We start from the raw sequence: 72,089 nt of genomic DNA, 5'->3' as shown, positions 1-72,089 counted from the left end.
TAGGTCTTATTGATCTAGTTTATGTCAGCACAGAGGATCAGGTAGCTGACATATTCATGAAGGCATTGGGCGCAGAGAAGCTGCGCAAGTGCAGAGACCTGCTTGGTGTGCAGGAATTGGGATTGAGCTCGAGGGGGAGTGTTGAGATATCGAGCTCCACTTGTGATACGCCAGGGTGACCGTTGTGTATTTATGTCACCGATTTGTCAGTTGCAGACGCGGTTGGTACACCGCCCATGAATAATAGCTACATGATAGCTATCCTTATCTACTCTAGTTCGTGGCTCAGTTAGTATGCCACCTTAGTTAGTTGAGTTTGGTTTGAGACCCATATATAGGGTTCTTCTATTTCTTTGTACTAGAGTTCTTTTGGCTTACACAACTAAGAAGAGGAAAACTGTTTTCAGCCTCCACCCTTGTGTGTATTCCCCCATTGTGCAAGCAAGAAAGCTACAAGTGAGACTCCTTCCTTCTCTCCCACAATCTTGACAAGTTGTGGGAAAATGAGAGTTATGAGGGGGGTTGAAGAAGGGTTACGAGGGTTATAAGGGGGTGAAAAAGGTCTTAGGGGAATTAAAACCGGGGGTAGATTCCCAAAGTCTAAGGGAGGGGCTTAAGGGGAAAAGGGAATTTAAAAATCCTGGGGGAGGGGGAACAAAGGGGATTTAGGGAGGATTAAACTTAAGGGGGGAAACAAAGGGGGCTTAGGGGGGATTAAACCCAGGGGGGAACAAAGGGGGTTTATAACAGAAATCGGGATTAAAGGACTTTCAAGGGAATATCAATGAGAAAGGGGACTTAAAGATCCCCCCTTAGAAGCTTCCAAGAAGCTTCTTGGAAGCTTCTGAATGTACGTGGCGTGTGGAGGACGACGAATCCGTGACGGCTCTTCGTGGACTAGATGGTGATGGAAGCGGCGGTCTCAGGATGTAGGCGGCAGCCTTCCGTCCTCCTCCCTCAGCTCGCTATTATGGCGGCACTCTCCTCTTCGCAATCACGGCAGTGTTGTCCTCTTCATCCTTCGGCCTCTATTTCTCACGGCTCCAGCCTCCCTCCATCTCCAGTGGCCCCCCCCTCGTTTAAATAGTGGAGGGGAGGGGGATCCTCCCTCCCTGCGTGTCATCACGCATGTTCCCCCTCCCTCCATAAGGCTCCACCAAGGAGCTTAATAGCTCCTTCTATTCCCTCCCCCTCCAGCTCGTCAGTCGGCTGGAGGGATAAGGGGGGAATGTTTTTTTTTTTCATTTCTCCCATTTTTTCAGATTCATTTGAGACAGTTCACGCATTTAGTAAAACGGAATGTTACATTCTCTCCCCCTTAGAGGAATCGAGATGTCCTCATCTCGACATAAACTGGGGATATTGATGGTTGAGAGAGCTTTCATCTATCCAAGTGGCATCCTCTTTGGGATAATCTTTCCACTGGACGAGGCATTCTCTTAGAGTTCTAGATCTTAACTGTCTCTCCCTAACGTCTAAGATTCTATCCGGCCTTAGTTCAAGGACTCCTTGACTAGGCATTACAATTTGTTGGTCATCAAGTACATGAGTAGGGTTGGGTACATATTTCTTCAATAGGCTGATATGGAATACATTGTGAACCTTTAGGTTCTCAGGGAGTTGCAATCTATAAGCGTTGGGTCCTAGGCATTTGAGGATTTTGTATGGCCCACAATATCTTGGACTTAGCTTCTTGCATTTTCCTAGGGATAGAGAACTCTTTTTAGGGCGTACTCGAATGAAGACCATGTCCCCTTCTTCGAAGGCTCTTTCTTGACGTTTCAAATCTGCATATGCCTTTTGTCTATCCTTGGCCACTTGTATGTCTTGTCTTATTGACCTTATTTGATCATCCATGTCCTCCAACATTTGTCTTGAAGCTTCAACTCTTAGGGTTGGATCATAAAAGTTTAGGGGACTTCGACAATCATGACCATACAATGCCTAGAAAGGGGTCATTTGAATGCTCTGCTGGTAAGAAGCATTGTAGGCAAATTCAACTAATGGCAAGTATTGAATCCAGCTCTTCGGCTCTCGACAGCAGTATGCCCTAAGCATATCCTCAATGATTTGATTACTCGCTCTGTTTGGCCATCCATTTGGGGATGGTAGGCGGTGCTAAAACAGAGCTGAGTCCCAATAGCTTCAAAGATAGCTCTCCAGAAGTGTGATGTGAAGAGAGAATCTCGATCACTAATGATTCTTCTAGGTAACCCATGTAGCTTGAATATCTCCTTGATAAACAATCTCGCAATGTCGGAGGGTTTATAATTTGTCTTTACTGGAATCAGGTGTGCAACCTTGGTAAGCATGTCAACCACAACCATAATGGAATTGTATCCTCCTTGGACTTGGGGTAAGCCCACAACAAAATCCATACTGATGGATTCCCATTTCATTTGGGGAATGTCAAGCGGTTGCAGTTTCCCTGGCATCATGACATGTTCGGCTTTGATACGTTGGCAAGACAAACACTCAGTGATATACTTGAGAACGTCACCTTTAAGCCTCTCCCAATGGTAGCTCTTTCTAACTGCATTAAGAGTTTTAGCATAGCTAGGATGTCCTACAAAAGGAGAATCATGAGCTTCCCATAATATCTTCTGCTTAAGTGACTGGCTTGCTGGTATACACAGCCTTGTTTTGTAGTAGACAAGTCCATTATCAATGGAAAATTCCTGATACTTAGCTTGCAACTTCTGATTCTGCTCCTTGGTAGATATCTCCTTTACCATTGTTTGGTAGGCCAAATCATGGCATGCTTCCTCTCTAGCTAGTTCAAGTATAGGGTTGTTTGGCATAGATACCTTTGTAGCCAGAGATCTGGCCGTTGATGGATTCTGCAAGATTAGGGAATTTAAGAATGCCTTGCGACTGAGTGCATCGGCAACTACATTCTCTTTCCTTGGTCGGTACTTGATTTCAAAATCATATTCCTCCAATACTTCAATCCATCGACGTTGCCTCATGTTGAGCTCGTTCTGGGTAAAAATCCATTTGAGACTCTTATGATCGGTTACTAGAGTAAACTTGTTATCCAACGGGTAGTGTCTCCAAAGCTTTAGAGCATGGATGATAGCTAGTAATTCCAGATCATGCGTGGCATAATTCTTTTCATGACTCTTCAATTTCCTTGAAGAGTATGCTACTGGATGACCTTCCTGCATAAGTATACACCCCTAGGCAAGAATGCTAGCATTAGCTACTACCTTGAACTCCTTATTGAGGTCAGGAAGTTTTAGAATAGGTGCTGATACCAAACTTTGCTTCAGTTTGTCGAAGCTATTTTGTTCTGGAGTTGACCATGTAATGGAAGTCTGCTTCTTTAGTAAATCTGTAAGAGGTGCTGCAATCAAAGCATAGTTTTTGATGAAGACCCTATACCATCCTGTCAATCCAAGAAAGCTACGTATTTCTTTGACGGATACTAGTATTGGCCATTCAAGCACATCTCTGACCTTGGCTGGGTCTACTGATATTCCTTCTGATGATACTATGAATCCCAGATATTCAATCTGACGCTTGAAGAATGCACACTTCTTCATTTTTGCATACAGCTTATGAGACCTCATTGTCTCAAGGACAATCTGAAGTTGAGGTTCATGATCTTCTTCCTGTTTAGAATAGACTAAAGTGTCATCGAAGAAGACAAGCACGAAATCATCAAGATATGGTCTAAAGATATCTTGCATTAATCTGTTGAAGGTGGCAGGTGCGTTTGTAAGCCCGAATGACATAACCAGGAACTCAAGTGCCCATATCTTGTATTGAAGGCCGTCTTTGGAAAGAATTCTGCTTCCATAGTCGGATCTTCCTCATCTTCTTCTTCGCATCTTTGCCTATTGGCAATGCAGGCAGTTCTTCCTCTTCCACGGGTGGTGGCTCCTTGACCGCGGCCTGCTCCTTGGAAAGATGTTTGGCGATGTCCTCCGCTGAGCTTGGGAAATTGCCTCTTGAAGTGACCGGGTTCGTTGTAGTGGAAACAACTGAGGTTTCGGCCATTAGTTTGAGTAGGAACAAAGTTGTTGACGTTATTTGTCCTTGCTTTCTTCTTTTGTCCCTGATTGTGACCTTGAACTCTCTTCATTTGAGGTCTGAATGCTCCACTGTTCGGGTCACTATAGGACCAAGTTTTGTTACCCCTTGGTCTAGCTTGCATCTCCTAAATTATAGGCACCGCTCGAATGAGTGCATCCTGAAGATCTGATGGACACATAGATTCGAGACGGGTATTTACGGGTGGATTTAGGCCCGCACAAAATTTGGACACCTGCTCTGTTATGTCCATCCGTGGCGCATACTTTAAGAGTGAGACGAATTTAGAGTAGTATGCGTCAAGGGTGAGTCCTAGCTATTTTAGCTCGTAGAACTCATTCATTTTCTACGTATGATATGCAGGTGGCAAATATCTCCCCTGCACAGCTTTCTTCAACTTCTCCCAGGTAACGGACCCCTCTGAAGTCCCTTGATCCTTGCACCATTGCTTCCACCAAAGTCTGGCTTCGCCGCTGAGTTTTAACTTGGCGAGCATAGCCTGATTGGTAGGTGTAGTACCAACTGCTTCAAAGTAATCCTCCATAGATTTAATCCAAATCTCAGCATCAGACTGGACGGATCTGCCTCTCCCGTCAAACTCGAGTGGCTTTATCTACTTGAGGAGGAACTTCTTCTCCTGGGTCATAGCAGTACTTAATGTAGGGGCGAATTTGGAACCTGTACCTGGGGTTGTGCCTAGATAAAAGTTTTCTTAACGTTATTATATGATAATCGACGTTTATCTTATCTTTCATTTTTAGTTCAGCTATCTTGTAAACAATGAAGCTACTTAACTTTTTAACAACTCTTATGCACAACCAGATATTGATAAAAAGAAGTCTTTATTTGTATTTACATGGGCATAGCCTTATACAACGTTTCATGTGATGATAAGCCAATCATTACATTCAGTTTGGGGAGAACAACGTTGTATTGCATTTGTCTACAGGAACTATGTAATAGTAGGGTTTTGGGTCATGGATCTTTAGGAATCGATAATTCATTGGAAGTTCAGGATACCCTTTCTATTGGAATCCATACTTCTCATGACGGCCCAACACTTTAATCATGTCGGCTGGGATTACACGGGTTACTTCCTCATATACTTATCTTAAAACCGAATTAAAGCCAAGAAGAAAAACCTGGTTTTGGGGTGAGATATCCACATGGATACCGGGGGATGACCCTTCCGCAGCTACACCTTGGACTTTCTTCGGCGGCATCGTAGTTCGAATGTGAGATAGCCTTTTCCTCTTTCTTCTGGAATTCCATCGTCTTCTCCTTCCTTCCCTTTCTTTTGTCTTTTTCCTACTCTTCCTCCTTCACTTCTTCTTTTCACTCCCTCTATTTTCCCTCCCTATCTTTTATCTCACGGCTATTTTCCCCTTACGGGATACCATCCGAGGCCATGATGATGGTTTGGATTTTTAGGTTCGGGGGGAAAATAATAATGGGGATACAGGGGATTAGGAAAAAAAAGCTTAGGGAGTTGTGGGAAAATGAGAGTTATGAGGGGGGTTGAAGAAGGGTTACGAGGGTTATAAGGGGGTGAAAAAGGTCTTAGGGGAATTAAAACCGGGGGTAGGTTCCCAAAGTCTAAGGGAGGGGCTTAAGGGGAAAAGGGAATTTAAAAATCCTGGGGGGGGTTAAAACCGGGGGGGAACAAAGGGGATTTAGGGAGGATTAAACCTGAGGGGGGAAACAAAGGGGGCTTAGGGGGGATTAAACTCGGGGGGAACAAAGGGGGTTTATAGCGGAAACCAGGGTTAAAGGACTTTCAAGGGAATATCAATGAGAAAGGGGGCTTAAAGATCCCCCCTTAGAAGCTTCCAAGAAGCTTCTTGGAAGCTTCTAAATGTACGTGGCATGTGGAGGACGACGAATCCCTGACAGCTCTTCGTGGACTGGATGGCGATGGAAGTGGCGGCCTCAGGATGTAGGCGGCAACAGCCTTCCATCCTCCTCCCTCAGCTCTATGTTATGGCGGCACTCTCCTCTTCGCAATCATGGCAGTGTTGTCCTCTTCATCCTTCGGCCTCTATTTCTCACGGCTCCAGCCTCCCTCCATCTCCAGCGGCCCCCCCTCGTTTAAATAGTGGAGGGGAGGGGGATCTTCCCTCCCTGCGTGTCATCATGCATGTTCCCCCTTCCTCCATAAGGCTCCACCAAGGAGCTTAATAGCTCCTTCTATTCCCCTCCCCCTCCAGCTCATCAGTCGGCTGGAGGGATAAGGGGGGAATTTTAAAAAAAATTCATTTCTCCCATTTTTTCAGATTCATTTGAGACAGGTTCACGCGTTTAGTAAAACGGAATGTTACAGAGTTCCTAGTTATGTCATTCGGGCTTACGAATGCACCTGCCACCTTCAATAGATTAATGCAGGATATCTTTAGGCCATATCTTGATGATTTCGTACTTCTCTTCTTCGATGACACTTTAGTCTATTCTAAACAGGAAGAAGATCATGAACCCCAACTTTGGATTGTCCTTGAGACAATGAGGTCGCATAAGCTATATGCTAAAATGAAGAAGTGTGCATTCTTCAAGCATCAGATTGAATATCTGGGATTCATAGTATCATCAGAAGGAATATCAGTGGACCTAGTCAAGGTCAGAGATGTGCTTGAGTGGCCAACACTAGTATCCATCAAAGAGCAAACAGGAGCTCTGAATCAGAATCAGAATAGAGACCCCTCTGCACCAGCCCAACCTGTTTATGTAGTGATTATAGAGACTCCTCAAAACCCTACTGCCAGTACCTCAGGAGGAGAAAGCTTGAAGGAATATTAATCCAACTCAGTTGCAAATATAAAAAAGGAGTTGATGGATGTAATTACAAAGCAGCTACAGACGCTGAAAGTGAATACCGCTAGCATATCCAACGTTGCAGGAGCAGAAACAAATGTGATGCGGTCAAATACTTGGTGTGGTAAGTGTCATCAAGCAGGCCATTTAGCCACTGAATGTACACGAAAACCAACCATTCCTGGAGCCTTCTGTTCCTACTTTTTACGGAAGAACCATACGGAGGATATTTGCTCTCTGAAGGAGATGCATGATAGGAGAAGGAAGGAAGAAGATGCAAGATTCAACTTGCTGGAATCCAAAATGACAACACAGGATATTGGACCCAAGCCTAGAGAGTTTGGTCCTAATTTCGATCCAAGGAGGTTTCCCTCACAAAGTTACACAGGAAGACAGTCTGACGATGGTCAGAGATTAGAAGTGGAGTGTTACAGATGTGGAGAAAAGGGACACATTTCACCAAATTGTCCAAATCCCAGAAGGTCAGTGGATTATAAGCCCTTATGCAGTCGATGCAAAGGAGAAGGCCACACTGCAAAAGACTGTCCAAGCCCAGCCCCAGTGAAAAACAGTGCTACTGATAGCCCGGCCAAGGCCCAAGAGCCTGACAGTGCCGTACAGAGCACCATAGTGCCACAGAGAGTCACAGAGATAGTTCCAGAGACAGGACCAGAGGTCCAGGAAATAGAAGAGGAGGAACTGCCACAAGTGGCAGAAGAAGTTCCCATGATGCCCCTGTTGGAAGAAAGAAGGAAAATGAAAATGGGTGTTGCCCCATTCCCTAAGCGGTTAGAGAAGCCAGTGGATCCTATTAATGAATATGATCTAGTCAGAGATCTAGATACCTTTAAACCAAACCTCACATTTCGACAATTATTGATGTTGTCTCCCAGTTGCTAAAAAAGGTTCAAAAGTATACTGACAAGAAGATGTGGATTAAGGATTGCTCCCTCAACAGCAACAAAGTCCAACAAAGCTCTAGAGCCTGTCAAAGAAGTGGACGTGGCTAATGCCTTCCTAGATCCGGGTACCCCAGAGACTGGGTGTGGATAGAAGGCTACTTCATTGCAAATGTACTGATTGATGGTGATTCATCAGTGAACATTATGACGGATGTGACAATGAAGGATCTAGGCCTACAAGGTGTGCAACCAACCCAATGGCTCATCAGACTGGTGGATCAGAGCAGAATCAAGCCTTTGGGTATTCTCCCATATGTGAAGACTACAGTGGCTGGAAAAGATTATTGGCTAACCTATCTAGTGGTGAAGCCAAACTCTTATGGTACATCCTACCCTCTGTTACTGGGCAGACCATGGCTTTTTGAAGCCAGACCAAGGACGGATTGCTTCAAAGGAACCTTGACCTTGGGTAGAGGACCCAATAAAGTGGTGCTGAAGCTATATGGTGCTCAAAAAGGGCATGGATCCACCTCCTTGGAGTTATCTACTGACTCCCCTAATGAGGCTACAGATGGCACATCAGCAGACGAAGATGCTGTCAAACAGATCCTTTCCAAGAAAACAGTGGCACGTTCCTTAACAGTGGATACTGTAAGCCGACTCCCAAACGATGCAAAGTCCTTGTCAATGGGAGAATACTTCCTACCTGAACCAGGAACGATTTCCGAAATCACTTCTGATAGTGAGATAGAAACATGGATATACTACTCTCCCTGTTACATGGCCATAGCAGAGCTAGAGCCAGAGACAGAGCCAGAGACAGAGATAGAGACAGAGACAGAGCCAGAGATAGAGACACATACAAAGACAGAACCAGAGACAGAGACAGAGACAGAGACAAAGACAGAGCCAGAGACAGAGACAGAGATAGAAGAGGATGGAGATGATATGGAAGAAGAAGGTTATGAAAGAGAGATGGAAGAGTCTATCCCACCTAAAGAGGATACATATGAAGAAGAAGTTCCAGAAGCATCAGAAGCAGACGAGCTCATGCTGTGGGACAGAATGTCGATGGTACCATTTGGTCTGGTAAATGGATCTTCTCATATGCAAAATATTTATAAGAAATGGTTGAAGAAGAATAAACCGTCTTTCAGCAGTGGCTCTTGCCGCCCTCACCCACCTTTGCCAAGAAAAGATGATGATGATGCACTGTGCCAACAAGCACCAGTCTCACAATTCCAACAAAAATCAGAGGGTCCCTGTTATGTGACGTTCCTGGACGTGTCATCAGAAGATGAGTCTTCAAGCCAAGAGGTAATTAATCATGAAACCAAACCCGAAACGGCTCTAATCCCATTTCAACATCTCAAGGAGCAACCTAAGTCTCCACCAAAAGAAGAAGTTGATTCTAGTGGGACATTGGATGAGGACACCACCCCCTTGAAGGAGTCGGATCTATATCCAGAAGCAATCCGCGGGACCTTCATCCATGAAGTAGAAGGTGAAAGGCAGTTAACTTTTGTGGATGCAGATGGCACTGAACTTCATTTGAAGGTGGGTAGCAGCCTCCCAGAAGAGGAGTTGTCAACTTTGTACAACTTGTTGAAAGAGAATTTGGACGTGTTTGCATGGTCCTACAAAGACATAAAGGGGATTGATCCCACAATATGTCAACATCATATTGACTTGGAGCCTGATGCCAAGCTAGTACGGCAACGACAGAGGCGAATGAACCCAAATTATTCCACATTGGTGAAAGCAGAGCTGCTGAAGCTTCTGGAAGCCGAGTTCATCTATCTAGTGGCAAATAGTGAATGGGTCTCACCCATCGTGGTTGTACCCAAGAAGAATGGCAAGCTTCGTATGTGTGTGGATTTCCGTAAGTTGAATTCCAAGACAAAGAAGGATCATTTTCCTATCCCTTTCATAGACCAACTGTTGGACACAGTGGCAGGACATGAGCTTTATTCCCTTCTGCATGGATTCAGTGGATATAACCAAGTGCAGATAGCAAAAGAAGACCAATCCAAAACAACCTTCACCACAGAATGGGGGACCTACACTTATCGAGTGATGCCATTTGGGCTCTGCAATGCCCCTGCTACTTTCCAGCGAGTCATGATGGCCGCATTCCAAAATCATCTGCACGACTTTATTGAGGTATATTTGGATGACTTCTGTGTCTATAGTTTGATCAGTGAACACTGGGGACACCTGGAACAATGCTTTGACAGATGCCGAGAGTATGGGATTTCCCTAAACCCCGACAAATACATCTTTGGGGTCTCTTCTGGATTTTTGTTGGGCCACATTGTCTCTGCACAAGGGATATCAACAGACCCTACAAAGATAAAAAAGATCGCAGCTCTAACAGCACCCACCAACCTCAAACAATTGAGGGGATTCCTAGACCATGTGGGTTACTACAGAAGGTTCATAGCTCATTTTGCAACAAAGGAAACCTCCTTGCACAAGATTTTGAGGAAAGATGCAGAGTTTGTTTGGACGGAAGAATGTGGCAAAAGCCTTCAACACTCTGAAGCAGTGTCTGATTGAGGCACCCATTTTGCAGCCTCCTGACTGGACGAAGGAGTTCCATGTCCACACTGATGCATCTATTGAAGGCTTAGGCACAGATATTTGCCAGAAGGGCTCCTTGAAGCTGGATCAACTGATCTATTATGCAAGGCGAAAAGTCACTGATAGGGAACGGAACTACACAGTGACAGAGCTGGAGTGCTTGGCAATGGTGTTTGCCCTGGAAAAGTTTCGCCACTACCTCCTATCTACCCACTTTAAATTTTATGTGGATCATGAGGCCATGTCCTTCCTGATGAACAAAGCAGATGTGAAAGAACGAATGATGAGATGGCTCCTTCTATTTCAGGAGTTCGACTTTGAGGTAATTACCAAACCTGGTCGTTCCCATGTTCTAGCTGATCATCTGTCGCGTATCCCATAGACTGCAGACGAGGAGCAGGATGATCCAGACCTCCCTGATGCTTCCCTATTCTTGGTAGAAATTGTAACCCCCGGGTATGCACACATTGCCAATCTGCTGGCAACCCAACAGTACCCTCCTGGCATTTCTAGTCAGAAAAGGAAGAAGCTTATGTTAGAATCAGCCCCCTATATCCTGTTAGGCGGCGCACTATACAAGAAAGGCAAAGATGAAGTGCTCAGAAGATGTGTTGCAAGAGATGAGATTGGGATTGTTCTGAAGGCTTGCCATGACGAGCCATGTGGAGGCCACTTTGCAGGAGAAGCTACAGCCAGAAAGGCTCTGTTAGCAAAAAGATGTGATGTTTGTCAGAGAATGGGGAAACCCACGAAAACAAGTGCCATACCACTGTAACCTATCCTTCCTTTAAAGACTTTTGATAAGTGGGGCATCGACTTTGTTGGCCCAATCGATCCTCCTACTAGAAGGAAACAGAACAGATACATCCTCGTATGTACGGATTATGTCACAAAGTGGTGTGAAGCTAAAGCCCTAAAGCGGGACGATGGTAACAGCGTAGCCCTGTTCATGTACGAGAATATCATCACCCATTTTGGTAGTCCCTTAGAGCTGGTAAGTGACAGAGGCACTCATTTCATTAATAAAGTCATGGAAGAGTTGATAGAGCTGTATAAGATCCGCCATCGCAAGTCCACTCCTTACTACTCTAGAGCCAACGGCCAAGTCGAAGTCACGAATCGCATCCTCTGCTCGATCTTCACAAGGACGATTGACGCACATCGTCGTGACTGGGATGATCGACTTACAGAGACCCTCTGGGCATATAGAACCTCCCATAAAGCAGCAACAAGACAGACACCCTTCCAGCTGGTGTATGGTACAGAAGCTGTTTTCCCTATTGAATGGGAATTGCCCTCTTTGAGAGTGGCTATCAAAGAGCGTTTGGGGGACGATGATTCACTGCAACGCCGTCTTCTGCACTTGGAATGTTTGGACGAAATTCACAGGATGGCTCTACAGTGCATGGAAGCCATGCAAGCTCGACGTAAGGCTTACCATGACAGCTTCATCAAGCACAAGGAGTTCAAAGAAGGTGATTTTGTCCTAGCCTATGATTCACAATTAGGCAAGTTTCCTGGAAAGCTTCAACAGCAGTGGATGGGCCCATATAAGGTACTTGTTGTCAACCCTAATGGCTCTATCCAAGTGCAGACCATTGATGCCTCTAATGATCCCTTCCTGATCAATGGATATCGCCTGATGAAGTACTTCCCTCCTTGGGGATCTTGACAATCACGGTCATTTGGTCCTTTCCCCTGTTGGTGTGGCACTGTCACTCTTCTAATGCTGCTTCTGATAGCCATTCTTCAACCACTCCTAATGAGGTGGACGCAACCCTCTGTCCCCTCAACCCCACCTTCCAGCCTTGATCTCTTATCCTCTATTTTTCACCAGCGACAGTGGCGAGGTGGGTTCTAACAAATAGTATTTCTACCATTCCCTTGCTTAGTTTGAAAGAAAAAAAAAAGCAAAAATATACATATCGGTCATGGGAGAAAAGGACTTCGGTCCCTGTCATGCCGACCTATTCTTCGAGAAAAGGTGGAAACACCCTTAGGAGTAGGAGAAAAAGAAAAGAAAATGAAAAACAAATCTGTTATGGGAGAAAAGGAAGCAATTCCCTGTCATAGCAGGCCTCGTTCCAAGAAAAGGTGGTCAACACCCTTGGGCGGGAGGCTGGCTATGGAAAAGGTGGCAACACCCAGCAGTCCAGAAAGTGGATTCACCAATTGATATCCCCAGGATCCAGTTTCGAGCTGCCTCCCTTGGTACGCTTTGTCCTGGGTCTCTCTGCAGAGCGTCTAACTGTCCTCTAGCAGACGACATGTCCTATCTAACCCCACGCTCGATCTGATGGCTACCTCCCTCGGTACGCTTCTTCAACAACTGATGATGCGATCTTCATCGACAAACAATCGAGTGATGTGAGCTTTCATCCTAACCGGATGGGAAAGTGAGTATGGGTTGCCCTCTGTAACTATCAACAGAGTGTGAGACAGAGGGTGGGGCGAGTAACCAGTCTTTTCTCTTCAAATCCAATGAGAGGTGAGAAGTGTGAATGAAGTGTTACATGCACGGGATGGGCCTCCCAATGCACAAAGCACAATTTCTTTCTGTGCACTGCGCCATAAGGCTCCCTGGCCTTTCTTCTCGCACCGTATGCCAGCACCAAGAGGGATGCATAGTTGCACAATTAAATGCGCACAAGGCATACAACCTTTGCACAAGTGACCGTGAGGATAACATCAATGGGTTTCAGGACATGGTTGCCCTGTATATCTATCAGCAGAGCGTGAGACAGAGGGTGGGCTGAGTGTGACTGGAGTTTCTTCAATCAATTACCGAGAGGTGAGATTTAAGGGACATTACGACACTTGGAGTCAGGTATGTTCCCGTTTCCCTATGCACCCCCGTGGTGGGTCTCTGCCACCATCACAGGACACGCCACCCTATTCTGAACACTGCATTGTCAGGCTCCCTTGCCTTCCTCCTTGCACTTATGCTAGACGGGTTAGACGCACTGATGCACCATCAACTGTGCACCCTGGCATACTCCCTCTGCACCATTCCCCTATCGATTTCTAAACCGGGTACGAGATATGGGTTTCAATCATTCTTCCTCGAGTGATATTAGTCATGGGGTGAGTGACAGTTCTTTCATTCCATTTGAGTGATTGTGAGTTGAGTGCAACATTCCTCATCATCAATAAATTTCCTGTGATTCCTTCAACCCGTTACCTCCCTGGGTGCTGCCGCGTGGTCCCTGCCATGAAGGATGTGTGCTAAGAAGATGCCTTAGTACCTCCTGCTGCAGCCGACAACAACATAGGACATGCCATCGACAATCAACCTTGATTCTCTACCATATGGGCCAAGTTTTTCTAAGTCTACACCTTTTGTTTCTCAGTGACGTTCATGTTTTAAGTGTGGGGACGTTAGCAGATGGTTTGTTATGCAGTCCTCGGTCCCTGTTGCTCGGTTAACCCTATCCGTTAATGTTTTAAGTGTGGGGACGCATCCCTGCGCGTCTACATTGCATACCCCTTTGCATATGCCTCCACCTGCTCATGCCTCTATGCCATGACTTGCTTTTACCCTGATGAGGTCCCTTCCCACCCACCCGTCTCCTGTCACCCCTCCCTTGGGGCTGTTCCTCCTCCATTTCTCTTTTCCCCTTATTTTGTTGTGTTTTTATGTGAATGCATCCTACGTTTAGCGGACTTCCAATCTGACTTTACGAACCTGTTCCTCCCTTTGAATTGACCATTTTTCCTTTTTACCTGACCCTGTTCCGGTGCACCGTTTTCGAGTTATTAATTTTTGAAGCATTTTGTGCAAATTAGTCGGTTTTCCATGTGAACGCGCTTTGCTTGCTTTAGAACCATGATTTGGCGTCATATCCCTGACAACCACTTTTCCCCTGACATTTTTCATTTTTACTCCGTGTCATTCCGCTGCACAGTTTATCCAATATTAATTTTGCGGTTTTTTAAGACTTTTTTGTGCATTTTTTTGACATTTTTCCATGTGAACCTGCCCTGTTTGCATCAAAATTCCAATTTGATTTAACAGTCGTGTCCATCATGCCTTCCCCCGCCTTTTTCCTTTTTCCTCCACCCTCTTTCGACTTCTGGATTTTTTCTTATTAATTTTTAAATGTATTTTCGGGTGTATTTTTGGTATTTTTTGCATGTGAACCCCTCTTACCTCCGCCGGAACTGCATTTTGACATGACAACCCTATACCCCCCCTTCCTACAGACATTTTCCCTTTTTACTGCATGACATTCCGGCGAGCGGTTTGTCCAATATTAATTTTCGATTCCATTTTCAAGTCAATTTTTTGGGTTTTTCCCACGTGAACTCATCTTATCTCAGTCAGAACCCTGTTTTGATGTGATAGGATGTCAGGCACGTCTTTCTGCACCTTTTTCCTTTTTCCTACACCTCGTTCCGATGCACGGATCTTTCGATATTAATTTTTAATTGCGTTTTTGGACCCGTTTTTTGTATTTTTTGCATGTCAACGCCCTTTACCCCCCCCCCCCCCCTCGGAACTTCCGTTGCATGTTTCCCCTATCTTTCCCCTGCCGTCCTGCCCAGTTTTTGTTTTTATGCCATTTCGTTTTGATGACCGGATTGGGAGATATTCATTTTTCTTTCTTTTTCCGTGTTTTCGCGCGAATTATTCCTCCTTTTATGATTTTGTCTATCCATCTCTTCATCCACTTTTCCTTATTCCACTTCCATCTCCTGCCACTTCTATATCTCAACCACCTCAGTTGGTTAGTGACTATGACGGGTTTGATCATCAGATTTCCAGAAGAAGGGGATGGAGCTCGAATGATTCTCTTACAGGACCTCAGATAAACTGGCCAATAATTCCAGGAGATTGGACAACTGCCAGTCAAGCATACCAGAACTATATTCATTTTGCTCATCAATATTCACAGTCTCTGGATCCTTCGGTGAGATTGATAGCTCATTTTGCTTGGTACCTGGCGTATATGCATAGGCATTCTCATAATGATTCAAAGCCTATTCCAAAACTTTGTATGAATGTCAATGTGAGCATTGATTCCCAGCAATTGGATGTATTGTATTTTCATGCCCTTTGTTTGCCTAGTAGATACCTTGTCCTGTTGGAAAGGATGTGCTGCCTTTAGTTTTTTCAGAATTCTCCCAAGACATTTGTAGATGAATCTTTATCTATGGATCGTTTCTGAAATCACCAATCTTTCAAGAGGGATCATCTTCATTGATACCTTTGCCATGTATGGTGGATGATTTTTAATGATAAATCTCTCTTTTTGGAGGAGTCATTCAGATGGTTGTGTTGTGTGTAGTATTTGTGTTGTGGGTTAATTGATGTGATAATATCGTGGTGGTTGCCTATTCGATTGGCTTTCGTGCGAGCTACATTTTTGGAGAATTGTGGTGATGGTGTTGCTGGTTGGATAGTTGATGCTGATGCAGAAGAAGAAGAAACCTCTTATATCCTTTACAAGTTTGTTGTGATTTCCAGTTTGATAAGAAGTGTTAATGTATAAAGGGTTTTCCTTTCGTTGTATTTTTATATCAGATACATGTTATAATTTGGGGTCGTGGTTGGATGGACTATTTTTAAAGATTTATTGAAGATCAAAGTTGAACTTTTGAATGAACATTGTGGTGATGGTGTTGCTGGTTGGATAGTTGATGCTGATGCAGAAGAAGAAGAAACCTCTTATATCCTTTACAAGTTTGTTGTGATTTCCAATTTGATAAGAAGTGTTAATGTATAAAGGGTTTTCCTTTCATTGTATTTTTATATCAGATACAGGTTATAATTTGGGGTCGTGGTTGGATGGATGTTTTTGAAGATTTATTGAAGATCAAAGTTGAGCTTTTGAATGAACTTATATTCCCTTTTTCCTGGGTCGTGAGGATACTTCCTTATTAAGTGTGGGGATACGTTGAGTGTTGAAATGACCTGTTTTTTTGGCTGATTTTTGTTGTTTTTGAGAGCTGAATGGTTGATTTTATGAGATGATTGATTGGTTTGGAAGTGTTTTGAGAGTGTTTTGGATAGGTTGGAATGGTTTTATTAAGCTCATGATGTTTATTAGTGGAGATATGAGGTTCTGTGATGTTCTGATAGGTTTTGATTGGTTCTGTATACCTTATGTATAGCTTCTGTTTTGTTCTGATTGTCTTCTGTATAAAGCATGGATTGATGATTGATGAAGATTGAGATCTTGTGAAAGCTTATTGAATAGTTTTTGAGAGTTTGGAATGGTTTGAGTATGAGTTATGAGGTTTTGATGACCTTCTGTAACCTTCTGTAGATCTTATGTAGAGCTTCTGTCTTTGTTCTGTCTCTGTTTTGGTACTGTACTGTGACTGTTCTGTACACCTTCTGTAGGTGTTCTGTAGAATGTATGTGTAGCTTGGGAAAGTTTTCTAGTCTTGGAAAGAAGTGAATACAAGTGCAAAAGAGCTAAAAGAAGTGAAAGAAGTAGCTGTTGAATACTCAAGTAAAGACTGAAGTGAAGTGACAGTGGTGAGCTATGAAAAGACACTGTAGTGGCTCTGGTGCCTCTTCATATCAGACATACCTCTTGGGAGGGGTATCCACGACCTAAGAAGGATTATTGAGAGTGATTATGAGAGATTGTAGTGAGGATATGATGTATTATTGATGGAGAGAGAGAGAGAGAGAGTCAGAGATAGCCAATTCTACTAAAATAGAGTGATTGTATGTGAGAGATTGAGACAGAAGACTATGAAGATGAATACTATGTGATGTATTTCCATTCAAAGATAGTGTATTCCTTTGCTTTCTTTGTTATATTGATGGATTTTATGAAGATATTGAAGAATATGGTTGATTCTATCAAATCCGTGGAGATCTACATGATGCTGCATGAAGATTTGTTGTGCCTGGTGTGTTCTTTTCTTCATTGTGATCATATAAAATCTAATAAACAAGCTTGTTGATGTTACAAGATAGATTTTCTTGCAAGAGAATTCCTTTTTCCTTGGTGTTCCTCTTGGGGCTCCAGGTTCACATATGACTTAGGTATATGAAAGTCTAGGGTTTTGTCTAACGATGTAAGTGTATCTCATGAACAGAAATTAACATTTCATGTGTTTCTTTTAACCATGATTGCGAAACGTGAATTCTAAATGACTAATCATGCACTGAATTGGTTTAAAAAGCTATCGTTTTATGTGAAGTAAGGCTATAACCTTATCATTTTATGTGTGTAAAAGCTATCATTTCCTTGCATAAGATCTTATGGGAATTCCAAACTCTACCGTTTCGCGCATGCAACTTAGTATTTAGAGTGAACAGAACCCTAAGACTCGTTCTTGTTCCATGCACGTCATCAATCCTTTTATCCCTTCCACGAGAAAATAATTTCTAATTAATTTTAAAGCTTAAGACCTAGGCTTGATTTGTATGTGTGGCGTTGGTTGCTCCACTCGCCTCTCCAACATTACCAGTAGCTTGGGCGCCTACGCTTCCCGCAACTTTCTTCTTGAGAGCCATTCGCCTCGTGGAGATTGGGTAGTCCGAACCTTAATGGGTTATAGGTTGAAACGTTCGGGTGGGAAAGACCACTGGATGGGGTCCTTTTCCAAGGGAGTGGTTTGGGTGTGGCTTATTGCGGTTACCAACTCTCACTCCCTCTCCTTCCTTCTGTTCTCCCTCTCTCTCTTCTTTTTCTTTTCACTTATTCTCCTAATCTCTCTCTCTCTGTCCCTCTCTTCTTCTCCACTTATTCTCCTACTCTCTCTCTCTCCCTCTCTTCTTCTCCTTCTCCCACTTCTTTTCTCCTTCTGCTCCTTCCCTCTCTTTCTCTTCCTCTTCTCTTCTTTTCTCCTTCTACTCTTTTTCTTCTTCTTCTTCTTCTTCTTCTACCTCTCTCCCTCTACTTCCTCTTCCTCTACCTCTCTCCTACTCCTTCACTTCTTCTACTTCTCTCCCTCTACTTCCTCTTCCTCTACCTCTCTCCTACTCCTTCTCTTCTTCTACTTCTCTCCCTCTACTTTCCTCTCCCACTCCTTCTTTTCCTCTCTCCTTCTCCTTCTCTCCCTCCTCTTTTTTCTCCTCGCTCCTTCTTTTTCTCTCCTCACTCCTTCTCTCCCACTTCTCCTCTTCTCTCTCCCACTCCTCCTTCTTCTCTCCCACTTCTTCTCTTCTCTCTCTCCCTCCTTTTTCTTCCCACTCCTTCCCTCTCCTCACTCCTTCTCCTTCTCTTCTCTCTCTCCCTCCTTCTTTCTCTTCCCACTCCTCCTTCTTCCCTCACCTCACTCCTTCTCCCCTCACTTCTTCTTCCCTCACGGCCCGAACTAGGTGGAAATCAGGGAGGTGGTGGCTTTGTTTGGAGGATCCCGCGGAGGGTCCTGCGGCGACTAGTAAACAGGGGGAAGGGTTGACTATAGTCATAGGCCCATGGCTGTTTCAGCAGAACGCACGAGGAAAAAATGCCCAATTGGAGGGACCAACAACACACCAACGAGGAGAGGGGGAAAACCTTCTGACAGAGGCCGAAAGGTGCTGCATGGCTACTGAGGGGGGGTTGGTGTAAGGGAGGGGGGCCCATAGCCTCGATCGGCCATCAAGCGAGGTAGCAACTGACGGGGGGAGGGTGGAAACGTGTGGACAAGCGTAGCCTCCTCTCTCTCTCTCTGCCTGGGGAGGGGAGAAGCCTCCCCTTATATAGGGGAGGGGAGGAGGTAGGTGGCATGGTCACCCCTCCCACCTGGAGGTTGCATGCCTCCCCCCCCCATCATCCACCACTCCCACTCTCTCTCCCCCTCCCCCGACGTGTTGTCGTTGGGGAGAGAGGGGAAAGTAAAAAAAATTGTACTAAAGGTAATAGTTTTTTTTTCTCTCTTTTTTGAAATTAGAGGGGGGGTCCTATGGGATGTCACACTTGAGAATCACCATTCAAGAGAGATGGGAGGGGAAGTAAGCATGGACAAAATGTCTGGTTAAGCTAGAACACTTATCAGAAACTTGGCTTCTAGCCACCCATGTGTTGATATGCAAAAAGGAACGACGCAAGAGCTAGTTTGACAAACACATCAAGTAGCGAGATTTCAAATAGGAAGACTTAATATTGTTGTACTTGGTCAAGGGACATAAATAGAAAATGAAGTTTAGGGAGTTAGGACCTTTTAGAGTTTGCACCATAAGACAAACTGGTAATATGGAACTAAAAACCCTGGAAGGTGAAGGCATAGGATTCTTTAATGGCAGCCGCATAAAAAAGTACTACCCCCCCATGCATCCACTTCACAAACCCTCAATGCTAGAAGCCCCTATCACTATACGTGTAGCCACCATTACAAAGAGTGAAGTGGAGGATGAGGAAGCAATAGCTCCGGCTTACATGTGCATGATCATTACAACCTAGTAGACACATGCCATTGATGCATTGATCAATGAGGGCACTAACTTTAATGTCATGACTCATGATCATTGGACTCAAATTAGTAAACCACAATTACAGCCTGCTAATGCCAAACTCAATCCATTTGGCAGCCGATCGTATGCACTTTTGGGAAAGTGCAAAGTTGTAGTCTCTATTGAATCTAAAAGCTTGCCCATGATCTTTTATGTGTTGCCAAACATGAAGGATGCAGGCTCGGAATCGCTATTAAGATGAACCTTTAAGAAGCAAGCCCACACTATAATGTCGACTACCAATCACAGCACATCCTCCTGGCCATCAGCAATGCACAAATTGTCACATCTTTTAGCAAGGGTTGTGCAACCCGATCACAAACCGCAAAGCCACCAGTAGAGAAACCCACCACCGAGCCTAAGGGGGGTTGTAACTCGTCATCACCTGCCAAAACTCAGCACCAAAACAAAAAGCCGACCACAAAGCTAAAACCCTTGAACACTAGCTCAAATGGGTGCCAAAACATCCAAAATCATTGGAGCGCCCAACCACATAATCAGAAGGTTAGAAACCTTCCCTTGAAACCTAAGAGGCCTGAAAGAAACTACAGGCATCGACAAACGGTCAAGTCCTCAAGACCTTATTGCAAGCACAATGCTATTACGAGGGTAATACTTAGATTTGGATACCTAAATCCAAGATGACCAAGGACACTACTCAAATGCCACCCTCAAGCTTGACCACACAAAGCATCATGATGGCGAATCAAGCAACATGCCACCCATTGCACCGGCCATGCCTAGACACCAAGGCCACACAAACCGCAACCAAAGATGCACCCGTCAACTGTCAAGCCCAACCAAACCAAAGCCACTTGTTGGCCTTAGACCCTCTTACCAATGGAGATCCATTCTAACCTTGATCGTCGACTTAGTTGAGAATACAGGCGATGACTTGGTAGCTTGCCTCAGACGCTTGGATGCCACGTTTACTATGTTGGCTAAAAGCTATAATCAGCTAGACCTAGGTCTTTTGGACGAGCCTTCAACAACAGTGGAAGTGTGAATGCTACCTTTCTCAGGGGAGGAATCAAAATTTGTATTTGTCAAAACTACCCAAGAAACCGAGGAACTCGTTATCACTGAGCTTTCCATTGAACAAGCACACAAACAATGCCTTATCACATCTCTTAACAAGAGCATAGTCCTTGCCACAGACTAGGAAATTGAGAAATTGAAGAAGCTCATGGACAACAACTCCTCTTTCTTACACAAAATGGTATACCTTCGACTTCAGTGGGCACTAGAAGGATGCCAAGTCATCACAAACACTGAACAGAGGCGTGCAATCAAAACCGCAGAGTATGACTTGATGTATGTAGCTCCAACTTCCTATAGGGTGTTGAGCACCATTCGTAATCGACCTCTTGAAGACCATGTCAGAGGGCACCCGTACTTAGATCGAATTCTCACTGAGGAGGAGTCGAGTCGACTTCGATGACTTCCTCACAGATGTTCTCACCTACATCACTCAAGTAGGCATCTGTCCCTATGACATGGATCACTATGCTAATTTAGAATACAATCCAAACTTCTATGATTGGCTCATGCAAAAGTAAAACCCCACAACCAACAAGCATTGAATGCCCTTGACCTCTCAAACCTTAATCCTAGGAAGGATTCTTCTTCTTTCCATAAGGGGAGGGAATAAGATGGAAATAAGAATAAAATTCAAAAGCAAAGGGAAACGAATCAAAACCATTTTGTGATTAAGAAAACGGGTCATAAAATTTGGGATGTATGGACTGCTTGAGGGTAAAGTTTAATCCTATAATTAAGCATTTCAATTCCACAAGCATGTGATCTTTTTCCTTTGCAAATAATTGTTTTGAAAAGCACTATTGGTGAACATGTCTTCATAACAGGCACCCAGCATGCCAGGCCAAGAGAAAGCTAGCAAGTTGCCATTTTCACAAGAAGGACAGGCAAAATATGGTTTTGTTGTGGAAACAAGGGCCTTTAACCAGCTCAAGTTCAAGCACGTTTGAACTTGGATGATGTTGCCATGGAGGAATGAGCAGTGAAGTAGATTGTTGAAAAATGCCATCTGCAAAAGTACGTGGAAGTAGTCAGCCAAGCCAACAAGTAGGAGAAGTATGCGGAATTTCTTCGAACCTTTGGTAGAAATAATGGCACTGTGACAATATGGGAGAACAGAAGTGAGGGATATGCTTCACAACAAAAGATCCCACCTCATGACACGGGCCAGGGACTCACTACGGAGGTTGGAGGAGGGGCGTGGAGCCTATAGCCAACCACCTATGTGCCACCGCATAGAGTGGAAGAAAGCCAAGAAGAAAGCAGCAGAGAAAGTGAAGAGTCGCCAGCATGCAGAGGTGCGACAGATCCAAATGGAAACAATGGGATCGTTGCATTACAGATCGGGCGGCAGAGAGTTGTGGGAGGCAGAGTTTGTAAGTATATTTTGATTTCTAGTTTTTTAAATTTATATTTCTTTCAATTCTTTATATATTTTAGTCTAATATATTGTGACTCATAATTGTTTGTATATCTCTAAATGTTTTGCAGACTACCATCGTTGGTAGGACACCTACTCCTAGAGAGGTAGGTTACCATCGAGACCATAACTGCGCAGCGACATGGCTTCACTTTTATGAGGAGGGTCTCATCACTGAGGACCAATACAACCGGACCATGAGGATTCGACAACCAGAGGAGGTATGTTTTTCTTACTTTCCTATTAAAAGTATAGCTAATTATAACTTTTTCTCCACCTTTTCTATGTAAGCAACCCTGATCTTTTGTGTGTGTAGGCGAACCCGGATGTGGAGCATAGCGAGGAGGGGGATAGCGACGCTAGTAGCAATGGTGGTACTAGCAAAGATGTTTCCTCTTCAGATTCGTAGAGGAGCACCATACCTCCTCATGAGGCCTTCTTTTCTTGTATATGTATGATATCTCTTTGTGCCTACTGCTTGCGGCCACGCTTGAGGTCGCAAGCACTTAAACTTTCCTTGTAAATGCTTTTGATATATAATGAATACATGGACTTTTATTTTCAACTCTCGTGCCCGTAAGATACACTATCTTTTTCCCAAATACACAATTTGATGTATGGGAGGAGGAAAAAAAAACCAGAGAGCATGTGGTTGCAAAGCAACCACATGCTCTCTGGTTTTTTTTTTTACAATTCTGTTTTGCGCGTCTATCCGCACGTCTAAATTGCAGATAATTCGCATTTATATGCACATCTATAATGCAGACTACACGTGCTTATATACGCGCTTCATAATTTAAATTTTAAAAAGAAATTAAATATATTTTTTAAAAAAGGACCTTTTTTGTTTTTCGTTCACGTCTACCAATGCTTGTAAAAGCGTGTCTACCAATGTGTCTATATGCGCGTGTATATGTGCGTCTAGTGCGCGTCTATTTGTGCGTGTAAATTCGTTGATACATGCGATTATAGACGCAAAATGGTAGACGCGCAAATAGACGGGCGGATAGATGCGCCCGTAAGAATTTCTCTGTATTCAAAAATCGCGTCTAAATGTGCGTCTATGAGGCCTTTTTGTTGTAGTGTTATACCTTCAGCTCCTCGAAGTGCGAGAGTGTATGATCAAAGCGATGTTCCAAGCATAGATGAGGACAATATGCAAATAGAGGGGTTGATATTGCAAGGGGTGGAGGCCACGAAAGCTTGGAGTATGTAGAGGAGTCAGCATCGGGTAACAATGATGGAAATACAAGAGTCCAAGAATTCTTTGAGAACGAGGTGGACTCATCCTTTTGTGGTGACATGTCTATCGATCTTCCAGTGTATGAGGAGTTGTGTCAGGAGATTGACATGGGGCCATAGGATAGTTCATACTTGTAGCATCCACTTACTCAATTCGTTGACTAATCACTTATAAGGGTACATAAGATATGTATTTTAAGTGAGATCATTTTTTTAGGATTTATATTACTGTGCTCTGTATGATTTAAATTGATTATGCTAACATCATTTTTTGTCTGTGTAGGCGATATTTGTGGATACTTAGATCATCAAGATGAGTCGAGAGATGAGCGATGAGAATTTGCAGGATATCTTCATGCGCATGTCTCCAAATCAGATGGCGAGATTCAGAGACATGGCGGACCAGGAGCTGTCTTAGTCATCGTCAGGCCACTCTATTAGATCTACTTTGACGCGATCAAATGCTTGAGCTTCGAGTAGACGAGGTCGACACTCCAGACTTGGGCCAAAGGGAGGAGTGCTTTAGGGTCAGGGGGATGCTGCAGAGATACGGAGGTAGTGAGCCTGCTCAGTCGCGGCACGGGATATAGGTGCTACTCCTCGTTGTCGTGGCGGTTTGAGAGAGCGTGGCTCAGGTGGTTGCTGTCGAGGCACAAACGCGGTGTCTCCGTCTCGTCATTCTGTTGGAGTTACATCACCTCTAGGATTTATCACACCTGTGGGGACGTCTACTCTAGTTACTCTCAGCTGTCCACAGGTGGCACCCCTATGGATACTACACCAATAAATACTACCCTTGTCGGTATACCAGATGTACACGGGTCTCCTGGATATGCCCAGGAGCATGGTCGCAGGTGGGAGAGGACCCACCTTAGGCGTATCCTAGAGGGATATGCCTATCTTGTCAATGATAGGTTAGGAGCCATCATCATGAATAATGAGGGGAGGAGGGTGATGGCTCACATGAGAGAGCTGTGCCAATAAGTTTTTTGGCACAACGTCTTAGATCATTGGAAAAATATACCGGAGGGGAGCAAAGACTACATAGTAGCATCCTTGCATGAGGAGTTTCCGGTTCTAGCCACAACAGATAGGTTTTCTACGGCTGGATGATGGAGTGCATGCATGCATATATGTCACACAGATAATCGGACGCATTGAAGGCATTCAAGAGTAGGGCTGCAAATCCCGAGTGGCTAGATGCAGAAGACTGGCGCCGACTGAAGGAGAAGGCTACAGATTCTCCAAGACATTGGAGTCAGTAGCGCAAGGCAACGAGGGCACGACTAGAGGCCGGAGTGGTCCATCATCTTGGGAGTGGCGGCCATAGGACATATCTGGAGGACTTTGTAAGTTTTTCTTTTGTTTTGCTTGCTTATTTTTTTGCAATATCCTTTGTACTGACAATCATGTTTCTAACAATTATTATTTTGTTTCCTTTGCAACACTCCATTAGAAAATCGCGATCCGATTGGCCTTGAGACTCGATATGCAAAGAGGCATGGTCTCACTGCATTGATCGACCGATTGTATAAATGCGGCGGCCCTATAAGTCACTCATCCTTCTTGTCCGTAGTTACCATGTTTAATTAGAATGCATTATTGTATGATGAACTGATGTGTAGTTGTTTCTTTTTTTGCAGAGTCCATTCGATGCTCCTTTGCAGCGGGACGAGCTTTTGGATGGTGAGGATGTATAGCTCGCCCTTGGATCCCTAGAGCTCACACCCTTCTTTTTTGGTTGCCTGATCTGTGTACACATTTTCTATGTAGTAGTGATATCTTGCCATGATTGTACTAGTTGCTTTCATTATGCGATCATGTATTTATTTCATGTATCAATGTTATGAATTAAGTACACTTTGTCTTTATTTACATGAGCATTGTACATAGTGCAAAAACTATTTTGTATGGCCCAAATTTTTTTCCTTATTACCGTCACTATTAGCATCGCAAATTTACTTGCATGCGTCGTTATTGGCATCGTTATTAGCATCGCAAAGCGTCGTTATTAGCGTCATTAATAATGATGTTTTTGCAACGATGGGGATATTTTTCTTTATTTACATTTTCGTCACTTTTGACGTCGGTATAAGGCCTATATCTTGTAGTGAAATGAAAAGTATCATATGGTTTTGGCCACAAGAAGCTTCTATGTAACAAAAGGCTCCCCCAAGTTTTGTTGAATCTGTATAGAGCACATCATTAAAACAAAACCATTAATGACACCTATACTAGACAGACACATGGTCATCTTGGCCTAATAAAATATAGCACTTCACTATAAAATAACTAGCCCTCTTGACCTAATGAAATAATTCCTAAAACAACTACTCAATAGCGTACTATTGAAACAAACACTTGGTCATGACATAACTCTACTAAAGCATAAGACTGACCAAGCTTGAGGGCTCCTCCAGCCCTACACTAAGTGTATCAGGTTATTGGCTAACCCCTTGTATAAATAGCAAGGGGTGTCTGATGAATATGATGATAAACGATCCTATGTGTCCATGGCAGAATGGGAAGGTGATCAACCACCACCTGACTCATAATCCACACTAACTATTGGCGGCCAAAATATGATGTGTCAGCCAGAATTCCCCAAAGTATCCCTAAAATGATATTAGGAGGCAATTGTAAGAGCACCCCATGACCACAATTGAAAAAGATATCCTCAATAAAAGCATAATTGGCTAGGGAATATGCAAAGTGATTCCACTGTGTCAGGGAATAAGTTGGCAAGTCACTTCCTCAAATAGATGCATCATATCCAAGGCTGCATGGTGGTGCATCTGCAAAATAGGATCCCTCACACTATAGGTCCCATTCAATTGATTGATCACTAGCTGCGAGTCACCTTTTACTAATAACTGATGGATACCACCATGTTAGGTTGCATTTAGTCCCATGATTAAGGCCTTGTATTCTGCCATGTTATTCATGAAAGCAATGCCAAGATATGCTCCCATTTTCATAACAACTCTGCGTTGAGGATCTTTAATGACCACACCAACACTCGCATGCTTAGTAGGCCCTCTAGAAGCTCCGTCAAAATACAAAGTATAGACCCAGTCACTTCATTGATAGGCCACGGCATATTGATGAGCTCACTCATACTTATGATAATCAAAGTTGAGCCGAGAGAGAGGATGTATAATAGGTACAATCCCTCCTTCCTTGCTCATAAGAATCCTTTGACAATGGTCATAGTAGACCTTAATATCCCACGTGAAAGATCCATCTTGCCAATCAATAACCTGATAACCTTTACTCCACCAGATCACTTGGCTTTGGTGGTAACGGTGCTCTAAATACAAATGGTCATGATAATGAGTGATTTTTCCCATTCGATTGTCTTGGTACCTACTGCAAGTTAAAGTTGAATCTCGAAAGACTTGCATAGGCACCAAGCCCAATGTCAGCCCTTACACGTAGTAAGGCTTCAACTTATTAAATTTAACCTTAGTTTTAAAATCTACCCCAAAGGGCTGTAGAGTCATTATTTCCTATAATACATATAATTTTATACGGCACATCCCATTTGGGTTCTAGTTTACCAGAAATAGATCACGATGACAATTCCTTAGCTCGAAGGTCGTGAAGTACTTTCATTCTCCTCTTCCCTACCTCTTGATGTAATAGAGCTTGCAATCAAATTTTATCAAGGTGCACAAGAGAAATAAATCTTTCTTGAAATGCCTTTGGCTCACCCAACGAATGATTAAGAGCAACTTGCATAGTGGGAAACTCTATTTCCAATGGTTAGACACACTCTTCCCCATATAATGAGAAAGAGCTTGAAGAAGAAGAAAGAAGTCTTACTTCAAAAATTAGTGGAGACTTTTAGTCTTCTCCAAGTTCAGTGAAGGGTCTTTTCCTAATATCCCTATCAAAATGACACAAAATTTGAGCATGACCGACTAAAATAGTATGGAAGCCACTATCTTTGTCACCAAATCCTCTAGATGTCTCTAACCATGGTCTCTTTTAGCTATAATAGACTTGCAAGTCACAATCCATGTCCTATACATGTAGTACTTGTCTTAAATAGGCATTTATGATGAAAATTAAAATTGAATATGAAGAAAAAGAGGAGAAAATGGATCAAAGACCAATGCTTTGATGCCACTTGTCATGAAGTGAATTAGGAGAGAGAAAGTTAGATGAAGAGAGAGAAATAAGGAAGAGGTGTGAGAAAAACTAGAAGAAGAGACAAAAACACAAAAAAGAGAAGAACATGTCAGTCATGAAAGCTAGAAGAGAGAGATGATGCAAGAAAAGAATTAACTAAATCAAATTTGGGTAAAAATTATTGGTACTTCCACCTTTTATACTTGCACCTTCTGTGCCCTATTTCCCATCCTTTACATAAGGAGAGCCATGCATGTTGTGTGAACAAATTAGAAGGGTAGTCAGGTGGGGATAGTAGCTTATGCACTAATGAACTTCAAGTGGGTGTGCTTGTCAGCATACTTGACATTGTAGTCGGTGAGATATTTGAATGACTATCCTAGTAGTATTTCAATTCTAAACCCTTCTCTACTTAGTACAACGTAGAAGAAGATTGGAATGGTTTTAGTCTCCATTCCACTATCACTTTTAGTCCACACTAATGAGCATGGTTGACCTTCATAGGGATGCAACTTGGCACCACTAGGCATTGGCTCAATACTCTAGTTAGTAGAATGTAGAAGAAGAGTGGAATGGTTTAAATCTCCACTCCATCATCAATTTTAGTTTGCATTTTTCCAATAAACGAATATGGTTGGCCTTCATAGGGATGAAACTTGGCACCATAAGGAAATGATAATAATTGTCCCAATCCTCTCAAAGAGCAATAAGAAAAAGTATTAAAATCAATACCTTCAACAATCAATGCATCTATGGTCACATTCTTGGCTACAATCAACTAGATACATAGCTAAGTGGGTTGCATTATAAGGTCATCCTCTGATCCTAGGCTACTAGTAGTCACTATCCTAATATTAAAGCTTTAGGAAAAAGGGTTGCTTGAAGGTTAACCGTAGAGGCGAGCACAAGCTCAACTGCCAAGACCCATGGACTGCTTATTATTCAAGTGTTCCAAGTAATCACTAATGGCTACCTCTCACATAGCAGACCCACTATCCCTCTTTATGGGTGTATTGAGCTTACCTTGATGCCCTATTGAGTTGCTTCCTCTCTTAAGCACTCCGATAGCTCCACGATTCCTGATACAAGCTAAAGAATCCTCAAGCCTCCATCTCCAAGCTCCATCCTCCATAGCCACGAGCAAAACAAGAGAAGAGAAGAGAAGAGAAGAGAAGAGAAGAGAAGAGAAGAGAAGAGAAGAGAAGAGAAGAGAAGATAAGATAAGATAAGATAAGAGAAGAGAAGAGAAGAGAAGAGAGGAGAGGAGAAGAGAGGAGAGGATGGTGGAGAGCGTCACCTCCTTGATCCCTCGCCCTCACACACTCTATCCCTCACACTCTCACACTCCCTCCCTCAAGCACACACAAGCAAGCAAAGAGAAGAGAAGGAGAGAAGAAGAAGAGTCCACTTTGCCACCACACACCAAACAATGAGATTTCATTCCTCTTTTGAACTTTATATACAAAGCCCTAAATCCCATTTGGGCGATCATCCCCTTTTTACATGGCCGACCACTAGGCCCTTTTTTCCATTGTTCTCCTATCTTCCTAGCTTCCTTCCTAGCCTGGCGCTCATAAAATAAATCACGGTGTGCCTTGTGCTCTTTTACAAAAGTATTGACTTGTACTTTTTTTTTAGCACCTCCTTGATTTAGGACCTTTTCACACTTCTTGTGTTTCCTGATTTTTCTTAGTGTGCCTTCATTCTCCATTCCGCTTTTTCCTTGGCTCTGTCTTCTGCTTTTTAGATTTTCTCAATTTTCCACCTTGTTCGTTTGAGGGTTAACATTACCCCCCTCCTAGTTGAGTGCCAGTCCCATGGCACTTGTTGGGAGATGAGTCAGACTATGTTGCTGGAGTAGCCAAGTAGCTCTTTGAGTTTGTGTACGAGTCGAGTTGGAAGGTATATTGGAGGGATTTATGGAATTTTGAGGCCCTTGAGTTTGGACTGAGCCCTGGTAGTGGGGAGAGAGGCTGGTGGACGGATCTGGCATTGAAATTGAATATTGTGTTGGATGGATACGTCGCCTGGCCCTCTGCGGTGACCTTCTTATGCACTGTTCGAAATGAGCTTCTTCATTCACTTTTCGATTGTGGTTGTTGCGTCCGCCCCTTGGTTTGTTGGGTCGGCAATGGTAGGATGTTTCATAAGATGGGGAGCACATTGCATGGATGATGGGGTCACTGAAGCTAGTGTGGGGACCTTCAGTTGTACATTACGTGTGGATGTGTGTCATTGTCGTGTGGTGCATTGTGTGCATGCTAGTGGGAAGATGGAGGTTAGGGTGGCATGTCTAACCACAAGAGAGTGTTACCTTCCTGGGGTGTATCCTGCCTTGATGTGCCCTAAGTGTGACATGGGGGATCAAAATGAGGCTAGGGGGTTAGGGATGGAGCTAGCCAATCAAAGCCACCGGTTGCACCTAGCTTGAGGACCCGTAGGTGCAGTGGCTGTGGTGGATGTGCAACTTGCAGTGGTGACACACATTTTTTTAATCGTTTTCTTTGTTTTCTTTAAAAATATATATATAAAGTTACATAGTCGTGACAAAAGTTTAATCTTCAGGGAATGAAGAGAATTGGTTAGTGAATTGGATTAGAGTATCATACAAGTTTTCTGACAGAAGACAAGAGCATCTTCATGTGTAGTATAGTGAGGATTATAGATTATAAGGAAGTCATAACGACCATGAAAACTGGAGTCAAAATCCACTCCCACCCTTTGAGGGTAAGGCATAAAGGTTGGCTCGTTCTGCTCAAAGGGTTGATTGTTGCAAAAGGCTATCCAAGTGTCCAGGTTGGTGTCATAGACCCTTCTCCATGTAGGTTGGCGTTCCTAATCGGGCACAGATCGGGGTACTTCAAAAATTTTATTTTGCCAAAATTTGGCATCTTCTGTGGCCCATAATGTGGGGTTCTGCTCTTTCTCCTCCAGCCATCTTTGTCCGAGCCTACTTCCGATGTTAATCACCTCCTCCACCGCCTTGATAGATAACACTCTATATAGGGTGGTGGGGAATTGGAAGTTGAGGTCAAAGGGGCTCCTAGCCATTTCTTTCCTCTCCCAGATTATGAGGTTGACATGAAAGCTTGCTGGGGTGTCGTCGACACATGGTGGGATAGGTGCCTAGGGTGCCCTCACTCCCCTGACATTCCATTTTCTCCTTGTCTCCTCCACCATTTGCTTTCTTCTTTCTCTTAGTACCGCCTTTCTTTCTATGGAGGTGTCTGCATGTTGTTGCTCTTCCGGCCTCAGGGAAGGAGGTGGTGGGACAAGCTTGTCTTCATGTGGTTTAATTTCAAAGTTCATGTCCACCTCCCTTTCCTGGCTTGGCTCTTGCTGCTCCTCTTGGAGGAACCCGAGTGCATCCACTTCCTATGAGGTTTGTCCTGCCAATAGGAGATAATGACATTGTTCTTTCAAGCTTGGAAAAACTCCACTAGGTTGTGGTAGCATCTGCAGTCCAGCCTTCAGTGCCCTACGAGCCATTCCCTGTTTCTTTTTCATTGCCTCTATGGACTCTCCCTCCTTTGCCTGGGTGACATCCAATAGGGTTTCTAGGAAGGCGAATTGTTGGGTATGGAAGCTCACTTGGGTGGCCTCCACTCTGCTTTTGGCAAGTATCTTTTCTTTTTCGGCTTGAGCGAGGCGACGCGCCAAAGCTTTGATCCTTTTTTCGTTCTGATTGGTCCATTTCTCCGCCCTCTTGTTCATGTCTTTGAGGCTTTCCCCCTGCATCTGGGCTAGCACTGTTAGCCTTTGCTCTTGGTCTTTCATTTCTACCCTTAGCTATTGCTACTCTTCTTGTGCCAAGGTAGCCTCTTGGGTTAGTCTCTCCATCTCTATTTCACACATGCGAGCTCTTTCCTCCCTCAACTCCTCCAGCTCTTCTGTGGATTTAGTGAGTTTCTCCATTTGAACTTGCAGACCTTTGTAGAGTGCCACAATCTCTTCATTGTGCTACCATAGGCATTGTGTGGCCTCGGTTTCTTTGTTCAAGTGCACCTGCCATTCAGCTTCTATTTCTTCCTTAGCTTGAAGCTTCTCTTTTAGCTCATTGACTTCCCTTTGGGCCATGGCCATTTGGTGTGTTCTCTCCAACTGGAATGCCGCCATGGCCTCCTTTTTAGCTTCAAGCTTTGCTAACACGGTTCTCTTCTCCTCCTTGGCTCTCTCTAGTTGAGAGAGGAGCTCTTTGACGTACTCATCGTATTCTTTGGGTGGCCTCTCTATTGTGGGGATGGAGGTTGTAGAGTCTGCCACCTTTCGCTTATTAGGGTCTTGCCTCGACACATCCAGTCTTTTGGTCCCTACCAGGGGGGTTCTTTCTCCTACTCCTTGGCCCATTTCCTTATTTACAAAGTACTAGACCTAAGCCATTAGGTTGCTGGCATCCACTTGGGTCGTAGAGCTAGGAGTGGAGATGGCGGTGGTGATGGTGATGGTGGGCATCAGAAGGGTGGGTATGGGGGTGATCAGGGCCTTGCCCTTACCTTCTTGCACTGTAGGTGGCACGAACTCAGGCACATAGGTGCTTGAGCTAGGCCCCTTGTCTTTGATGGGGCTTGCGGGTTTTGGCTCATCATGCCTAGATTGCTACTCAATGGACTTGTGTGTGGTGAGGTCCATGTCTTCCTCCTCTTTTTTTCTCAGCTTCTCCTCCTCCTCTTCCTGCTTTCTTTTCCTTTTCTCCTCGATCTTTCTAGACTCCATGCGGGCCTTTTGCAAGTTGGAATTTTCTTCTCTCCTCTTCTCCTCTTCCTACTATTCTTGTTCAGTTTTCTTTTTTGTTTTCCTAGCCTTTCCCTGACTAGTTTGCTCTTCTTGTTCTTTGCTTTCCTCTTCTTCGCTCAAAGTCCTCTCACTAGGCTGTGCCTTTCATTTCCATTCTTGGTGAGGTGGTGACCTGCTTGGTGTTTCATGCACCCCCTCTGCTCTTTCTTCCTGCGGCTGTCCCAAGGATTCCCTCATGATTGCAGTGAGGACCCCACCGAATCCAATGGTTGTAGCCTTTGAAGATGAAGCTTTCCTTTTAGCTTTGGTGGTGGGAGATTCTCCTTCAGCGGGCTGCCCTCTTGTTGCCAAGGCTTTTGATGAGGTCTCAATGGTCTTTCTCACAAACCTGTTGAGGTTGATCTTATCCATCGACTTTGCTGCGACACTCTCTAGCAGGGGGACGTTGATGCGGCTCATGATGGAGTTGTATCTTTGGCTAGAATATAGCATGTGGACCATCTTGGCTTGGAGTTGGATTTCGGGATCAGGAATGTCTACCAAGATGATGCCATCATTGGTGTGGAATTTTAGCTTGTCCATCCCTAGTAAGGCATATACATCTCTTTTTGGATTTCTTTCTATTTTGTTTGCTAGGCTCAATGCCTTTTCCACCAGCTTCGAGGTCAATTCAATCTACACTTGGCGAGTTCCCTCCCCCTCATGCACGGTTATGGTGCCGAGGTTTCTATGGAAAGTCCTCAAGAACTCTACACAGTGGAAGTAGTCAACCCCCGGCTCACTGCTTCCACATATTTTTGCAGATTGCATTGCTTGATGATTTGCCTTACTGTCCGTTCTTCAATGGCCATGTCATCTAGGTTGAAGATATGTCGGAATTTGAACTAGTTGAAGGCTCGCATTTCCACCAAAAGTCCATACTTTGCTTGTTCTTCCTCTAAAAAAGACAATTTGCTATCCTTGTCTTAGCCTGCCATGATGGGTGCCTGTAATGAAGCCATATTCACCATTAGTGGTTCTCAAAATAAGCAATAGGAAATGACTACATGCTTGTTGAACTCAAATGCTTGTGTGCAGAAGTAGACTTTTCCTTCCAGTAATCTATTGTTTTAAACTTTTATCAACCTTTTTATTAATCACAAGTTGTTGCATTTTACCCTTGCAATGTGTGCTTTTCCTTTATTTTTTTCTTTATGTGTTTGGTTTGATTCACCAGTGTTTAACTTTCGCATGAGCCAGGCATAGAAACTCGAATTATATTCTAACCGAGCATAGCTATCCATATTGAAAGGGCAGATGCCCACATGTGTAATGTAAGTGAGGACATCAAGTAAGAAGTCACCAGAGGCCACCTTGCTAGCAACATGCAACTCCTCCTCGGTGAGGATGCAATCTAGATAGGGGTGTTCTTTAATGTGGTCTTCCATGGGTCGATTATGGAGACTAGTCAACACCCTATCTGAAGTTGAAGCGACATAGATTGGGTCATATTCAGGTACTTTGATTGTACATCGATGTTCAACATTGCTCATTATTTGGCATCCCTCTAGCTCCCATTGCAATCGTAGATACCATTTGTGCAAGAAGGGGGAATTGTTGTCGGCAAGCCATTGCAACTTCTTGATTTCTTGGTTCGTGGCCATGATCGGGCTCTTGCTATACAACGTGATGAGATGCTATTTGGTTGCTTGTTCCTTGGTGGATACCTTGATTGCAATTAACTCTGCATATGCTTCGGAAGCTTTAATGAATACGAATTCCGACTCCTCCCAAGAGTAAGGGAGTGTTTGCAATTTTGTTGCTATAGGTTTTTCCAAGAGTCCTAGATCTAGTCCATCATAGCTTTTAGCCAATGTCATGAAAGTAGCATCCAAGCGTCGAAGGCAAGCAACCAAGTCATCCCCAATATTTTCAGCTAAATTTGTGGCCAAGGTTGGAATTGAGTGCCGCTCATAAGAGGGTCTAAGCCTCGCACCAGGTGGTTGAGATTTGACAGTGCTAGAGAGGTCAATAGCTAGTGGTTCTCGCCTGGTTTGATCACGAGTTTGTAGCTTGGCCTTGTGTTCGATGGGCATGGTTGTGGTTGTATGTGACGCACTACTTGGTGCATTTGAGGGTTGAGGGGGGATGTCACTGGGACTAGATAGGGTCTTTTTGTTAGTAACAGGTTGCGGTTTTGGCCGATATATTGGCTTATGCCCTACTGAGCTAGGCTTTAGAGGTTCCATGGATTTAGCTGCTTGAGTCGCCTATAGTTTGAGTAGTTCTAACAGGACATTTTGTGTGGGAAAGTTTGAGGATGGTGTTTGAGTAGTGTCTTTTTTATGTTTGGGCTTTAGGCAGCCAAATCCAAGTGTTACTCGCATATTAGCCTTGCGCTTGCAACAAGGCCTTGGGGACCCATTGTGTCTTGACCGTATGCCGATGTTTATAGTTGCGTCTCGGCCTCCTAGGTTTCGAGTACGGATCCTTAGCCTTGTGAGGCCACGGGTTTATATTCCTAGGTTGCGCTCTCTGTTTAGGTACCCATTTGAACCAGGGTTCATGGGCTTCAGTGTTGGTTCTAGTGGGTTTCTGGCCTCGAGGCTGGGTAGGTTGTGACAAGTCCCGATCCCCTTCCTGAGACTTGGCGGTGGGTTTCTCTATTGGTGGCTCTATGGACTTGGAAAGAGTCACACCGCCCTTGTTGAAAGCTGTAACTATGTGGATGTTACCCATGTCTAGGTGGATATGCTGCGACTCATAGTTGACATGGCAAGAGGCTTGCTTTTTGAAAGTTTGTCCTAGCACTGATTCCATGCCTACATTCTTAGTGTTGGGCAACACATAGAAGATTATTGGTATGCTTTCAATCTCGATAGAAACTACAACCTTGCACTTTCCCAAAATTATATAGGGTTGGCCTCCATAAGGGGTGAGGTTAGCAATAGTGGGCTGCAACTGCGGTTTGCCAATTAGGGTCCAATGGTCATGAGTCAAGATGTTAAAATAGTCTCCCTCATTGATCAATGCATTGATGGTGCATGTGCATTTAGCAGTGACCGTCATGGGTAGGTAAGCTGGTGGTAATGCTTCCTCATCCTCATCATCCACCTCAGTGATAGTGCTACTTGTACGTGGATAGGGGGTGCTAGCATTGGGGCTCATGCAATGGGTGTGTAGGAGGGAATACTTCTTTATGAAAATGCTATTAAAGAAGCCTATGCCCTCACCCTCTAGGATTTCCAACTTGACGTTGCTAGTTCGGTTGATGGTTCGAACCTTAAAAGGTCCTAGCCCTCGAAACTTTGGCTTTTGCTTATGTCCCTTGACTAAGTACAGTAGTACTAGTCACCCCGTTTGAAGCTGCACTGCTTGACATGCTTGTCAAAATAGGCTTTGTGTCTTCCCTTCTTGCATATGAGTGCATGAATGGCTAGAAGCCGGGTTTTTGTTAAGCGCTCGAGTTCAATCAAGTGCTCTGTCCATGCCCCCTTCCCATCCCATCTTTCTTGAACGACGATCCTAAGGCTTGGTACGAAGAATTCCAAGGGAAGGATTGCCTCTGTACCTTATGTCAATCTAAAGGGGGTCTATCCTACTACCATCTTGTAAGCAGTGCGGTAGGCCGACAAGGCCGCCATCAATTTGTTATCCCAATCACTGCATGACATAGAGATGACCTTGGTCAGGACGTTTACCAAGATTTTATTTGTTGACTCGGCTTGACCGTTTTCCTGAGGGTAGTAAGGTGAGGATTTTCAATGGATGATTAGGAAGGAGGACAGGAGGTGAGCTATCACTTCATTGATGAAGTGTGTGCCTTGGTCGCTAACTAATTCCATGGGGCAGCCAAATCATGAGATCACTTGCTCCCATAGGAACTTAGCGGTGGTCCTAGTATCATTCTTTCTTGTAGCTCGTGCTTCTGCCCATTTGGTTAGATAGTCGGTGGCCAAAATGATGTACTTAGCATGTGAATATTGTGCCACAAGACTAATGGGTTTGATGAAGTCAATCCCCCATTTCTCCAAGGGTTGTCGTACAATAATTGGGGTTAGTTAAATGCAATCTTTACAGATAGGGACTTTAGTTTGTTGGCACTCATCACAATTCTTCACGAATTGCATCGCATATCGGAAGAGGGTAGGCCACCACAGGTGGGACTGCAGTACCTTGTGAGCTATTGCATCTTCACTGAAATGTCCTCCTGTAATTCCACTCTATGCCTCCGTCAATACGTCACGCATCTCATACTCACACACACATTTGTGTAGCAACCCGTCTTGCCCCAGCCTATAAAGTTGGCCAGCTATCAACTGATAGGGTTGGATTTTCAAGATAAGCCACCTAAGGCATGCCTTTTCTATCGGTCATTCCGATAGCCAGTGTTGAAGCACTTGAACTATGTCATCTGCCCAATATGGCTTCAAGTTAGTTTTAAACAAATATTTTTCACTAGATAAGCGGAATAGGTGTGCGTCTGGTAGTTCATCCTCAATGCCTTGTCCAACCACTTCTCTCGTGGGGATACGAGATAGATGGTCAACCATGTAATACTGCTTCCCTTTACGCACTACCATGGAGAAGTAAACTTCCAAAAGCAAAAGAAGCCATCTAGCAATGCGTCCTGTGGTGCATGGTTTATTAACCAGATACAACAAGGCTTGATGGTCAACAAAGAAAGTAAAAGGCGTAGCCAAAAGATAATGTCAAAATTTCTTCATGGAAAATACCATGGCCAAGCCCTCTCTTTATGTTGTCGAGTAATTCATTTCAATCTCAGTGAGCTATCTGCTAGCAAAGCTCATTGGATAATCCAAGTTGTGTTCACTAGGTTGGTACAACACAGCTCCTACGGTGAATTTCAAAGCATCGATGTGCACATGGAATGTGAGTGTCCAATATGGGGCTCGTAGTATCAAAGAGATGGTTAGAGCCTTTTTTAGTTCCTCATATACGCATTGGCACTCCGTGGTCCATTCGAATACAATCATTCGAAGCTTGCCAGGAAACTTGCCAAATCATGAATCATAGGCTAGGACCAAATCACCTTCTTTGAACTCCTTATGCTTGAACTATCATGGTAAGCCTTGCGTCGAGCTTGCGTGGCTTCCATGCACTGTAGAGCCATCCTACGAGTTTCATCCAAACATTCTAGGTGCAGGAGATGGTATTGCAGTGAATCGTCGTCCCCCAAATACTCTTTGATAGCCACTCTCAAAGAGGGTAATTCCAGTTCAACAGGGAAAACAGCTTCTGTACCATACACCAGCTAGAAGGGTGTCTGTCCTGTTGCTGCTTTATGGGAGGTTATGTACGCCCAGAGGGCCTCTATAAGTCGATCATACCAGTCACGATGATGTGAGGCAATCGTCCTTGTCAGGATCGAGCAGAGGATGCGATTGGTGACTTCAACTTGGCCATTGGCTCTAGGGTAGTAAGGAGTGGACTTGCAATGGTGGATCTTATACAGCTCTGTCAACTCTTCCATGACTTTATTAATGAAATGAGTTCCTCTATCACTTACCAGCTCTAGGGGACTACCAAAACGGGTGATGATATTCTTGTACATGAACAGGGCCACGCTATTACCATCGTCTCACTTTAGGGCTTTAGCTTCACACCACTTTGTGACATAATCCGTACATACGAGGATGTATCGGTTCTTCTTCCTTCTGGTAGGAGGATCGATTGGGCCTATGAAGTCGATGCCCCACTTCTCAAACGGCTTCAGGGGAAGAATGGGTTGCAGTGGCATGGCATTGGTCTTGGTAGGTTTCCCCATTCTCTAACAAGCATCACATCTTTTACAGTAATCATAGGCATCCTTGTGAATGGTAGGCCACCAGGATCCTGCTAGCAGAGCCTTCCTGGCTGTAGCTTCTCCTGCAAAGTGGCCTCCACATGGCTCGTCATGGCAAGCCTTCAGAACAATCCCAATCTCATCTCCTGCAACACATCTTCTAAGCACTTCATCTTTGCCTTTCTTGTATAGTGCACCACCTAACAGGATATAGGGGGCTAATTCTAACATAAGCTTCTTCCTTTCCGGACTAGAAATACTAGGAGGGTACTGTTGGGTTGCCAGCATATTAGCAATGTCTGCATACCAGGGGGTTACAGTTTCTACCAAGAATAGGAAAGCATCAGGGAGGTCTGGATCATCCTACTCCTCGTTTGTAGTTTGCGAGATATCCGACAGATGATAAGCCATAATATGGGAACGACCAGGTTTGGTAATTACCTCAAAGTCAAACTTCTGAAATAGAAGGAGCCATCTCATCATTCATCCTTTCACATCTGCTTTGTTCAGCAGGAAGGATAGGGCCTCGTGATCCACATAAAATTTAAAGTGGGTAGACAGTAGGTAGTGGCGGAACTTCTCTAGGGCAAACACCATTGCCAAGCACTCCAGCTCTGTCACTGTATAGTTTCATTCCCTATCAGTGACTTTTCGGCTTGCATAATAGATCAGTTGATCCAGCTTCGAGGAGCCCTTCTGGCATAGGACTGCGCCTAAGCCTTCAATAGATGCATCAGTGTGTACATGAAACTCCTTCGTCCAATTAGGAGGTTGTAGAATGGGTGCCTCAATCAGACACTGCTTCAGAGTGTTGAAGGCTTTGTCACATTCTTCCGTCCAAACAAACTCTGCATCTTTCCTCAGAAGCTTGTGCAAGGAGGTTGCCTTTGTTGCAAAATGGGCTATGAACCTTCTGTAGTAACCCACATGGCCTAGGAATCCCCTCAACTGTTTAAGGTTGGTGGGTGCTGTCAGAGCTGCAATCTTCTCGATCTTTGCAAGGTCTGTTGATATCCCTTGTGCAGAGACAATGTGGCCCAACAGAACTCTAGAAGAGACCCCAAAGATGCATTTGTCGAGGTTGAGGGAAATCCCATACTCCCGGCATCGGTCAAAGCATTGTTCCAAATGTCCCCAGTGTTCACAGATCAAACTATAGACACAGAAGTCATCCAAATATACCTCAATAAAGTTGTGTAGATGATTTTGGAATGCGGCCATCATGACACGCTCGAAAGGAGTAGGGGCATTGCAGAGCCCAAACGGCATCACTTGGTAAGCGTAGGTCCCCCATTCTGTGGTGAAGGTTGTTTTGGACTGGTCTTCTTCTGCTATCTGCACTTGGTTGTATCCACTGAATCCATCCAGAAGGGAATAAAGCTCATGTCCTGCCACTGTGTCCAATAGTTGGTTTGTGAAAGGGATCGAAAAGTGATCCTTCTTCATCTTGGAATTCAACTTGTGGAAATCCACACATATACGAAGCTTGCCATTCTTCTTGGGTACAACCACGATGGGTGAGACCCATTCACTATTTGCCACTGGATAGATGAACTCGGCTTCCAGAAGCTTCAGCAGCTCTGCTTTCACCAATGTGGAATAATTTGGGTTCATTCGCCTCTGTCGTTGCCGTACAGGTTTGGCATCGGGCTCCAAATCAATATGATGCTGATATATTGTGGGATCAATTCCCTTTAGGTCTTTGTAGAACCATGCAAACATGTCCAAATTCTCTTTCAACAAGTTGTACAAGGTTCACAACTCCTCTTCTGGGAGGCTGCTACCCACCTTCAAGTGGCGTTCAGTACCATCTGCATCCTCAAAAATTAACAGCCTTTCACCTTCTACTTCACGGATGAAGGTCCCACGGACTGTTTCTGGGTACATATCCGACGCCTTAAAGGGGGTAATGTCCTCTTCTGATGTCCCACTAGAACCAACTTCTTCTCTTGGTGGAGACTTAGGTTGCTCCTTGAGATGTTGAAATGGGATTAGAGCCATTTCGGGTTTGGTTTCAAGATTAGTTACCTCTTGTCTTGAAGACTCATCTTCTGATAACACGTCCAGGAATGTCACATAACAGGGACCCTCTGATTTCTATTGGAATCGTGAGACTGGTGCTTGTTGGAACGGTGCATCATCATCATCGTTTCTTGGCAAAGGTGGTTGAGGACGGCAAGAGCCACTGCTGAAATACGGCTTGGTCTTCTTAATCCATTTCTTATAAAGATTTTGCATATGAGAAGATCCATTTACTAGACCAAATGGTACCATCACCATTCTGTCCCACAGCATGAGCTCATCTGCTTCTGAGGCTTCTAGAACTTCTTCTTCATATATAACCTCTTCGGGTGGAATAGACTCTTCCATCTTGCTTTCATAACCGTCTTCTTCAATATCATCTCTATCCTCTTCGGTCTTTGTCTCTGTCTCTATCTCTGTCTCTGTCTCTGTCTCTGTCTCTGTCTCTATAGGAGCTCTGTAAGAGAAGAACATGTTCTCTATTTCATCTTCTGCCTCTGTCTCTGGCTCTGCTATGGCCATGTAACAGGGAGAGCAGTACATCCATGCTTCTATCTCACTGTCAAAAGTGATTTTGAAAATCATTCCTGGTTCAGGCAGGAAGTATTCACCCATTGACAATGGCTTTGCATCTTTTGGAAGTCGGCTTACAGTATCCACTGATAAGGAATGTGCCACTGTTTTCTTGGGAAGGATCTGTTTGACAGCATCTTCGTCTACTGATGTTCCATCTGTAGCCTCATTAGGGGAGTCACAAGATAATTCCAAGGAGGTGGATCCATGTCCTTTTTGATGTAGTCTTCACATATGGGAGAATGCCCAAAGGCTTGATTCTACTTTGATCTGCCAGTCTGATGAGCCATTGGGTTGGTTGCACACCTTGTAGGCCTAGATCCTTCATTGTCACATCCGTCATAATGTTTACTAATGAACCTCCATCAATCAGTGCATTTGCAATAAAGCAGCCTTCTATCCACACGCCAGTCTCTGGGGTACCCGGATCTAGGAAGGCGTTAACCATATCCACTTCTTTAACATGCTCTGGAGCTTTGTTGGACTTTGTTGCTGTTGAGGAAGCAATCCTTAATCCACGTCTTCTTGTCAGTATACTTTTGAACCTTTTTTGGCAACTGGGAGACAGCATCAATAATTGGCGGAATGTGAGGTTTGGTTTAAAGGTATCTAGATCTTTGACCAGATCGTATTCCTTAATAGGATCCACTGGCTTCTCTAACCGGTTAGGGAATGGGGCAACACCCATTTTCATTTTCCTTGTTTCTTCTAATAGGGGTATCATGGGGACTTCTTCTGCCACTTGTGGCACTTCCTCCTCTTCTATCTCTTGGACCTCTGGTCTTGTCTCTGGAACTGTCTCTGTGACTCTCTGTGGCACTGTGGTGCTCTGTATGGCACTGTCAGGCTCTGTTCTGTTCTGTTCTTCTGGTGGAAGATTGAACTTCACTGTTCTGGCAGGAGTATTATTTTCTTTTTGGATAGGTGGTTCCTTCTTCTTCGCACGTGTGATGGCAGCAACTTCCAATTCCACTAAATTGGAGGTAGGATCTTGGGCCTTGGCCGGACTATCAGTAGCACTATTTTTCACTGGGACTGGGCTTGGACAGTCTTTTGTAGTGTGGCCTTCTCCTTTGCATCGACTGCATAAGGGCTTGTAATCCACTGACCTTCTGGGATTTGGACAATTTGGTGAAATGTGACCCTTTTCTCTGTATCTGTAACACTCTACTTCTGATCTCTGACCACCGCCAGACTGTCTTCCTCTATAACTTTGAGAGGGAAATCTTCTGGGACCGAAATTAGGACCAAACTCTCTAGGCTTGGGTCCAATATCCTGTGTTGTCATTTTGGATTCCAGCAAGTTGAATATTGTGTCTTCTTCCTTCCTTTTCCTATCATGCATCTCCTTCAGAGAGCAAATATCCTCTTTATGGTTCTTCCGCAAACAATAGGAACAGAAAGCTCCAGGGATGGTTGGTTTCTGTGTACATTCAGTGGCTAAATGGCCTGCTTGATGACACTTACCACACCAAGTATTTGACCACATCACATCTCTTCCTGCTCCTGCAATGTTGGATATGCTAACGGTATTCACTTTCAGCGTCTACAACTACTCTGTAATCACATCCATCAACTCCTTTTTGATATTTGCAACCGAGTTGGATAAATAATCCTTCAAGATTTCTTCTCCTGAGGTACTAGCAGTAGGGTTTTGAGGAGTCTCTGTAATCACTGCGTAAACAGGTTGGGCTGGTGCAGAGGGGTCTCTATTCTGATTCTAATTCAGAGCTCATGTTTGAACTATTGGATGTTGGCTCCAATTGGTAGGGTTCCAAGGTTGCTGCTGATTCGGAATTGGGGAAATTGGTTGGGACCATTGTTGTTCTGGTTGAACCATCATTTGAGGCATTGATTGTGGCCATTGTAGATTTAGTGCACTATACTATGATACTAGGGGCATCTGTTGGTAGGGGTAAGGGACTGTCCCTGGGACTGCATTTGGTGGGTACATCATTCCTGGCATCAGAGGAGGTAGGACTCCTCTTCCTGGATTCATCACCAATCTAGCTTCCACTTCATCATACAGTCTTGCACCTTCTGTTGTAGCTTGCAGGGTGGCTAGTCTTTGCAGCTCCACAAACTTACAGACTTCTAGTTGTAATCCTCTGAGAAACACCCCCTTCTGAATGCCATCATCTAGATTATGGTTAGTCCATCTCTTCAGGATGGATTCCATTCGTGAGACATAAGCTTCTACTCTTTCTCCAGAGAACTGACTTAGGTTCATAAATTCCTCTCACATCCGCTCTTCAAAACCTTCACACCTGAATTTAGTGAGGAAGGCCAACTTCAGGTCGTCCCATATGCCAAAAGTTCCTACTGCTTTTCTCTCATACCACTGAAATGCAGTGCCCTTGAAAGTGGCGGGAAATATTGCTAACCAATGCTCAGGGGTTCTGGCATTGTTAGCCACACATCCTACCATAAACTCTGCTACATGAAGATCGGGGTCTTCATTGTACTCTCCCTTAAAAATTGGCAATGGGACTACATTCGCTGGCCTGTCATCAATATTTCCAGGACGGATCTGGCTTGGAAGTGGACCTCCAGCAGGAGGAGGAAGGGCTTGATGTGCCATTGGGACTTCTGTAAAGAGTTCCGCAAGGGCGTCAAAGGCGGCTTCTGCTGCTAGCTCGTTCTCAGCTTCGATTTTTGCTTTCTCTCTTCTCACGTACCTCTGGACTCGTTCTAACGCTTGCCTCTTTATTGCGTCATTCATCAGGGGGTTGGCTCCACTATGTTGTTAGTGCTCCACAGAGGGTTAACAGGAGGCTTCAGTCTCTGGATGACTCTCTTGCCAACATTTCTTCTACTTCTTCCTTTTCAACATCTCTGAATTCTGCTTTCATGCCACTACACAGAGGAAGGTATTCTGTTCTGAAGGTGTGAAAATGCATACGTCTAAGCATTGTAGTGGTGCCATTATCATAGTAATGCCAGCTTCTGATGGTTTCAACAGTGTATGTTGTGAAAAACACTCTGTCTACCAACTTCCAGTGGGTTGCTAATTGAATAAACAGAAGATTATCAGTGTACCAAGCATCCCATGTATCTTGTTATTGAGCATCCACGAACAAATTCTAACTTTTTTCCTTCTTGTCTTCATGAACCTCTACAGACCAAGACTCCTGAAGCTTCTTCACAATCTCCCACTTGATGATGTCTAAAAACTTCTCAATGAATACCAAATCTTCCATAGATGGTCATTCTCTATGTTTCTGCTCTTCAGTTTGTTCCCAAACAATTTGCCACCAAGATGCAAGTTTCTGCTGCTTCAACAGGAAGAGGAAACTGTCCACGACATAGAGCATGCATCATGATGGTGATATGTTTTCGCCATTGTGGGATGAACTTCTTGTGGAAAGTGGCTTTGATTATGAGAAATTCCAACTCTTCAGTGGAAGAAGAAACTTTACAAACATCCATTGAATTCCTCTCTTCTTGGCAATGCCATTTCCTTCATTTTTAGCCTCTTCTGGTGCTTGTTGATGGCAAGATTCCCCGGCTGCGCACCAAAAACATGGAGCCCCAAGAGGAACACCAAGGAAAAGGGAATTCTCTTGCAAGAAAATCTATCTTGTAACATCAACAAGATTTTTTGTTAGGTTTTATATGATCACAATGAAGAAAAGAACACCAGGCACAACAAATCTTCATGCAACATCATGTAGATCTCCCACAGATTTGATAGAATCAACCATATTCTTCAATATCTTCATAAAATCCATCAATAGAACAAATAAAGCAAAGGAATACACCATCTTTGAATGGAAATACATCACATAGTATTCATCTTCAATATCTTCATAGTCTTCTCTCTCAATCTCTCATATATAATCACTCTGTTTTAGTAGAATTGGCTATCTCTGACTCTCTCTCTCTCTCTATCAATAATACATCATATCCTCACTACAATCTCTCAATAATCACTCTTAGTAATCCCTCTTAGGTCGTGGATACCCCTCCCAAGAGGTGTGTCTGATATGAAGAGTCACCAGAGCAACTACAGTGTCCTTTCATAGCTCACCATTGTCACTTCACTTCAGTCTTTACTTGAGTCTTCAGCAACTACTTCTTTCACTTATTTTGGCTCTTTTGCACTTGTATTTACCTTTTTCCAAGGCTAGAAAACTTTCCCAAGCTACACATATATTCTACAAAACACCTACAGAAGGTCTACAAAACAGTCACAGTACAGTACCAGAACAGAGACAGAACAAAGACAGAAGCTCTACAGAAGATCTACAGAAGGTTACAGAAGGTCATCAAAACCTCATAACTCATACTAAAACCATTCCAAACTCTCAAAAATCACTCAATAATCTTCCAAACAATCTCAAACCCTATCAATCAATACTCCATCCCTCCTTATAGAGAGAAAACAGAACAAAATAGAAGCTCAACATAACCAATTAGAACCAAACAGAACCTCATATCTCCACTGATAAACATCATGAACTTCCAAAACATAATCAATATCATCCAAAACACTCTCAAACCACTTCCAAACCAATCAATCATCTCATAAAATCAACCATTCAACTCTCAAAAACAACAAAAATCAGCCAAAAAATAGGTCATTTCAACACTCAACAAAGTAAGTTGGATATCACTTGATACATTAGGATTGTAATATGTTTAAGCATTCATTGTAGTCACAAGTATTTACCTTTTTTATGAAACATTCACACTACAAATGGCATAAAGTTTTTCCTTTGTGATTGTCATCATGTTTTTCTCTTCCCACCTAACCTCATAAACCACTAAGAAAAAGCCTTCCCCCATCAATGTCGTTGGCAATGACAAGATATTTATAGTACTTCTCTCTAAGCTTGTCCTCCTTTTCTATGAATCATTTTCTTTTTTTATCAAAAATGGCATTTGACAATTGCAACTCCCTCAACTATGACTCTTCTTGTGAAATTATAACATTCTACTCGTCCTATATTTTTGAGAAGCCCATTTCTTGGCATGCATTCATTTAAAACATAGGAAAATATAATGAACACATTTTCTTTAAATTTCTACATTCCAACAAGCAATGCTATTAAGAGGTATAGTGACCTATACCATGGGGCATTCCCATGGTAGTGTTGCCTTTAAATCAAGGATGCTTTCTTAATCCCAAACTTTTGAAATAAGAAGATCTCATGGCCTAGATTGGGATTCACATAAACTCTTGTAACTCTATAAAAAACTACAAAGGAAAACATACAATTAATGAAACATAGCATTTTATAATCCAATACATGTGAGTAAATTGAGAGAATTGTGTAAGAATATGCTAGAATGGCAATTAAACATTAACCACATAGATATGGAAGTAATAATTGGTGCATAGATCGGATGCCGTAAGCGCGCATAGTGAGCATCAGAAGGTCCCCAAGAACAAAAGAACTCTACTTTTTGCACACAAATAAATGTAGAAAGCTTGCACGACATGAACAAGAGACCAATTGGGTGTAATCTTCCCCCCATGCCTTATGTGAGAGCTCCACAAAGCATGTATTTTATGTATTAATCATCTTCAAGCTCAAATAATAGCCCAAATTACAAAATAGCACGCTTTTGGCTTTTGAGTTTGCTTTTGTGCCAATAGAGAATTAAAGCTAATGGGTGCCCAAGAAGTCAAGCGTACCCAAATACAATGTCCAAATACAAATATCTAAATCATGCGCCCATGCGCATACAAAAATAATAAATAAATATCAAGCGCCCTGATAAATAAGCGCGATAAAATATAGGCGCCATGCCTAAGACACACGCCCATCAAAATATTGACGATAAATTTGAATACACGCTTTTCTCCAATGCTTTCCACTGCCACCGCTGCTATCTCTACACATCAACTGAATCATTCACAATCGTTAGTAAAATAATACAATTAAACCGACAAAAGTGAATACCTAGCAGTCTTCAGCTACATAAATAAATTGGTTAGTAATCAATCCTAATCTTAATTTATCACGAGTGCACACTCTAAACTCATAAACGTAAATATGTATTTTGCGGAATCACCCGCTATGGAATCACCCATGTACACACAAAATTAACAAAATGCCCGAAAAGGATAGGCATCCCCATCGACTTCTCGCACAAAGAATCCACTTTGTGTATGAGCCCCGGTAATAAAAGTTTTACGGAATCCACCATAAAACCTCACGGAATCCACCGTGGCATGGACTCCACCGTGTAATATGCCTCCTGGCATCATACCCCCGGGGTGTGATAGCAATTGTCCTCAATTGCTATTAGCTCAATGTGGAGCTAACAGAGTGGGGAAAGCATTTAAGTCTCTAGCGTGCATCCATTGGGCCTCTTCAACAGGATGGTTTTTAAACTTGACCAAATATCTAGAATATCTACGGCCAGTTCTAGTGGTCATAAAGTCAGTATCTATAATAGTTTCAGGCTCAAGGATTTTAGTCTCATCATCTAACAAAGGTGGGTTTTCATAGACAGGGTGTATAGGTAATTGGCCTCTAAAGGGTCGTAATAAACTAATATGAAAGGTGTTGTGTATTTGCCAATGTTGTGGTAGTTCTAGTTTAAATGCATTGTCATTGATTTTATGAATGATCTTGAATTGTCCATAGAATCTAGGTGCTAATTTCACAACTGGGTATTTATCTACACTTTGTAATCTACGTTTTTCTATTCGTAACCAAACATAATCATCAACTTTAAAATTCATGGCCTGTCTTTTCTTATTTGCTTGCTTTGTATATGATTGCTGGGCTTTGGCAATCATGTCTTTAACTTCATAAAAAATAGTAGCGTGCATGTTAGCAATATCATTAGCAGTCTGAATTTTATTTGATAATGATGCAACAAGTGTAGGCATTCTATATCCATAAATAACTTCAAATGGTGCTTTCTTTGTAGCTGTGTGTGGTGTATTATTATATACAAACTGAAGTAAATGTAGATGTGTATCCCATGTATGTGGTTTTGAAATAGTGTAAGCACGTAAAAGATCTAAAGTAGTACTGTTAGTAGCTTTTGTTTGACCATTAGTTTTAGGATGAAATGCAGATGAAAAATCAATCTTTGTTCCTAAGTTAGCAAACAAAGTAATCCAAAAATTATTACAAAATCTAGAATCACGATCAGAAATAATAACTTTTGGTAAACCATGATTAGTGAAAACAGTTTTCAAAAACAATTGAGCATCTTGAGATGCAGTTAAAGTTTTCTTGCATGGAATTAAATATGCTTGTTTGCTAAACCTGTCTACAACAGTCCAAATCATATCATGGTTAGCTTTAGTGTTACGTAAACTAGTAATAAAATCCATTGAAATCTGTTCCCATGGTCGTGATGGAATAGGTAATGGCATTAGTAAACCATATTGTTTACCATGATGTCTTTTAACTCGTTGGCAAACTAAACATTCAGAAACAAAGTTAGATACATCAGTGTCCATATGTGGCCAATAAAAATCTTCAGTTAATGTACGCAAAGTAGATATAATACCTCTATGACCTTATATGGAGGACAATGAATCTCATTCAAAACAAATGATCTAAATGGAACTGTCACATATAATCTCTTTTCATAAAACATGAATCCATTATTGTAAGACAATGAATCAATAGGAATCCAATTATTTGCAACTAATTTATTCCAATCAGCTTGAAAAGTAAGATCCTGATGATAAGTATCTTTCATAGGGATAAGGGAATAAAATGATATCACAGAAGTATTATGAATTGTCGGTCTTCTACTTAAAGCGTTGGCTACAACATTCTCTTTTCCTGGTTGATATTGTATAAGGGGATGAAAACTTTGAATAAAAGCTGCCCATTTAATGTGTCTGTCAGATATTTGGGGTTGACTAAGGAGATGTCTAATACTTTGTTGGTTAGTTTTAATCATAAATTCAGAACCCATTAAGTAATGTTTCCATTGACGTAAGGCTTGTCTTACAGCTAGCAATTCTTTATCATATGTAGAATATTTAAGTTCAGATGGTTTCAGTTTACAGCTAGACTAGGCTATGGGATGATTATGTTGCATAAGGACAGCTCCTATTCCAGATCCACTAGCGTCAGTAACTACTAAAAAGAATGGTCTATTGAAATCAGATAGTTGTAATATAGGAGCATGGGTTAATGCATGTTTCAATAAATCAAAAGATTTTTGTTGATTGTCAGTCAAGTTATAAACAATACCTTTCTTTAAAAGTTTAGTCAAAGGTAATACAAGTAATGAGAAATTTTGCACAAACTTTCTGTAAAAACTAGCAAGACCTAGAAAAGAATGTAACTCATGCACTTTTTTGGGTATGGGCCGATTTAAAATTGCTTCTATCTTTTTAGGGTCAACCTTAATACCTTCTGATGAAATAATGTGTCCTAGATATTCAATTTCTGTTTGAAAGAATTCACTCTTTTTCGGATTAGCATACAATTGATTGTCTTTTAACAACTTGAAAACTAAAGACAGATGTTCATAATGCTCATTCTCATTTTTATTGAATACTAATATATCATCAAAGAATACTATAACATAATGCTGATATTTCAGAAATATGCGATTTATCATGCGACTAAATGTAGCTGGTGCATTAGTTAAACCAAAAGGCATCACTAGAAATTCATAGTGTCCAAATTGTGTTCTAAATGCAGTTTTGAATATATCAGATTTACCCAATCTTACTTGATGATAACCAGATTTAAGATCTATCTTACTAAATATGGCAAATCCTTGTAGTTTATCCATAAGATCATCTATCTTAGGAATCGGATATCTATTCTTAACAGTAATTTTATTCAGGGCACGATAATGAATGCACATGCAATAAGTATTATTATTCTTCTTTACTAATAAGACAGGTGCACCAAATGGAGAACTACTAGGTCTATTTAATCCTCTATTAAGCAATTCCTCTATTTGATTTTGAATTTCTTTCTGTTCAATTTGGTTATGTTTATATGGTGCTTTACATGGTGGTTGTGTACTAGGAATTATATCTATTTTGTGATCTTCAAGACATGAAGGTGTAGTCCAGGTGGTAAATCATCAGCAAAACAATCTTTAAATTGAGCAAGAAATTGTGTATGCCTAGGATGCAGTTGTTTTTCTTTAGCTTGAAGTTCATTCACCCAAATTAAATAAGATTTGCTACTTTTACGTAGTGCACGTTTAGCCTGAGTATGAGTAAGCAGTGAAAATTTATTAGAAGCGTGCATACCATGCAATGTGATTTCTTTTCCTTGAAAATAAATTTTAATTGAATGCGTAGAATAATCTATGTCAGGGTTATACTGATGACGCCAAGGCATACCTAGGATAATGTCACTAGACTGCAAAAGTACAACTAGGAAATTCCTTCGTTCAGTATATTCACCAATTTTAATTTCTAAGTTATGCACTTCTTGTGTTCCATTATATCTTGTGCCTAGGAATGCAGCTTTAATGCAACAATGTGTAGAAACAGTTTGTAAATTCAATTCTTTCACTAAGTTTATAGAAATAAAATCATGTGTACTACCATCATCATGTAAAATAGTCTTTTCTTTACCATGCACAAAACATTTCATTGTTAACAAAGAATGGGGAGTTAGCATACTTGGCAAAGTATCTGAAGTAGTACCAATGTCGTCATCATCTTCCGTAAAGTCAGGCATTTCCTCATGTTCTTCATCTTCCATTGCTCCAAGATAATTGATATGAACATGTGGTTTTTTCAATTGGCAATTGGCTTCTAGATGTCCAGGTTGATGGCATTTGTAACAAACTATCGGTTTGGCTTTAGATACATTGTTAGTAATGGCAGGAAGTTTAGGAATATTGGGATTTGGCTGTGAGGTTGGCTTAGGGTTTGGATTGGTGTTTGATGGCAAAGCAGGTGGTCATATCCAAGACTTACAGAATAAAGATGGAAGAAAACGACTTTGATTGAATCTTCGAAAATTTGAATTGAATTGTTTGGAACCATAGTTACCATTAGTTTAAAATTGTTGTGGACGCTTGTCTCTTCTGCGAATCTTGTCTTCAGTGTCACGGGCCAAAGAAATTGCATCTTCAAGGGTTGTAGGCTTGAACATATTAACTTCAGCATAATAATGTCCAAGTAGGCCAGACATAAACTTGTGTTTGTGAGTCACTTCAGGTACATCTTCGATCATTCAGAGTTGCAGTAGGGCATTCCAAAAATGTTCAGTGTATTGGGAAATAGGTTCGCGATCTCTTTGCTCTAGAAGATCCCATTGCTTTATGGCTTTTTCATGGAACTGAGGAGAAAGGAAATTCTGCAAATACTTCTTTTGGAAACTCTCCCAGGTAGTGGGACAATCAATGCTCTTGCGAACCACAGTCCACCAAAGAGATGCTCGATCGACTAAATGGTTAGTGACACATTTAATTTTGTCTTTCTCAACATATGTCTCTTCATTGAAGTAATCATCAAATTGACTGATAAATCCAAGTACAATCTTTCCATCTCGTGATCCATTGAAAGTACGAAATTTGAAGTTTCTTTTACTTATCTTTGTTTCTTTGTGGATGGATTGGGCTTAAAGTGTTGCATCGATGGTATGTCGAATAAGATCTTCGGGTTGCGGTCCATCTTTGTCGGTGGTAGTTTGTTGCAAATTGGCCAATTGAACTTGCAAAGCTTGTGGGGCTCTTCATTCTTTATCAAGCTGCATCATAATCAAATCCAACTTTTGTTCTATCGTTGGTTCGGGTAAATCACCTTCAGCCACATAAAATCGTCCATGTTTTGTTCTGTCATCCTATTTGTCTGGTTGAAAAACGACTTGAAGAAGGAGCTTTCCACATGGTGCTCTGCCTCCTCAGGCCGGTCCTTCGCGATCAGAGAGTGTAGAAGGGGGTTCTTGACCTCTAGGAACACACCGGTATCAATCGTTTGTGACAAAATCGATTGTAGATCTCCTTCGTTCCAGGAGCTCCGCCTTCGCACAAGAAGATAAGCGATTAGAAGCTCTCGATCTCAGCTTCGCTTTGATACCACTGGTGCACAGATCGGATGCTATAAGTGCGTGTAGTGAGCGTCAGAAGGTCCCCAAGAACAAAAGAACTTTACTTTTTGCACACAAATCAATGTAGAAAGCTTGCACGACATGAACAAGAGACCAATTGGGTGCAATCTTCCCCCCGTGCCTTGTGTGAGCGCTCCACAAAGCATGTATTTTATGTATTAATCATCTTCAAGCTCAAATAATAGCCCAAATTACAATATAGCATGCTTTTGGCTTTTGAGTTTGCTTTTGTGCCAATAGAGAATTAAAGCTAATGGGCGCCCAAGAAGTCACGCGTACCCAAATACAATATCCAAATACAAATATCTAAATCGTGCGCCCATGCACATACAAAAATAATAAATAAATATCAAGCGCCTTGATAAATAAGCATGACAAAATATAGGCGCCATGCCTTAGACACGCGCCCATCAAAATATTGACGATAAATTTGAATACACACTATCCTCCAATGCTTTCCACTACCACCGCTGCTATCTCTACACATCAACTGAAGCATTCATAATCGTTAGTAAAATAATACAATTAAACTAACAAAAGTGAATACCTAGCAGTCTTCAGCTACATAAATAAATTGGTTAGAAATCAATCCTAACCTTAATTTATCACGAGTGCGCATTCTAAACTCATAAATGTTTATTAATTTAAATATGTGTTTTGCGGAATCACCCGCTATGGAATCACCCATGTACACACTAAATTAACAAAACGCCCGAAAAGGATAGGTGTCCCCATCGACTTCTTGCACAAAGAATCCACTTTTTGTATGAGCCCCAGTAATAAAAGTTTTATGGAATCCACCGTAAAACCTCAGGAATCCACCGTGGCATGGAATCTACCGTGTAATATGCCTCTTGGCATCAATAATAGAGGTGATGCTAAATAGAATTAGGAGATAGATATGGTGAATACTACTATTGCAAAGAAAGATGAGTCTAGCGAGGCCTTATCTTATGGATTTACTAAGAATGATTAAGTCAATGAGAATTTATGACAGTGGATGAGAGAGAATGGGTGAGTAGGTGAATGAGAGTTTATGAGAGAAAATGAGTGAATGGATGGGTGAAGGAGGGAGAATAAGTTTGAACGAGTTTATGAGAGAGAGTGAGAATGAATAAGTGAATGAGTGAATCGGAATGAAAGAGTGAGGGGTTATGAGAGAGAGTAAGTAAAAGAGAGTTTATCAGAGTGAATGAGTGAGTGTGTGGGTGCATGAGAGAGAATGAGAATGAACAAGTGAGTGAATGAGAGCGTATGATTGAATGAGATTACTATTATTTCTTTTATCCTCACAATATGTTGTATTTTATTTGACAATGGAGGTAAGATTTTGTATGCTAGAAATGAAAAATTAAAAATTAACCACACAAACATGCAAATAATAGTAGAAGTGATGCTTAATTAAATTAAGGGATGGAGATGGTGCATACTATCATTTAAGAGTGGGTAAATGAGAGAGATTGAGTGATTGAGTCAAAGGGTGAGTTTATGAGAGAAGATGAGGGAGTGAGTTTATGGGAATAAGTGAGTGAGAGTTTATAAGAGAGAATGAGAGTGGATGAGAATAAATAAGTGAGTGAGCAAATGAGAATGACTAAGTGAGGGGTTATGAGAAAGAGTTAGTGAGAGAGACCTCCTAAGAGTGAATGAGTGAGTGAGTGGGTGAATAAGAGGGAATGGGCAAGGAATAAGAGTGAGTGAGTGAGTGAGAATAAATGAGTGAGTGAGTGGTTATGAGAGATAATGAGGGTGAAACTAGAATGCTATTAGAAAGAATAACATTTATACAACATGTTAAAGTGAATTGATTTTTTTATACAAAATTTCAATGAAGCTATATCTTAGCAACACATAAAAGTGTTATCAAACTCAACATACACATTGGTGGAATCGAGAGCTAGTAAGAGCTCTCCGTCCTTTCTCTTGTCTACATTTATAAATTGATAGCAAACCCTTACATGCCTCACAATAACATTGGTATATACTACATCAACATAACAAGAAAGAATTAGACAAATACCTTACCATGAACTTAACAACAAATTATTAAAAAAAGGAGTCCACAACAAACTTACCATCCTTTATTCTCTTCATCCATGTCTTCAATTGATGGTTACCATCCCCAACCACAAACTTCCTTTGCTCTAGGTCCCATTTCTCTATCAGCTCATCTTCAAATTATCAATTGAATTTCCTCCACAATGGCCCCCCCCCCACTTATCCATGTTATGAGATGTGATAGACATTGTCTCATTAGAGGGTATGCTAAGTGCAAGAAGAAATATTCCCATGGTCTCCAAGTAGGAGGCATGGTCCAAAGAAGGAGTAAACCATGAAGCAGAGGAAGATGCAGGCCATATGGCCTTGTATGGTGTAACAAGCAAGATACATACAAACTAGGGTTAGACACCCAATCACATTGACCGGGGTATATAAGGCGTAAGAATCCTAGATTAGGGCAACCAGTTATTATCAAGAACATACTCTTCACCTTCATCTCTAGCTTCCATGGCTTCCTCCTTCCTTCGCTCCTCTTTTCTCTCTCTCTCTCTCTCATCTTCTATTCTTCTTTTCTCTTCTTCTTGCTCTCCTTCTCTCTCTTTAGCTCTTCTCCCTTCTCCTCTCAGCTTCATTCATTACAAGTGGTATTAGAGCTCACTTTCTCCCTTTCTCCCTTTTCAAATCACAAAAACCCTAGTTACTTAGGTCATAGGTACAGGTATAGCAAGAAGGACCACAGTTAATCTCAGCTTTTTGGAGCAAGTAGGAGCTATGGCTAGAGACTCCGACATATCTGGAGTTAAAATAGTTAAAACAGCAGGTCATCCCTCCTTTTCATGCAAAATTTAAGGTCTAGGCCAAGTTTAGAGTCTTCGGGGTTAGAGGAGGACAAAAAACTCAGCTACTTTTTGCTTCAACCCCTTTCTTTCTCCTCTTAAGAAAACTACCATAGCAACACATTAGAGAAAAACCCTTCCTTTTCTCTAAAGTAGCCATGGGAGTGCCCTATTGAAGCCCCAGGATTCTTCCCCTCTTGCCCCTGACCAAGTGCAATACCCTTGTGGAGGGTCATAGCCTAGGAGAGAGCCCAGGGAACAGCTTGCAAATTGTGGTGCATTTTGCACTGATATTCCTTGCTCTAGCTACCCTCCCTTAGCTCCAACCCAGCCCCCCTACTACCCTTTGCCACTCTAGGGCACTTGCCCAACACTTCTACCTCCTCCCTTTTGACGCTCTTGGCCCCCGGGCACCAACTTGCAAGATGGACAGTAGCTAGACAGTTTGGGATAGTTTGGGCAGCCATGGATCCTTCAACTAAAGCTATCTCTGACCATTGAAGCTCAACCCCAACCCTCAGTTCAGCCCACAACATTTGGGAGCTCAGCCCTTCAGGAGATATTTCAAACCCTTTTGCCTTTCCCTGCCCGGATTGAAGACATGGAGCTCAACATGCATGGGAGTTGTGTGGGAAGCCATGAAAGCTTCACTTCAAGCTTTCCTTCTTTGAAGCTCAAGCTCGAGAATAAGCATGGGAGCCATCGTCATCATTGGAAGCATTAGAATGTTGAAGCCTTCATCCATGGGAGTGCTCTAACCAATCGAGCTTGCTTGATGGAGAAAATGGGCATCATGAGGAGCAACCATCTTCTCCAAGCACTGAAGAGATATGACCATCTGATCTTAATCTCTCATGCTTATCCACTTGCTGAGCTTGATCCCCTTGTTGGAGAGATTAAAGATTGAATAGGCTTAGTATCTCAATCTCTCTTGTATGTATACATCATATTTAGTCCTGAAATTCATTGTATTGGCTGACATTAACCCCCATCTTGTCTTGTGACTTTGGATAAGCCTCAAAGTGAGTAATAGCCATTGTAATTGGGTAAGTCGCAACTAGTGAGTCACTAGACTACCAAGGTAACCCCTACCCAAACCTTGTTCATTTCTTGCATCTCATGAAAAGGCCCAATGTATCCTTTCTAATGCATCTCATGCTGACTGCTTAATAAAAATTTCTGCCATGTATACTCCAACTTGAGAAAAAAGGCCGATGCCAAGTGAGGTGGTAAGAAAAATGAGAGGAAACCCCCCCTTACCACTTAAGACCCTAAAGGGGTGCACAACCTGGCCTGAGGGGAACTTTGCATGCCTCCCAATGATCTGGAGCCCGATACTTGAATGCAAGTGCAGGTACTTCCCCATGATCACCACCTCCCGTGATGCAATGATCTCCTTTGGACACCTTCTCAATGCTAATGGCACCCATATATGACACTTGAAGTGCATACAATCAGAAGAGATGTATGGCAATAAATTCACTTACGCATTGATGACAAAGTAGATGGGTATGCAATGATGCTTGGGATAATGCTCGGTATGCTCACAATGCTATTCATATTGCTGATCAGGCCTCTCAACATATGTCCCATCCATATAAGGCTTTTGCAATAGAGACAAGTAGTGCTTTCGATCACAGTCCTACAAGACAGTCACGAAGATCCTATTATAGACGAAATTCTATTTTGAATCTTGGAGCAAACCCTATAGCTCACCTCAAAGAGATCTTTGTCCCCTCCGATTTGAATAAAATATCTCCCCAATCGGAGCTACAATTTGGAAGTTATGCCCATTTTTGTGCACTAGGGTCATTGTGGACATGCTCCAAGATGGGCATAGTAATTCCATTGAAGAAAATTCTAATCATTTTATGTCACAAAGGTTAATAGCTCATCTCAAAAAGGACATTATCTCCTCCGACTCGAACCAAAAATCTCACCAATCAGAGTTTCCTACAAAAAGTTACGCTCCATTTATTGATAGTAGGTCTAGTGGACTGCATCTAGATGGCTAGCCACCTAGAAAGGCAAAATCAAGGCCCATGAGGAACTCCAGAGGCATATTAGAGACTCCCAGACCTCCATGAATGATGAACCAAGCTTGACACAAGATTATCATGGTGATGTACAAGAGGAAATGCCCAAAACGGACCCATACACCCTATTCAATCACACCCTATGTCAACATGAGCTTCGTTACATGGAACAGCATAATGACATGGTCACCAACCACCTCTAAATGATGTCCAAGTTTGATAAAGCCATCGAGCACATGGCCCTCTCAAACTTGAGGACTCAACATACCTTGGAGCAGCTCACTACTCTTATTGCTCAATTAACTACTGCTTCATCCCAAGGGAAAGTCAATTACTCTAGGCATGAATCTAGACGTCCTCCACAGCAGGAGCCATTGCATGGTCCACAGGGTATACTTGGTGCTAAGGGAAATCCCCCTTCTACTTATGAGATTGGTGAACCCTCTCATGCGCATGATGAGCCCCTATTGAACTCTCCCATTAACCATGTAGCCAACACCCCACTGAGGCCCTCTCCCACCCTTGGTCAAAATTCCCCCACTCTTCCTAGGAGCCCCCATGCACCCTATATGAATCAGCCACAATATGGACAATATTGTACCAATGGCCAACATGGCAATCATGGGCAGCTTGGCTATAATGGACAACATGGGATAAATACACCACATGGGATGTATGGACATCAAGGTATGTATGGCCCTCGGGGGGGTCACTCATGAATATATGTATATATAACGTGAGTTCAAAATAAGGGGTTTTTAAAACACCATTTTTATACATTTTTTATATACATAAGGGTGTCATATAAAGGGGTTACTTATAGATTAAATAGAAAAGGGTTGTGTTTTATTCAAGAAAAATTCATAGATTAGGATATTTATAAATAGATCATGAACACATGTTATATAGAGAATATATATATAGTGAACCCCTCGAGGTATGGCCACTACGGGATGTATGGGCAGTAAGGGTTTCATGGACAGCATGGCCCTCATGATCTGTGTGACAAGATCATCCTAACGAAGTACAATGGTGGGCAATCTCCCTCACCTTCTTTGGAGGAATGAACGTACAAGTTGGAGTCCTACTTCAATATCTACCCCTGCACTAATGATCAGAAAATATTGTTTCCTTCTCTCCACTTGGAAGGATTTGCCCACACATGGTGGCACTATATAAATCATGAGAATCATCAGTTTATTGATTAGAAAGATTTTAAAATGCATATGGTCCAAGTGTTTGTGTCTCCTATGGAAAAAGAGCGGTTGGCAAGAAGGTGATACACTCTTGACCAACGTAACCTCACTGTACATGAGTATACAAATCAATTCATGAACTTGACCATGTATGTGGAGAGCATTAGCGATGATCCTAAATTTCACAAGTATTTGTACGGGTTGGAACCAAGCCTATCGACAGATGTCATAGCCCAAAAACTACAACATTGTTTAATGCAATTGAACTAGCAGAGAGATATGCAAGAAAGTTGGCAGATGATTTTTGATGCCGAGAAGTGCTTTAAAATAGCCAAAACTTACGAATATCAGGGGAAAAATAGACTTTGTCGAAGGCGGCACTGGCAATCAGGACGATTTTAAGCAGCAAGCCCCTAAAGCGCTAGTGCTAATGTTCATGGAAAATAAAATGATAGCGGATGGCCAAGCTGGAGTTTTCCTAGATGCAAAATGACCTCAGGAATCTAATGCAAGTGTCAGATCTTGATTTCGAGGTCGCTTGATCCCCCATTTAATCCCCACAAGGTTTAGGGTTGTGAAGCAGCTATTGGATCCAAAAGCCAAAAAGAGCGTGACAGGGCCCAGCTTTGTAGATTTCGACACCACAGAGCCACCCATCTAGAGGGATCTCGATTCCGATGTCGTTTGTCCCCTCAAAACTGAAAAATCCATTTTCGGGAAGTGTGAATGCAAGATGCATAAACTAGATAACTTGATTAGAGTTTAAAAGCTCTTAACAAAGAGCTTAGCCACAAAAATGCCCACGATATGAAATGTTGAGGGGGGGTGTCAGTTTTTTGTGCCCCTTTTCTCCCCTCATTATGAATTTCTTATCAGAGGAATAAAGAGGAGTGCTCTTGGGCCTCGAATGCTTCTATCCTTCACCCTCCATTGCCACAAACATATCAAGAAATGATGCACTAAATCAAGAGATTAAAAATTAGTCTTTTTCTCACCTCCCTCTCTCTCCTGCATAGAGGCTATTCATGTGCAAGAAATCAAGAAGAAGAGGGGCTGAAGAATGCTTGTCCGACTGTGATTGGATTGCTTCAAGATAAAGAGGAGGCTGAGAAAAGAGGTTCAACACTGAAGAATGGTTGCTGGTCGGTCTGTGGGATGCCCAGAATAATTATTAAAAAACCTGCAACACACAAGACATGCGATATGCTCCAATTTTATAAAGAATTTTGATTGTTTTTGTTGTTTCATGGTCCAAATGTTGTTCATGTGCAATAAATTTTTGTTTGAACCTTGTTTGCATCATGTTTGAGGCCTCTAACTATAGAAATACAGAACCCGTAATGATTTAGAGTCATTATTAATTCTTTGAAACCCGCAAAATGTCATATTTAATGAAAATTAGTGGTTGTTTTCGATTTTGAGTGGAAGAAAAATGAGTGGAAATGGAAAAAATTTAGAGAAAATGTTAAGTTTCAGTCCAAATAATAAGCCAATACAAATAAATCTGAAAATACCTATTTTTTATGAATAATAAATAGGAAAAAATAGTAAAAAATAGAGAAAATTAGGATTTTTGCGCTCAAAAAATATGGAAAAATAAGATTTATGTGCGTGAATGTTTGGTGAGGTTAAAGCATGGGGTTAAGCCTCACTTTGGCCTTGTCTTTTGTGTTATAGTCTGTGTTTATTATTTTTTACATACAAAAATGATACAAAACAAGCATTTATACCTATGCACCGTAGCAACACCTAAACGGTAAGGGGGGGATGAATTTTGTGCAATGATTTAATTGCTAAAAAGATACAAATTCTGATTTCCCTCTTTGTGCATAGCATTTAGGGATCGTTCCATAATTAAATATAGGTGACTAGCAGCACGGAAGTTCCGGTGCTAGTCCCTAAAGCAGCGCAATACGTAACACTTAGTTAAGATTGATGAAAGGGCTGTTTTTCGCACCTCACATGGCTGGTTTTTAATCATAAAATGGTTATGCACAATTATCATACACCTTGCATCAAGCATGCCACATGGTATCTCCTAGAATGCATTGCAATTGATTGATAAACTTTGGCCAATGCTGAGAGGACAGGAAACCTAAGTCGTAGGTTAGACGGACGCTTTCATTGGGAAAAGTTTTGTAAGGCAAAACAAGATCTCCTAGAACGCTGAATTATGAAAGAGTGGAGTTTTTGCGAATGGTATATGTGTTAGCGACGCATCTTGGGGCTAATCCCCGAGGTGTAGGAGAGTCGCAATGGAGCCACGGCAATCAACTGAGAGGTGCTTCTCTATGTGTGTATTATGAGGCATATGCCTATATGTTATGGGATCTCCCTTTAAGGAGAAGGGAAGATGAACGTTGGACTACATATTGGATACAAATGCAAAATCGTCATAATCATTTAGTGCAAAGTGAGTCTTAGACGCTCCTGGCCTGCGAGGCCATGTGGTGGGGTTGTCTATCGTATGCATGAGGCCTGGCTAGTGCCTTAGCCAGTGCCGACCCATTTTAGGTCCCATCAGTGGTGCGTCTGTCAGGAGCTGCCTATAAGTGGCGGTCTCCGAATCTAGGTTGTAAAGGGACCTAAGTTTATACTTTCCATTAGGAATATGCTAAGCTAACCATAAAATGGGGTTTATTCAAGAATGGAAAACCTTGGCTTTCCCTATACAAAATTTACTGATGGACTTAGTTAGTTATGTAGAGCATGAGTCCTCTACAGAAGATAATTTAGGTGATGAGAAGAGTAAGCAATTAGTGGTTACCCCATCCTCTAATGCAATGGCATGGGCCGAGGTTTGCCTTGGTGTGGTCTCTACCCAAGAGAAATCATGTATAACCATCCATCAACCTAGAGGGCATGGGGAACAAGTATGTTGGAAGCTATAGCGGTCATTGCATCAACAAGTGATTATGCTAAAGCTGTAGTGCCATGGGAAAAACTCGGCACACACAGTGGAGTGCAGTTATGGCTGAAACATCCCATGTGGTGGGGCATCATGCCAAAATTTTAAGTATCACAAGGATGTTAGAAGCCCTAGATGTAAAGGGAAAATCTTTGCTTAAAAGACACGGTCTCTAGGTCCTAAGTGCTAAGGATAAGTTTGCTTTTGATGAGGGGCAAAAGCTCCTAGATAAAGCCATCATCATGGAACTTCCGAGGAAGGGGCAAGATATGGAAGATCCTCTAAGAAAGGATCAGAATAACATGCTAAGAGCTATAGGTCTCCCTAGACCACTTTATGAGTTGGCAGAAAAGGACATTAAGGATAATATTGATCTCCTACACCACTAAAGTGGAAATGGAAGAGGGCGGAGACCCCAAGACACTAGAGTTAGGTCATGAATATGAGGATTTTAATGGCCCAGTGTTGATCTCGAAGGAGAGGACTAAATTCCCTCCTCCTTATAGGGATCTCCCAGTGTTTCATGGGCTAGTTAATGAGGATCTGATGGTACATTTAAGAGAATACGGCCTAACTTGCCTTGCAAGTGGGCTCAATGATATTCATCGAATGATTGTATTTTCAAGTACCCTAAAGGGAGAGGCTAGAAAATGGTACCGGAGCCTCCCAAGGGGGTCTATTAAATCCTTTGAGGAGTTGAGTGATCGATTTTTGGATGAATATGAGAAGAAGGTGCCTATGACCCAAGTTTTAGGGCAGCTGATGCAGATTAGGCAAGAGTCATATCCTTTTGTTAAAGAATACGCTAGAGTCTTTGATGATATTCTAAGGCTTTGGCCAAGAAGAGCTACTGCATTGTCAGGTGATGTGCTATGTGAGCTCTTTTTGAGTGACTTAGAGATTAACATGCAAATCCAAGTGGGACCGCGGAATCCTAAGTTGTTAAGGGAAGCAAAGATGCAATGCCATTGATTATGAGGGACATATTCAGAGATGTTGGGAAAACTTTTGGAGTTTTCCCCGCTCAGTACAAGTGCATCCTAGCTTCCAACCATTTCTACAAGGTGATAGCTCACTTGTTGATACCAAGACAGCCTATGAGAGGAACCTTGGTAGCCAAAATCTCCAAGCAGAAAATGGAAATAGTAGGGATAATATACCCCCTGGGGATATAAAGATTCCAAGCCCAGTAAGCCCCATCAAGGCTTGCAACACTTCCATGAGAGGTAGTTGTGACAGTGGAATCGATAGAACCATTAGGTCTACAAGCTTAGATGAGCATTCTATTAGTGGTTCTAGTTTTGTTCCTAGTAAGGCTCTCGAGAGACCTTTCCAATTTATAGATGAATCATGCTTTCGAGTAGATGATATTCCTTTTAGTAAAAGCATGGTTCCTATGGCTAAGCAGTTGTTGCAGAGTGGACAAAGGCTAGTAAAGACATCTCGTGTAGAGAAGATACAGCATGCCAAAGATCCACCTATACTAAATAGAAGCCATAAGGCTGTGAGGGCATCTGGTAATGGTGATAAATCCACAGTAAGTCCATTGGACCAATGTGGGCAGATGAGGCAGTCTAAGAATATGAAAAGGAATATGAGATGGATTTGGAGGCCCAAAACCCCTAGAAATACTATTGGTGTGTTAGATGAAGGGCCAGGAATCGCATGTGGACATGCTTTGATGGATTCCCAAGAGGATGCGACTAAAGGCCATAATGCAACATCTGACAATAGGGACCACCACCCTGAGATGCATCTATGTGATGGGTCTAGGCTTGAAGCTCTGTCTAGTTTGGATCATATCATTGATATATGGAATGGTCCAATTAGAGAAGAGTTGAATGATCATAAATCCATGATTCTCCCTGTAGAAGGAGTTACTGGAAAGTTGGGACAAGCGATCCGTTTGAATGGCGACCAAGGGGATGAGATATATCTACCTAATGATGTCATTCATTCAGCTCATAGTACCCAAGAAGAGATGGCCGTTATTACTGAGATATCAGTAGAAAGGCTTGGGCTAGTGGACCTACAAAGAGCATAGATCAAGCTTTTGGCTGACTCACATGAGTAGCATGAGGCTAGTCCTCCTATTTTATGCTATCCTGATTAGTTTGATAGGATGTGTTGTATATGCCAAGGAGATCATATATTGTATGGATTAGAATGAACTATCCATTTTAAGCCAAGAGAGCTAGTAGCTTTAAGTGGTTAATGTCTGATTTCTTTAGGCTAGGAGGACCCTATCTCTGTTTTGTGCAGGTACCTTTAATGCTTTGTTATTTTAGTGATTGCACCATACAGGTTAACGAAGTCACTGGAGGGAGCCTTTGTTGCGAAGAAGCTTCTTGTGGTCATTTAAGGTGGTTTCGTCCCATTTTCTAGTTTTTTCCCTTAAGCAATCAATGATATATGTGCGTGTAAGGTTTACTTTCTTTTGGTTGTTGGGGACCGGCAATCAAGGCATGAAGTCCTAGGTTTAGGTTAGGTATGTCTATTGGGGGAGGTCTGAGTAGTTATTGCCTCCTACAAGGCATTGTCAGGCATTGAAAGACCTATTTTAGATGGGAGTTCTAGTGACCCTATTCTGCTCACCTACTAGGCGGCTGTTCTAGGAGTTCTTGCTAGTTGTAAGGCAGTTAGAGAAGCCTGCTAGGAAAAAAAATGATAATGCTAAAAAAGAAGGCAAACTCTAAATATCTGAAAGACAATATATGAATATACGGAGGTGTGTAAAAAGGGGTTTTAACCCCCTATAAAAATAGAAAAGAAAAGAAAGAAAAATCCTTGAGCTGTTGTTTATTGCCTTACGAAGGCCTGGTAGGTTCCTGGGGATGAGCTAAGATTCGGGGCCAATACCTTGTCTTCCTTGGGGTGACATCTTGCCATAAAATAAAGAAAATAAAAGAAGGTTGGAGCGAAAATAAAAGTGAGCATTAGAAAAGGATTAAGTATCGCATTGGAAGGGCTTGGCAGGTTTTTGGGTACCGAGACAGGACCTAAGGCTGATGCTCTCTTCTCCTTGGGTCACTACGCTCAGCTCTCTCCTTTTTACACACCCGAGTATGGAAAAATAAAAACCTAAGAAGAAATGTGCTAAAATAATATATTTCTTGATCGCCTAGGCTATAGGAGTTCTCGCCTAGGAGGAGCTCCTAGTTGAGTTGTCCTTAGTTAGGTAGGTAGTTCAGACCACCACTTAGGATGACCTCTTTGCTTGTTCTTTTTAGCTTGGTTGTGTTGGAGCAGTTGGTTAGTGACTAGCTTCGGGCCTTCTATCAGATTATGCTGGGCCTACTCCTCATGGATTTCATGCCTTGGTTTTGTCAAGGGGTAGGGTATGAGCTGTGATGTGTTTTGTTGTATATCTATTTTGTATCATCTTGATCCTCCTTTTTGGTGTTTATGTGCAGATCTATTCGTTGGATTCGACAGGCTGAGTCACCCTATCCCCTGGTCGCCAATGACATATGATTTTTGATATCGAGAAGTGCTTAAAAATAGCCAAAAATTACGAATATTAGGGGAAAAATAGACTTCGTCGAAGGCGACGGTGGCAATCAGGATGATTTTAAGTGGCAAGTCCCTAAAGCGCTAGTGCTAATTTTCATGAAAAATAAAATGATGGCAAATGGCCAAATTGGAGTTTCCTAGATGCAAAACGACGCCACGAATCCAACGCAAGTGTCAGATCTCGATTTCCAGGTCGTTTGATCCCCCATTTAATCCCCGCAAGGTTTGGGATTGTGAAGCAGCTACTGGATCCAGAAGTTGAGAAGAGCATAATGGGGCCGAGCTTTGTAGATTTCGACACCATGGAGCCATCTGTCCAGACGGATCTTGATTCCAATGTCGTTTGCCCCCTCAAAACTGAAAAATCCATTTGCCGAAAGTGTGAATGCAAGATGCATGAACTAGATAACTTGATTAGAGTTTAAAAGCTCTTAACAAAGAGCTTAGCCACAAAAATGCCCATGATATGAAACGTTGAGGGGGAAAGATACAAATTTTGATTTTCCTCTTTGTGCATAGCATTTAGGGATTGTTCCATAAATTAATATAGGCGACTAGTAGCATGGAAGTTCCGGTGCTAGTCCCTAAAGCAGCGCAGCACGTAACGCTTAGTTAAAATTCATGAAAGGGCTATTTTTCGCACCTCAAATGACTGGTTTTTAATCATAAAATGGTTGTGCACAATTGTCATACACCTTGCATCAATCATGCCACATGGTAGCTCTTGGAATGCATTGCAATTGATTCATAAACTTTAACCAACGCTGAGAGGACAGGAAACCTAAGTCGTAGGTTAGATGGGCACTTCCATTGGGAAAAGTTTTGTGAGGCAAATCAGGATCTCCTGGAACATTGAATTATGAAAGAGTAGAGTTTGTGCGAATGTTATATGTGTTAGCGATGCATCCTGGGGCTAATCCCAAAGGTGTAGGAAAGTCGCAGTGGAGCCGTGACAATCAGTCGAGAGGTGCTTCCCTATGTGTGTATTGCGAGGGATTATGCCTATATGTTATAGGATCTCCCTTTGAGGAGAAGGGAAGATAAAAATTGGACTACATATTGGATACAAATGCAAAATCGTCATAAGCATTTAGTGCAAAGTGAGTCTTAGACGCTCCTGGCCCGTGAGGCCATGTGGTGGGGTTGTCTGTTGTATGCATGAGGCTCGGCTAGTGCCATAGCCAGTGCCGGCCCATTTTAGGTCCCATCAAAAGTACTGTAAGAATGAACATTTTCAGCAATGTTTTGGACAACCCCCCATCCCTTCACAATCAGCCCCATATAAAGATGGTTTCCAAGGCACTTCTATGCCTAATAACAACCCCAAAGTACCCACTTACCCTACCTTCCATGTTGAAAGAAAATTGAGCACTTTTGGGATAGCATTTGCCTCTAATGTTGGGAATAAATATGCTGAAAATAAACAGTCCATTGCATCACCTTTCCATGGATCCAATGGCCAACGCTTCATTTCTTCAGATGTTGTAAAGGAACGGAAGGAAAAGAGCCTATGTTTTAAATGTGGGAATAAGTACACTGCACTCATCATGCCTCCAAGTGCTCGTACAAGACAGCTAAGATCAAGGTTCATAGTATGTATGTCATGGAAGATTGGCACAATGATGAGGATGATCAACCACGCCGAGCTTGTGGAGGATGTTGATCATGAGTAGTTCTATGACCTGGAGGATGAGTTTCCTTTTGACGTGGGTGGTGATCCATCATGGATACTTGATCTAACATCCCACCCATCTACCACTTCCCTTTGCTCTATCTCCTTGGACGCTTGGATGGGTTCCCGAAGCTCCAGCACCATTAGAAAGCATGTCTTCATTCTTGTGGACAGTGGTAGCACCCACAATTTTGTCAATAAATCGGCCACCATTGATTAGTTGAAATGCACCCCTATGGAATTATGCCACCCCTTGAAGGTCCAAGTAGCAAATGGAGAAGAAGAAATCAACACACATGTATATCCCGCAGTACCATTATGCTTGGCTGAAAATTTTGTGGCACTGGTTGATCTAATTGCCCTAGATATGGGCCCCATTGATGTTGTCTTGGATTGTGATTGGCTGAAACAATTGGGAAAAATTACTATGGACTTCTCTCAGCTCTACATGGAGTTTATGATGCATGGACAACCCATCTGCCTAGAGGGAGTTCAAGATCATGCTGATTTTCAGCTCATTATAGCAAAGCAACTCAAACGTGAGTTTAAGAAATGCTCATAAATCTTTGTTTTGCAATTGAATAGGGACAATTTCGGTCAGCCCTCTGCAATATCCAATGATTCAGCTTTGAGGCCTTACTTGAGGAGTACAGTGACCTATTTCAGATGCCTATAATCCTTCCCCCTAAGAGGCAAGTGGACCACCCACTTGACTTAGAGCCCCATTCCAAGCCAGTAAACAAGCCCCCTTACAAACTCTCTGCGTGTGAGCATGAAGAGGTTGCAAACCAAGTCAAGGAGTTGTTGGATATGGGTTTCATTGAACCAAGCTCTTCCCCCTATGCATCCCCTATCCTGTTAGTCAAGAAGAAAGATGGCTCCTTTCATATGTGCATTGACTACAGAGATTTGAACAAAATCATGGTGAAGAACCGCTACCCTATCCCATGGGTTGGCAACTTGCTGGAAGAGTTGAAAGGGGCATGCTTTTTCATTAAGATTAACTTGCGCTCTGGCTACTATTAGATTCATATGAGGGAGGGAGATGAGGTCAAAACAGCCTTCAGGACTGATCGTGGACTTTATCATTTTCTAATGATGCCTTTTGGGTTGACTAATGCCTCTTCCTCATTTCACAGCCTCATGAATAAAATCCTACAACCCTTTTTGTTCAAGTTTGTGCTTGTTTTCTTTGATGACATCCTCATTTATAGTAAGTCATCCAAGGAGCACTTGACACATGTCAGAAGGGTGTTTAACATATTGAGAGAGCATCGAATCTTTGCTAAGGAGAGAAAATGCACCTTCATGCAGACATCTGTGGAGTACTTGGGACACACTATGAGAAAAAATGGCATATAGGCTGACCCAAATAAGGTGCAATGTATTAGGGACTGGCCCGCTCCTTCCACCGCCACCTCTTTGCATGGCTTCCTTGGTCTCTCTTCATTCTATAGATGCTTTATTAAGCACTATGAGATGTTGGCCATCCTCCATGCCATCAAGAAATGGCACCACTATTTGTATGGCAATTGCTTCCAAGTAAAAAGCAGCCACCGAGTCCTCCAGTACTTCTTGACTCAGTCCACTTTGACTCCTAAGCAAAGGCGATGGGTGGCAACCTTACAAAACTATGAATTTTACATTTTGCACACTCGGGGCAAGGATAATATCGTGGTTGATTCACTCTCTCGGATGTGGGCATGCAGAGTATTGTCTATCTTAGAATTGCATAGTGATTGGGTTGAAGAGCTTCAAGAGGCTTACTTATTAGATGATCACTTCAGCCACATATTCCAGAAATTATAGCATGGGGTCATGGCTAAAAAATCCTAATATCAGCTCAAGCATGGCCTTATTTGGTCCCATGGCAAGATTGTCATCCCACACACTTCCCCCTTCACATAGAAGATCATGGAAGAGATGCATTCTTGTCCCATTGCTGGTCAGTTGGGTGTTTTTAAAACATATGATAGGATTGCCAAGATATTTCATTGGAAAGGCTTATAGAGGGATGTCAAGGACTTTGTGACCAAATGTGCTCCATGCTAACAAAACAAGACAATACACTCAGGCATGTTGGCCTCCTGCAACCCCTCCCTATCCCTGAAGGGAAATGGACTCATATCACTATGGACTTCATCACTGGCCTTCTCGCGACCAAAAAAGGGTGGAGTAGTATGAAAATAGTATCTATGTGGTAGTTCATCGCCTCACCAAAGCTGCCCACTTTATCCCCACTAAGACCCAATACATTGCCTCTCACGTGGCCACTTAATTTATGGAAAATTTCTTTAAGTTGCATGGCTTACCACAAGTCATAATATATGATCGTGATGCAAAGCTTATAAGAAACTTCTGGCAAACAGTTTTCACATCCATGGGGACCAAGCTTGCTCCATCCATTGCATAACACCCTCAAACTAATGGCCTAGACTGAAAGAGTGAACAAATGGCTTGAGACATATTTGAGGCACTTTTTCCATGATGTACAACAGAGTTGGGATAGTGGCTCCACTTGGCTGAGTTTGCATATAATAACTCCACACACTCCAGCATTGGAGTTTCCCCTTTTGAGGTTTTATATGAGTATAAGGTTCCCCTCCCCATAGTCTTATTTAATGATAAGATAAACCTCCAAAGTCAGGTTGAGTTAGATCGCATGCAAGCCTTACTTCAGCAATGTAAAGTGAACCTTCAAAAGGCCCAAACACACATGAAACTTTATGTTGATGAGAAAAGAAGGCATTTCAAATCCCAGGAAGGGGAATTGGTCCTTTTGAAAGTGCTTAAGTCCTGCTACTCCACTCTCAAAGAGGGCAGCACATTTATAAAAATTATCCATAGAGAGATGTGTCATGAAAATGACTCTAAATGCCACATTTACTAGATATTGAAGGAGGACAAGTTGAAGGATCTTACAAAGAGTATACATAAAGAGATATAGACATTTCAACAAGTCATGATAATCATACATGATTATTTTTATTTAAATATTTATAAAAGTACAAATTGAAAGGGCCTACAAAAATTACCATAGCAGGATGTGACCTGAAAACAATTCTAATTGCTATATTTAATAATTACTGAAGAAGAAAAAATTAAAGGGTCTTACAAAAATTATACATAGAGAGATGTGTCATGAAAAAATCATATTAAAAAGCACAACAAAAGAAACATGTGGTGGGTTAAAACTATCCCTAGAATATGACCTAAACCTTGAGGGGAGGTTGCTCTCAAGACTTGGTTCATGGTGATATTGTGAGACGATGAAGCTCCCTCATCATGTGGGGAGATCACGACAAAGTTTGCTAGGTGCTACGTATTTGAGAGGTCTAGTGCTGCAACATAAGGCCCATCAACACCTAATATTTCATGGAAAAGTTTAGGGAAAATTTGATAAACATGTGGAAAAGCAAGCTTGGAGGGCTAGAAAGGAAGTTGGATTGGAGGGAAAATATCATATTTTAGGGTAGCTCAACTGGGTCAACAAACCAACTACACATGGGGTGCAAGTAGGGTTTGCACTAAAGAGAATAATGTTGTGAAGTTTGGACCTTTTGAAGTGGATTATATTTTTTATTTTTAGGGCATTATTGATAGGGTTCCCACAAACTGTATACAGTTGAGCAAGGTATACAAAGTGAGAGCAACTCTCCAAAACAAGGAGAGCTTGCTAAGGGTTGAGGGCTCCAATGTTGTAGCCAAGAGAATTAGGGATGACATTATCATGTTTGAGCAACACCTCAAAAAGCTAAACAAGTTTTGCTTGATGCTGAAGAGCTAAAATAAGTGTAGGCCAATCTAAATATGTTGAAGTGTATGCTATGTTGACTTGGAATTAGTGAGGATTTGTAGCTTCTTGCCTAGTTGGTGGAAGCTGAATAAGGACTTTTGTCTTACCTTTTAACATCTTTTTCCTTTGATAGCTATTGTACTCAATTGGCCTAGTGTTGTTTTTATTTAGGTGCATTTTAACAAAACTTGGACCATTTTGATAAATTTTGCATGTCATAAAATGAACATGATTTTGGTAGCTTGTGGTACATTCTGGGACACTTTCTAATGAAAATTTTGGAACCTTTTGATATCCTCTATACATTTTGGTACATTATTGTACACTCATCAATGAATATTTTTTAACTTTTGATATATTTTGGTAAATTTTAAGACATTATGGTATATTTTATCATGGATCTTTTGGTACCATGTTATTATGTCTATTTGTACTTATTGTGGTGAACCTTTGGGAATTTATATCCTAAAGACATATAAGTTGGTTCTTTTTGAAAAACATTTTTAAATTACTATTTCATACTTTTCAACATTTTTGTATTATTTATGGAATTTTTGTAGTGTTCAAAGTACATTGTTTTATGTTTCTATATGAACATCATTTTGGCATATTTTTTAATCTTACTCTCTGTTGGTACATTATATATTACTGTCTATATGTACTTTTTGTAGTCAACCTTGGCAAGTTATATTGTTTGGTACTTTTTAAACTATTTGGGATCCATTTGTACTTTTTTATAGTGTTTGGTACTGTTTGGTATGTTTTTGTAGCTCAAATAGGTTTCAAAACCATTGCTACTTTTTTGCTATCAAGTTATGATCTCTATGTGCCAAGTTTAGAAACTTCATCTTTGAAATTCTAGATTGTTGTGCTTTGGTGTAAATCCAATAAACTTAAGATGTATTTGCTTTATTTTTTGGTAGCTTTATTATAGCTAAAATATGTCTTTTAATCTATTGGTACCATTTTCTAGGATCATCACAGGCATATATTGGCTTGACATTTTCATGTTTTTCCTATAGATGGAATATGATTTACTCGAGGCCAAGTGTTAAGAGACTATGTCTACAGTAAATTTGTTAAAATGTTGATTACAGAACGAGAAGAGGTAGAAGATTCATATTAATTCCTAGACCCCACATTATGGATGAAGGCAACATAATCCATGTTTTTGGGTCATGTGTTGCTTATAGGGAGTTCTTAGATGAGGCTTAGACTCTATCTATATGGTTGGTTGTTTCTATTGACTTGTAGGCATCAATACCACCCCCTTTTTTTCACTACAAGTCTCATGACAAATGATACTTGTGAGAAAGCTAGATGCAATTCCCCCCTCCCCCCTTCACCTAAAGCAGCCAAGAGTTGGGCTCACACAAGGGACATCTTCATAAGAGTAAGTAACTATCTGCTTCTTTTTAATACTATTTGCCTTATTCTTCTATTCCTTATTTGTAATGGGTCATCTCCTTGAGCATGGATGCTTGCTAGAAGTACTTCATCCCTAGCATGTGTTGTATGTGTGGTCTAAAGTGCAATGGTACACAATCCTTTCTATGGTGAGCCGATTCTAAATGAAAATAGAGAAACAATACAAAGGAAAAGAAAAAGCACAAATGCTTATAGTTTCCATAATTCAAGCTATGTTGTCTAGGGAGAAGATGTCTAAAGGTTGACATCACAAAATAAAATTCAACTCCACTCCATGTGAAACTGCAACCACTGATTTGGTGGAGTAGGCATTCGATGGTGGGAATGATGACAACCAACTTGTAGTTGTCACAAAGGAGGATGTGCATAGGAGATTATGGGCTCTACATAGAATACCTTTGCATTCCAAAAGGAAATGTTTTAGGATGGTGAATAAAAAGATATGCACACATTCAATAGATAGTAAGTCCCTAGGTCTGGTTGCACCTTGCTTTTGGTGTGAGAGAAAATTTCAAGGTAAGTTGATCTATCAATGTTTTTGGTTTTTTAATAATAATGTAGAATACACTTGGGATGTTGAAAAACAAGTTTAACATGTTCCCATGTTGCCTTTTGTTTGGCATATTACTAGGGGGACAAATTTGTCACATGAAGAAATCCTTTCTCTTAAGATGGCCACATTCGATGTAAAAAATGGAGATAGTCCTCAACTCCAATTGTCAATGTTGTTTTGGGAGAATCAAGACAAGGCTTGTAGAGGCACGGCCTCATGCAACCGCCAAGACCCACAGACCACTTATTGTTCAAGCATTTCAAGCGAACACCTATGGCTATCTCTCACCCAGCCAACACACCTTCAATCATACTGGGGTGTAGTGTGCTTACCTTGATTCCCAAATGAGTTTCCTCCTCCCTCAAGCACACCGGTAGCTCCACGATTTGAGATGCAAGCTCAAGCATCCTCAAGCCTCAAGCCTCCATCTCCAAGCTGCATCTTCCATAGCTGCACGTGAGACAA

Source organism: Lygodium microphyllum, chromosome 25, assembly GCF_053477565.2.
Source record: "Lygodium microphyllum isolate KBCC chromosome 25, Lygodium_microphyllum_v1.1.10, whole genome shotgun sequence".
NCBI classification, from domain to species: domain Eukaryota; kingdom Viridiplantae; phylum Streptophyta; class Polypodiopsida; order Schizaeales; family Lygodiaceae; genus Lygodium; species Lygodium microphyllum.
The sequence above is the reverse complement of the archived record's forward strand: the minus strand, read 5'-3'. Positions refer to the sequence as shown.